The sequence below is a fragment of the Lithobates pipiens genome, unplaced genomic scaffold (genome assembly GCF_037356315.1).
Source record: "Lithobates pipiens isolate NorthernLeopardFrog02 unplaced genomic scaffold, aLitPip1_a1.2 Scaffold_19, whole genome shotgun sequence".
Taxonomy (NCBI): domain Eukaryota; kingdom Metazoa; phylum Chordata; class Amphibia; order Anura; family Ranidae; genus Lithobates; species Lithobates pipiens.
In genome coordinates this window covers 362567079-362639167 of record NW_027507764.1, presented here as the reverse complement: position 1 = coordinate 362639167, position 72089 = coordinate 362567079, and the positions used below count along the sequence as shown (strand labels likewise).

The 72089-nt window shown below is 43.3% G+C and overlaps 1 protein-coding gene across 1 annotated transcript; it reads left to right on the top strand.

Moving 5' to 3' along the window:
- Window positions 1–32092: 32092 nt before the first annotated feature.
- On the top strand, window positions 32093–68659 carry DEK (DEK proto-oncogene). Its single transcript, XM_077492258.1, has 11 exons — window positions 32093–32370; window positions 43558–43716; window positions 43910–44008; window positions 46186–46295; window positions 49965–50059; window positions 56196–56316; window positions 57683–57877; window positions 57954–58092; window positions 61065–61231; window positions 61915–61983; window positions 63494–68659. The coding sequence occupies exons 2-11, from the start codon at window positions 43569–43571 to the stop codon at window positions 63503–63505; spliced, it is 1155 nt and encodes a 384-aa protein (XP_077348384.1). The 5' UTR covers window positions 32093–32370; window positions 43558–43568; the 3' UTR covers window positions 63506–68659.
- Window positions 68660–72089: the final 3430 nt, after the last annotated feature.

Here is a 72089-nt window from a genome sequence, read left to right as displayed (position 1 = left end):
CCGTATGGAGCTCAGGGAGGGAATAATCGCTTCAGCAGGAATTATGTTTGTCAGTCTCTTTTGTAGCTACCATCATGCACAGGTAGAGGGGGACTTAAAAATAGCATTGGCCCTATTATGGGCGTTCTTACCCCTATTGTGCCATAGCTTCAAAGCCGAGATTAACTTTCACTATAAGACAAAAACAATTCCATAGCTCAACTCACCAACCAGTCTGCGGACCAACCAAATTAACCTGTCTAACCGTCTGTTTAGTTAGCACACATTTGCAAATGCATGTGAAAGCTGCAAGGCCTCGTCACTGCACCCTGTGTTGCTTGCAGTCCTAACACTACAAATTTATAAGTGTCTCCACAATGGAAGCACATGCATGGAATGGATAGATGTGGGACAGGTAAGCCTGGAGACTGCCCAAGCCCCCTTAAGGGAACAGGAGCTCACTGGACACCCAGCAAGAGCACAATGGCAGCGAAGGTGCCCAGTGTGTCCCCGGACCATATATACAAACAGTAACAAAAAACTGGCCACTGCCCACACCTATAACTGGCCTTCACAATGAGGAGCCCATAGAGGGCATATACATATAAGGCAAAAATGATTCCATAGCTCAACTCACCAACCAGTCTGCTGACCAACCAAATTAACCTGTCTAACTGTCTGTTAAAAGCAAGGGTTTAGTTAGCACACATTTGCAAATGCATATGAAAGCTACAAGGCCTCATCATGGCACCCTGTGTTGCGTGAACTTTCACTGCCAGCATACGTTGCTGCAATTGCCCTTGGCGATGGCTGTTCAAGCTGAAGATTTGCCGTGACCGTGATCCATAGTTGTTGGCCGTCTCTTCACCCGGAAGAGTATAGAGAGAGTATAGAAAGAAAATCTGGTTCATCACCAGTGAGACAAGGCTACGGTGGCCTATAGGTGAATACCAAGTGAAATGTTCAGAGTCCAGCCCTTTGTCATAGATGGTGAAGAAACACCTTACTGACCCGGGTAGGGGATCTTTAGGGAATGTGGGGGTATGCTAGCATTGGCATACGTCAATGCGTTTCGTACACTGGGACGTGTACCTCGTCTGGGCGTTTTACGTGGATAATCAAAGCCTTTATATAGGACAATATGTCCAATCACATTCATGCAAAAGATTGCCATCTTGTGGTGACACATAAAATTACTGTAGAAATAAAAACTAGACAGGTTAATTCCTTAAATTGACAAATGTTACAAGAAATTGAGATACAGTGAAAGGGGCTAGACTTAACCCACTATCTTCATGTTTGTCAACATATTTCCAAATCATTTGTACACTGATTGTGGGCAACAGTATCTGATGTGAGACTGCTAACTCATAAAGCCTATAACCCTCTATGCCCGCGAAAAGGGAAAAGGAGGGAAGAGGCTAAGTTTGAGGTTTTGAAATCATTGTGGAGGCAAAACCCCATAATAATAATGCGTCAAATGTAATAGATTACCAATTGGTAAAGTAATCATTATCCACTAACAGATTACAAGATCTGATACAATGTACAATGTATACTGAGTAGAACAAGTTAAGATGTGCCAATGATCTCAGATAATGGACCTGATCTGCTGCCACTGGGTCCCAAATGGTGTAAGGAAGCGTATATGGGTGCATCAGTGTAAATTTTAGTTTTATCACGGGCCACAAGCAAGTCAGTTCTCACCTTCTGTCCTGCTATATTTTTTGCCCTTCTTAATATACGATGTGAATACCCATGTTCTCTGAATCTGTGATACAGAAGTTCAGACTCACTTAGTCCTCCTCAGTGGAACAGTTCCTCCTAATCCTGAGGAACTGTTCCACGAGGATGCCGCTTATAAGTGACCCAGGATGGTGGCTGTCAGCTTGTAAGAGAGTGCTAGCTGCGGTTTCTTTCCGATACGTCCTGGTAACTAATCTGCCACATTCCACTCTGATGAAGAGGTCCAAGAATAAAATTTCATGGGGGTCGGTAACATACGTTAGGCGTATATTGCGAGTATTTGAACACAATTCCTCCATTAATTCATCCAACTCAGAGTGGGTGCCAGACCAGACCATCAGGACATCGTCGATGTACCTTAGCCAGGCGAGTGCACGGCCAAGGTACATTGATGAGGTAAACACAACTTCCTCTTCCCATCAACCTAAATGAAGGCAAGCCTATCATCCTGCCTTGACACTATAGGCAGTTGGATGTTAGGTCATGTGTCCCTTGGGAATTACCTATATCGGATTAATACGAATAAGTAATTGTAGTTTACATACAGGTTTACATACAAGCTATAGGTGTGGTATACTAGTGGTGCCCCTTTCATTACTGTGCCATTAGCGATAGCGAGGTCTGCAATAATTATTAGTCCGATATGTCACCTTGTGCCTTTACTGTCCTCTGAGGAAATTTTATGTTATAATTATTATGCATATATACTATAGATTATTGCAGAAGCCATGGTTTATGTCTGAACGTTGCTTTATGTGAGAAAACACCTTTGTCTTTTTTAACTTGTGGGATAGGTAAAGGGTGTTGTTTTTCAATATTTGCATATTCTTCTATTTATTATAACTTTTGCAAAATTCAATAAGAAAAAAAATGTAGTTCTATTTTGCAGAATAAAAGCCACATGAGTCAGTTGGAGTAACCTCTGTTTTGGACCAATTGGTCTGTGTTTTGGCCCATTTAAACCAGCTTAAAGAATAACTCCAGGAATTACAGCAATCCAAATCCAATTAGGTGTATGCTATTACTACCTTATGACTCTTATTTACTGAGCACTGGGAGTAACTCTCTCACTATATTCCTAGCGCTCTCACAAGAGACATGTGGCTGCTGTGTGATTGCCTGCCACTCCTCAAAGCTAACCATTTATAGAAGGCTTTGAATTTTGTCAATGGGTTCACATAATACAAAGCACTCCACGATTGGGCAAGAGAAGAGGAAGGACTCTGCAACTGCTATACTGGAGACCCGAAGGCCCAGTTTTGGAGTACCAGAAGCATAGAGATTTTTTTACTCTCAGTTTAAAAAACAGGGTTAGTTACCTTGTAACTCAATTTCCAGGAATATTCCAGGCTAATTTAACTAAAGAGAGGCGTTGCCTACCTAAAACAGGAAACACATCATCCACATTAAACAAAAACATGTCCCTATGACAAGTCCTTCATTAATTGACAATAACTGGAGGCAAAACAAATTGCATAAATAAAATATGAATCGTAGATTAAAACTTATGCCACGTACACACAAGTGGACTTTTCGACAGCAAAGGTCCGACGGAACAAATCCGTCGGACAATTCGATCGTGTGTGGGCTCCATAGGACCTTTGCTGTCGAAAAATCTGACGGACTTTAGAAATAGAACATGTTTCAAAATGCCGGAACTCCGCCAGACCCAGTTCCTATCGAGAAATCCGCACGTCTGTATGCTAGTCCGACGGACAAACGGCGACGCTAGGGCAGCTATTGGCTACCGGCTACGAACTTCCTAATTCTAGTCCGATCGCACATCATAGCGTTCGAATCCGTCAGACTTTAGTGTGATTGTGTGTGGCCAAGTTCGTTCATTCGCAAAGTCTGTCGGAACTCCGTTGAAAGCCTGTCGGAAAGACCGTCGGACCTAGTCCGTCAAAAAGTCAGCTCGTGTGTACGTGGCATTGGGCTCCAGCGCACCCTTGGAGACAGCTTTGACCTTCTTGTTCCAAGCCGATAGGATACTGTTTTGCAGCAGCCTCGAATGAAACTGAGCATAAGGAACAAAGCCACCATCTTTACCCTGCAAGAGAAAGTCTGGACATGGTGGTAGGGCCCATGGGTCCCCTACCGCCATCCTTATGATCTCTGCATACCAGGATCTTCTGGGCCATGCTGAGGCCACAAGAATCACTGACTTCCCTTCCTGCTTTATCCTGCGAAGAAGTCATGGAAGCAGCAGAATAGGAGGGAAAGCAAAAAACAGTGAGAATTGATTCCACGGGAACACCAATCTGCATGCTAGCAGATCCCTTGTTTCTTGACACAAAGCTGTCGATCTTTTTGTTGAACCTGGACGCAAACAAATCCATGTCTGGGTTCCCCCATCTTTGGCATATTGTCAGGAAGATATCGTGATGAAGGGACCATTCTCCCAGGAACAACTGCTTGCGACTCAAGTAGTCCACCTGCCAATTTTCTACTCCTGGAATGAAGACTGGCGATAGGCAAGGTACATTGTTTTCTGCCCAAGCTAGTATGTGATTCACCTCTCTCGTGCCCGCCTGGTGATTGATATAGGCCACTGCATTGTCGGATTGGATCCTGACAGGACAATTCCGTAACCCGAACGTCCAGGCCCTCGAGGCCAATTGCGTTGCCTGAATCTCTAGAATGTTGATGGATAAGGTCATTTCTTATCTGGACCATTTCCCTTGCACAGTCACCTCTTCCAGGACTGCTCCCCAACCTGAAAGGCTGGCATCTGTTGTTGCCACCTTCCAGGTAACTGGTAGGAAGGATTTTCCCTTCTGCAGATTCTTGGTTATCAACCACCAACTGAAGCTCTGTCGCACCTTTGGAGACAGACACATTGTGAAATCTAGAGCTTGGACCTTCTTGTTCCAAGCCGATAGGATACTGTTTTGCAGCAGCCTCAAATGAAACTTAGCATAAGGAATAAAGCCACCATTTTCCCAACCTCATGGAAAGTCGAATAGAAGGATTCTTCTTTGCCTTGACCACCTGAATCAGTTCCTTTATAATACCCTTTTCTGGGCTGTATCTATGATCAGACCCAAGTATTCTAATCTCCCTGATGGTTTTAAGGAGGATTTCTCTAGGTTGAGAACCCAACTGAGGTATTCCAGGTAGTTGACTGTGGTGATCATACTTTGGTCTAAGCAGGCTACAGACTAGTCTATCAAGAGCAGATCGTCTTGGTAAGCTATAATCGTTATACCTTGGGCATTTAATCTGGCTAGAGGAGGGGCCAGGATCTTTGTAAACACTTGAGGTGCGGTAGCTAGACCGAAAGGCAGAACTACAAACTGAAAATGAAGATTTTCTACCTTGAAACTTAGATATATCTGGTGAGCGGGGAAAATAATCATATGCAGGTATGCATCCTTGATGTTGATTGATGTCAGAGGTTCTCCCCCTTGTAGGATGGAGACTACTGATCGGATTGACTCCATGCAGAAAGAGCGGACATTCAAAGACCGGTTTATATCTTTGAGATCTAGAATGGGTCTGACATCCTCATTTGGTTTTGGTACCGTGATAAGGTTTGAATAAAACCCCAATTCCTGACTCTTCCACAGGGACCACTGAGATCACTTTTTGAGACAAAAGCTGGTCCAATGCTTGAAAGAGAGACTTATTTTTCTCTGGATCCCTGGGAACATTTGATCTGAGAAAACGAGGAGACGAGAATTTTCGGAACTCTAGTTTGTACCCTAGAGTTATTGAGGAGGTCACCCATCTGTCTCCACACTCTTTGTGCCAGATCCTTGAGAACTGCAGAAGTGTTCCCCCCACTCGCGCGAGCAGGGGTGCCCTTCACAAGGAGGCTTTAATATTTTGTCTCATAGGTTTCCTCCCCCAAGACTTCTTTTGTCCTTGGGGTCGACCCTGAGGTTTACCTCTTGAACTTGACGGCGGAGGCTGTTGTGACTGTCTGGAGGCAGATGCCCCTGGCACTGGAGAAGAAGTTTGTTTAAATTAAATACGTTTACTCCTCTTCCTAACTGGCAAAACTGTACTTTTTCCAATATAAATTTTCTGGATGTATTTATCCAAATCATCCCCGAACAGCCGTTCACCGTGAAAAGGAAAACTGGTCAGAAGCTTTTTGCATGGCGCTTCGGCTGACCAATTTTTTAGCCATAAGATTCTACACATATGTACCAGCCAAAGCGTAAGGCATGAGGCCTGGAGAATAGAATCTCTCATAGCATCTATTGCAAAACTTAAAGCCCCTGGAAGCTTGGCTAAGTCCTGGGCCTGCTGATCAGGAATATTCTTGAGCACCTGTTTAAACTAGTCTCTCAAGGATTGACATACACTGATTGCTGCCAGTAGGGATGAGCTTCATGTTTGAGTCAAACATATGTTCGACTCGAACATCGGCTGTTCGCCCGTTCGGTGACTTCCGAACGTTATGGGCCGTTCACGCCAAATTCGTGTGGCGCTCACGGCCCACAATGCACTGCGATGGCGCAGTGCATTGCTGGCTCATGATTGGCCAAGCATGCACTGTGACCCCGCATGCTTGGCCAATCACAGCGCCGGCAGCGAGGAGAGCCATGATTGGCCACAGGCAGGATGCCTGTGGCCAATCATAGCTCAGGCTGTGTAGTACACGCCCCACACTACATAAGGCCGCCAGCGCGGCGGCCTTGTGTAGTGTGTTAGCGTCTGAAGCAGTTAGTGGGTGTTCTGTGTACCTTCAACACAGTATACACCGATCGTTATCGGCTGATTTTTCGTTCTTGCTCTTCTGTAGTGGTTGTTGTCTGCGTGCCCTGACCGCAGTATACACCGCTATATTCACCTATATAGCTAGCGATATATCTATCTTTTATAATAGAGCTTGCAGTCAGTGCTAGGAGCTTGTGCGTGCTGTCTGCGTGCTCTGAACCCAGTATACACCGCTATATCCACCTATATAGCAAACTATCTTGCTCGTTTTAAATAGAGCTTGCAGTCAGTGTTAGGAGCTTGTGCGTGCTGTCTGCGTGCTCTGAACCCAGTATACACCGCTAAATCCACCTATTTAGCAAACAATCTTGCTCGTTTTAAATAGAGCTTGCAGTCAGCGGTAGGAGCTTGTGCGTGCTGTCTGCGTGCTCTGAACCCAGTATACACCGCTATATCCACCTATATAGCAAACAATCTTGCTCGTTTTAAATAGAGCTTGCAGTCAGCGGTAGGAGTTTGTGCGTGCTGTCTGCGTGCTCTGAACCCAGTATACACCGCTATATCCACCTATATAGCAAACTATCTTGCTCGTTTTAAATAGAGCTTGCAGTCAGCGGTAGGAGCTTGTGCGTGCTGTCTGCGTGCTCTGAACCCAGTATACACCGCTATATCCACCTATATAGCAAACTATCTTGCTCGTTTTAAATAGAGCTTGCAGTCAGCGGTAGGAGCTTGTGCGTGCTGTCTGCGTGCTCTGAACCCAGTATACACCACTATATCCACCTATATAGCAAACTGTCTTGCTCGTTTTAAATAGAGCTTGCAGTCAGCGGTAGGAGCTTGTGCGTGCTGTCTGCGTGCTCTGAACCCAGTATACACCGCTATATCCACCTATATAGCAAACTATCTTGCTCGTTTTAAATAGAGCTTGCAGTCAGCGGTAGGAGCTTGTGCGTGCTGTCTGCGTGCTCTGAACCAGTATACACCGCTATATCCACCTATATAGCAAACTATCTTGCTCGTTTTAAATAGAGCTTGCAGTCAGCGGTAGGAGCTTGTGCGTGCTGTCTGCGTGCTCTGAACCCAGTATACACTGCTATATCCACCTATATAGCAAACTATCTTGCTCGTTTTAAATAGAGCTTGCAGTCAGCGGTAGGAGCTTCTGCGTGCTGTCTGCGTGCTCTGAACCCAGTATACACTGCTATATCCACCTATATAGCAAACTATCTTGCTCGTTTTAAATAGAGCTTGCAGTCAGCGGTAGGAGCTTGTGCGTGCTGTCTGCGTGCTCTGAACCCAGTATACACCGGTATATATACCTACATAGCTCTTCTCTATTTGAGCCATCTGCCATCTGCAGGAGTTAGTGGAAGTTATGTGGGCCTCCAGCACAATATACACTACCCAATTGCTGTTTTTCCCAACTCCCTTCAGGCCATTACCATGTCTGGAAGGCCAGCAAGGAGAGGCAGACAGGCGCGAGCCTATAAAAGAGGGCAAGCAGGCTCTGTGTCTAGAGACAACAGTGCTGGTCGTGGACGCGGTGCATCGTCATCATCAGCACGTGGCCATGGGACACGCTTGTCCTTCTTTTCGCGGCTGGACATGTTAAGCCGCAACATGCCAACGACTTGGTAGAGTGGATGACCAAGCCCTTTTCATCCTCCTCATCCTCTCTCACCCAGTCTCAGGGTACTAGCAAAGCAGCTGCCAATGCATCGTCTTCCCTCCTCTCAATGTCATCATCAGTGACTCCTTCCCTAGACCCACCACGTCCTCCTGAGGAGTCTCCTGAACTCTTTGAGCACAGTGTTGGGTACATGCTCCAGGAGGATGCCCAGTGTTTTGTAGGCTCTGATGATGATACTCAGCTAGAGGAAGGCAGTAGCGTGAATGCAGAGAGAGGGGATGCTCAAGAAGGACAGCAATCTGGCAGTCATGTTCCACAAGCTGCAGCATACTGCCAGGTTTGCTCCAGCGATGAAGAGGGAGGGGATGATGAGGGCACTGACTCCACGTGGTTGCCTGGTAGGAGAGAGGAGGAGGAGGAGGAGGAGGAGGAGGCACATGTCCAACGAGGCAGGATGCCCTCTGGGGGCCAGCTTAGGGGCAGCACACCGACTGAATCACACCGCAGAGCTCCGCCTGTGCAGGGCGCTGCCTCTGCGCGTTATTCTAAAAGTTCTTTGGTGTGGGCCTTTTTTGAGACGAGTGCATCAGATCGCACGCTGCTATTTGCAACATATGTCTCAAGCGTATCTCACGTGGCCAAAACATCAGCCGCTTGGGCACCACATGCTTGACCAGACATATGTTGACCTGCCATGCAGCTCGTTGGCAAGCGTACCTCAAAGACCCACACCAAAGAACAAAGCGGACCTCTCCTTGCTCCTCATCAGCTGGGATCTCCAACCCCACTAGACCTTCAGTCCTCTCTGAAACCTGCTCTGAGAGGAATGAAGGTGTAGAATTAGGTGTGTCACAGCCAAGTGCTTCTGGGCACTCTGCTAGCAGTACACCCACGTCCGATTATAGCAGGCAAATGTCCCTGCCCCAGCTGCTGGACCAGCGAAAAAAGTTCACTCCCAGCCATCCACATGCCCAGCGGTTGAATGCTAGCTTGGCTAAATTGCTAGCACTTCAACTGCTGCCTTTTCAGTTGGTAGACTCGGCCCCCTTCTGTGAGTTTGTACAATGTGCGGTTCCTCAGTGGCAGGTCCCCAAATGCTTTTTCTCACGGAAGGCGATTCCGGCTCTCTACCGGCATGTGGAAGGCAATGTCCTTGCCTCGCTGGACAGGGCGGTCAGCGGTAAGTTGCATATTACCGCTGACTCATGGTCCAGCAGGCATGGACAGGGACGTTACCTGTCTTTCACAGCCCATTGGGTCACTCTTCTGGCAGCTGGGAAGGATGCAGGACAAGGTGCAGTAGTGTTGGAGGTTGTTCCGCCACCACGCCTCCAAAATGCTACTATTGGTTGTGGCACACCTCTCTCCTTCACCCCTCCTCTTCTTCTTCCTCCATGGCCTCTTCCAGTGCTCTGTCCTCAGAACCAGCGGTGCTCCGTAGGCGTTCCAGGGGCTACGCAAGTACGCAGGCAAAACTATGCCATGCCGTGCTTGCGCTGGTTTGTTTGGGGGACAGGAGCCACACTGGGGCGGATGTTTTGTCAGCTCTGCAGAGGCAGGCCGAGAGGTGGTTGACGCCATGCCAGCTTAAGCCAGGAATGGTTGTTTGCGACAATGGCACCAACCTCCTCTCCGCCCTCTGACAGGGACAACTGACCCATGTGCCCTGTGTAGCTCACGTCCTTAACCTGGTGGTGCAGCGGTTCTTGGGCAGGTACCCGGGCTTACAGGATGTCCTGAAGCAGGCCAGGAAAGTCTGTGTGCATCTCCGCCGATCATTTAATGCCTGTGCTCGGCTGGCTGAGCTCCAAAAGGAGTTGAACCTGCCCAATTTTTCTTCCCCTGTTTAACAGGGATGTTTAATTACAATTTTTGATGCAATGCTTTGCAGCAGGGCTAATTCCTGCACTAAAACTAGAGTATATGGGAGAGGTTGCAGTGTGGTGGCACCAGAACCAGTGCCTAAGGCCCAAATTTTCTGCCCCTGTTTAACAGGGGCGTTTAATTACAATTTTTGATGCAATGCTTTGCAGCAGGGCTAATTCCTGCACTAAAACTAGAGTATATGGGAGAGGTTGCAGTGTCGTGGCACCAGCACCAGTGCCTAAGGCCCAATTTTTCTGCCCCTGTACAACAGGGACATGTAATTACAATTCTTGATATAATATTTCACAGGAGGGCCCGTTCCTGTGCCAACCCAGAGTAACTGTGAGGACTTATAGTGTTGTGGCACCAGCACCACAACCACCAAAGGTCAATTTTTCTACCACTGTTCAACAATGGCATGTAATTACAATTCTTGATATAATCGTTCACAGCAGTGCGCTCCAGCGCCCACCAAGAGTCACTTTGAGGGCTTACAATGTTGTGGCAAAACCAACACCTTGTTCCGCCATTTCTGCAGAGCATATAGGGCAGGCCCCTACTTTCAAACATCCAACTTACAAACATCTCCTACTTGCAAACGGAAGGAGACAACAGCAAGTGAGATGAAAAAAGATGTACGACAAAACAAATTATACAGGGGTGATAACTGAAGTAACTGATCAATTCAGTCTAGTGCTATTATCAGTTATGTATTCCTTTGTCTAGTCCCTATAGTTCAGCTAATCTATCAATCTATTACGCCAAGCACATGTTATTGTTAATACCACAATGCTACCACCCTTGGCGATGAAATCAATACACGGTCTAAGGTCAATTAAATCTTATTTATTTCCCAAGGAAATAATACAGCGTGCATAAGGTATCAATAGAAGTTACAATAATACATAGCATACAATCACAGTGCAATATAAGCCTTATACTTATCGATCCTCATGACTGGGTCTCCTGATGGAATACAGAGACAGAGAGAGACCTCATGGTTGCAAAACCTTTTTGTTAAACATACCTCAGCCATACCACACCCCATAGCCCATCCTACCCTTTCCCGTAGACCAATCAGCGTCTCTGGGGCGTCTCCTCCCCCAGGCTAACAGTCCTGCCATACTTGGCCTCTGGGGGCAGTGTTTGCCCATGAATTGCAACTGCTCCGACTGGATTGCTATCTCGTGGCTTGATCTCGGACGCCCCACCAGCTGTCCCCTGTTCTTGCAGACAAGCCGGCGCCATATCATCTTTGAAGTTCAGTACATTCCAGGTGGGCTGAATAGAAACTCATTCTGCTATTCAAATTGTGTCACATTCCTTGCTTTCACACATATGAAACTGCCTGGCATCACTATGGCTGAGTTCGGCTGTACAAACAGCTGTGTAGATGTATAATAATAATTCCTGTCTGATTCCAACAATAACCCTTCCCTATGTTTTCCAAAAAGCTTAAAAATATATTTTTTGACTGGAGCTACACTTTAAAAATGTACCAGTTGAAAATTACAAACAGATTCAACTTAACACAACAAACCTACACAGTCCCTGTCTTGTTTGCACCGCCTGTATACTGCTGTTCTGAGTATATAGGGCCTGGGGGCCACACGCATTTCCTTTTTTTAATATGGGTACGGGGTTCCCCTTAATATGTGTACAAGACCCAAAGGGGCTGGTAATGGGCAGGGAGGGCTACCTATGCCATTTTCTCAATGATTTTCAACCATATTGCAGGAACCAGATATAACATTAAAACCGCAAGCAGTTTTAAATGATGTTATTTCCGTTAAATGTCATTTTGTGCAGGGACTGTTCTAAACACGGGAAACACGTGGCACTTCACAGGCATACTACAGACACCCCCCATGCACGATATTTAAAGGAATATTTAACTTTTTTTTTCACTTTAATCGTCATTAAAATCAGTGCTCCCGCCAAAACGGCCATTTTTAAAAACATTTTAGGCATTGACCCATGTCCCCTGGGGCAGGAGCCAGGTCCCCAAACCCTTTTTTGGGACAGCATCTTGCATATTAGCCGTTAAAATTAGCACTTTTCATTTTGAACGTTCGAGTCCCATAGATTTCAATGGGGTTCTAAAGTTCGTACGAATTTGGGGTCCGTTCGAAAGTTCTGGTGCAAACCGAACCGGGGGGTGTTCGGCTCATCCCTAGCTGCCAGCGCAGGCTGAGTCACTGAACCTGCCAGAGAAAAAGCGTTTTTTAATAGGAATTCCAACTTATTATCTGTTGGATCCCTAAGCATTTCAGCAAAGAAATGCTTATCTGGGTGATCCCACTCAGAATACATAAGCTTTTCCAGCAATGAATGGACAGGAAAAGTATGCACAGCTTGAGGAGGCTTTAACGAACCCAAACAAGTAGTGGGCTTATCAACCGACTCAGTTAAGGGTAGCATAAATGTGTAATGGACCATCTCAGTAAGAGATTGCACCATCAATCTTTCAGATTGTGAAGCTGATCCTTCCACATTTGACCACTCAGAAGAGGAGTCATCAGCCTCTTCACAGTCCCCTGAGAAAAATTCGTCTTCTTCTGACCCTAGTTCCTCAGTTTGAGGGTCCTGGGTAACGGACGGGGAGTTGACGCGTTTGGCTCACACTGGAATGTGATTAAAGCCACGGCCCTATCTTCCAAACCTATCATGGCTGAGGAAAAAACGTCTTCAGTAATATAGACAGGGGTTGCAGTCTTGAAAACAGTTGCAACATTGGCTCACTCTGACCAGCCACCTCAGATCTCTCAGGAGAGGATGAGATTGCAGAGATGAGTTTAGGCTTTTTGGAGCTTGAGGGAATCCCTTTTTTGGGGTGGTTCTACCTCCCCTTCTGACCATAGCCCGATGCACAAAATGCAGAGGTACTACCAGAAGAAATTGCACCCACTGCTTGAGCAAATAGTCCAGCAACTGCCGCTGCGAATAGTGCTCAGCCTGGTGCTTTAGTAAATGTGCCAAGGGAATGCCTGTTTCACCACTTACATGCCCCCTTTTTGCTCTGGTGTCCCTCCATGAGCTTGCAGTCAGCCTAATGGAGCTTTTGAAGTGTACCCCCATGCTGGACATTGCTGTATGCCAATGTCGCTCTAAGCCACGCCCCTCCGTATTTCCACCACGCCCCACCTCCCGTGCAAACACGATCGGGAATCGCATGTGTGGGGGGGGGGGCGCGAGGAGGAGAGCTTGCAAAACTGCTGTGGAGAGGCAGTGGGGAACAGAGCGTCATCCACCGATTGTTCTAACTCCCCCCTCAATCCAGGGAGAGGGGGAGAACTTCTGTCCAGGTGGGGGTTGTTTTTGGAAAAAAATCCTGCCCAACATCTTACCGGAGGCCTGGGACTGCTAGCCAGAGGGAGATCTGCAGCTTCTGCTGAGAAAGCATGACCTGAGGAAAGCATGACAAGGTATGTGCTCTATACAGCCCCCAGTGGTGACTTTTAGGGATGACAACATTTACTTTTAAAGGAGACAATTCATAAGAGAATTTAAAATTCCTTGGAAAGCTCCACTTTCCTTTCCCGCCACAGGGTTTCCGTGATAAAACCAATTAGACCCAATCTTCACCCCTCACGGTGGGCTCTGTTAAAAAACCTTCAGGAACTGGGGCCCCTTTTTATCAGGGGATCCACACTCCTGGACCCGTAAAGCACCCAGCCAGGAAAACTTTATTGCTGAAAAAACCAAAGTGCTGGATCCCAGGGTCCAGCTCTCTAAAAAGAGAAGTGTTATGGGATAAACAACGTTTCTTCTGCCACGAGGCTCGGGTACCATTCAATTCGGCCTAAAAAGTCACTTTGAATGGATCCGGTCATATAGCTTGCCCCAGCAAGGAGAATTCCAGTGGAGCTCAGCATAGCACATCTTTACTCATGACCAACACCTAAGACGCTGGCGACAAAACTGAGCTACTCCCAGTAGTGGGAGGGGTTATATAGGGAGTGGACTTCCTGTCTTAAGGGTGTGCCAGTGTCCATCACCTGAAGGTGGCCTATAACCCACATAGTAACTACTATGGTTCTGTGTCCCGCGATGTACGATAAAGAAAAGACAACAAATGAGCTGGCCAACTTTCTCTAAAATTTAGTGCATTTTAGATATGTACATTTAGTGTATGCTGACATTTAGTGTATGCTGACATTTAGTGTATGAAAATCTGCTTCTTTGTCATTGACTAGATTTTCATAAAGATGGGATCAGGGCCAGTGCTACCACCACCTAGGGCACCCGGCCACTGGTGTTCCTACTCTCTTCTCTCTGCAGCAAGCAACTAAGTCCCAGCATCAGCAGTCAGCCGCCGCTCCGTTTCGCACATAGTGTCAGAGTCGCAGCGGCAGCAGAGGACTGTGTCTGTGTCCCGCCTCCCGAATTAATGGAAGCAAGCAAACATTCATTGATGGACACTGGTAGGTTGCATTGATGGTCACAGGAAGGCTGCATTGTTGGGCGCTGGTAGGCTGCATTGATGGGCGCTGGTAGGCTGCATTTGATAGGCGCTGGTGAGGCTGCATTTGATGGGTGCTTCTGAGGCTGCATTTGATGGGCGCTGGTGAGGCTGCATTTGATGGCCACTAGTGGGCTGAATTTGATGGGCGCTTCATTAAAAAGGTGGGGTATACATGGGCAGGGCAAATGGGTGGAGTCAGGAGTGGTGCCAAGGAGGGAGCCAAAATTAGGTTTCGCCTAGGGTGTCAAAAATCCTTGCCCCAGCCCTGGATTGTATAATTACTTCTTACACTTTATGAAAATCTGTGGCCACTTTGGGAAAAAGGGCCAAGTCTAACGTTAAGATAACTTTGTGAAGAAAAACTGTACAATATGGTCTGCAGCTGAAATACAATAGCTTAAATTTCACCAATTCTCCTTGCCGATACAAGTGAAACTAATAAAGCGGTCTTGAATGTAAGCATCTTAATCAGACACTCTTCCAAAGGTTCATATGGGTGAAGCAGAAAGCTCTTCAATAGTGATGGACGAACGTTTCGCCCGGCGGTCGTTTCGCGGCGAATTTCCGACATTCGCGGTCCGCACGTTCGAACGCCTTTTTCCGTCGTTCGCCGCGGCGGACTTACGTGTTTAATGTATACAAGAACTTTAACCTTTGGTGACACGTTTATCATGTGATACAGGACAGCCAATTGAGACATGACAGCACATGGACACTTGTACATTCCCCCTAACCTATAAATACACCCGATCCGGTGGCCATTTTACATTCTTTCTTCTGTTACGATAGGGACAGGTTCCTGTGTGGAGTAGGGAGAGATAAACCACTAGCTATTTGGTACACAAAAGTTCTTTTCAGGACTGGTATAGGTGTTAGGTGTTGATAGGTTTGCTGTGCTGCTGATTCTTGCAGCAGCCTGAGTGTCTTTTGTTAGTTTAGAGAAAGGGAAAGGACGGTGTATGCTACAGGGACAGCCAGATTAGTCTTTCATCATCATCATCATCATCATCATCATTAGCTGTTACTATCAAGGTCCACAAAAGAGCTGTTCCAGTAACCACTAATCGTTCTCTTTTTTTGCCAATTTGTATAGGGACAGGAAGGAAGCAGTGTTGTCAGGCAGTGAGGGTAATTTTAAAGACTTGCTGTTATTATTAGTTCCACAAAGGTTCTTTTCAGGACTGGTATCAGTGGTACAGTAATAGGCTTGTACATGTATAATATTCTTTCTTCCAAATATAGAAAGGATATTATACTTGACTGCTGCCCTTCTGCTGCAGTCTGCTAAACATTCACAACTCACTTGTTCCACAAAAGTTCTTATAAGGACTGGTAACTTGGTATAGGGTGCTACGGTACATAGGCTTGAGTGCGGTACAGTCTGCTGTTCTGTAAGGACCGCTATCGGTCCACAATAGATAGGGTTGACGTGCACCACTGCTGACCGCTGCCCTATACTGCAGCAGTCCTTCAGCGGTATAGGGACTGACGTACAGTCTGCTAATCACTAACACACAACCTGCTTGTTCCACAAAAGTTCTTATAAGGACTGGTAACTTGGTATAGGGTGCTACGGTACATAGGCTTGAGTGCGGTACAGTCTGCTGTTCTGTAAGGACCGCTATCGGTCCACAATAGATAGGGTTGACGTGCACCACTGCTGACCGCTGCCCTATACTGCAGCAGTCCTTCAGCGGTATAGGGACTGACGTACAGTCTGCTAAACACTAATACACAACCTGCTTGGTCCACAAAAGTTCTTATAAGGACTGGTAACTTGGTATAGGGTGCTACGGTACATAGGCTTGAGTGCGGTACAGTCTGCTGTTCTGTAAGGACCGCTATCGGTCCACAATAGATAGGGTTGACGTGCACCACTGCTGACCGCTGCCCTATACTGCAGCAGTCCTTCAGCGGTATAGGGACTGACGTACAGTCTGCTAATCACTAACACACAACCTGCTTGTTCCACAAAAGTTCTTATAAGGACTGGTAACTTGGTATAGGGTGCTACGGTACATAGGCTTGAGTGCGGTACAGTCTGCTGTTCTGTAAGGACCGCTATCGGTCCACAATAGATAGGGTTGACGTGCACCACTGCTGACCGCTGCCCTATACTGCAGCAGTCCTTCAGCGGTATAGGGACTGACGTACAGTCTGCTAAACACTAATACACAACCTGCTTGGTCCACAAAAGTTCTTATAAGGACTGGTAACTTGGTATAGGGTGCTACGGTACATAGGCTTGAGTGCGGTACAGTCTGCTGTTCTGTAAGGACCGCTATCGGTCCACAATAGATAGGGTTGACGTGCACCACTGCTGACCGCTGCCCTATACTGCAGCAGTCCTTCAGCGGTATAGGGACTGACGTACAGTCTGCTAATCACTAACACACAACCTGCTTGTTCCACAAAAGTTCTTATAAGGACTGGTAACTTGGTATAGGGTGCTACGGTACATAGGCTTGAGTGCGGTACAGTCTGCTGTTCTGTAAGGACCGCTATCGGTCCACAATAGATAGGGTTGACGTGCACCACTGCTGACCGCTGCCCTATACTGCAGCAGTCCTTCAGCGGTATAGGGACTGACGTACAGTCTGCTAAACACTAATACACAACCTGCTTGGTCCACAAAAGTTCTTATAAGGACTGGTAACTTGGTATAGGGTGCTACGGTACATAGGCTTGAGTGTGGTACAGTCTGCTGTTCTGTAAGGACCGCTATAGGTCCACAATAGATAGGGTTGACGTGCACCACTGCTGACCGCTCACCTATACTGCAGCAGTCCTTCAGCGGTATAGGGACTGACGTACAGTCTGCTAATCACTAACACACAACCTGCTTGTTCCACAAAAGTTCTTATAAGGACTGGTAACTTGGTATAGGGTGCTACGGTACATAGGCTTGAGTGCGGTACAGTCTGCTGTTCTGTAAGGACCGCTATCGGTCCACAATAGATAGGGTTGACGTGCACCACTGCTGACCGCTGCCCTATACTGCAGCAGTCCTTCAGCGGTATAGGGACTGACGTACAGTCTGCTAAACACTAATACACAACCTGCTTGGTCCACAAAAGTTCTTATAAGGACTGGTAACTTGGTATAGGGTGCTACGGTACATAGGCTTGAGTGCGGTACAGTCTGCTGTTCTGTAAGGACCGCTATCGGTCCACAATAGATAGGGTTGACGTGCACCACTGCTGACCGCTGCCCTATACTGCAGCAGTCCTTCAGCGGTATAGGGACTGACGTACAGTCTGCTAAACACTAATACACAACCTGCTTGGTCCACAAAAGTTCTTATAAGGACTGGTAACTTGGTATAGGGTGCTACGGTACATAGGCTTGAGTGCGGTACAGTCTGCTGTTCTGTAAGGACCGCTATCGGTCCACAATAGATAGGGTTGACGTGCACCACTGCTGACCGCTGCCCTATACTGCAGCAGTCCTTCATCGGTATAGGGACTAAGAGTTTTGTCACAGGGTCATTTAAAAAATGACAGGCAGAGGAAGAGGCAGGCCCTTCCGCAGGGGTGGTAGGGGTAGGGCAGGAGCAACAGGCTTGAGCCAAAGTGGGAAGTTGCAGAAGGTGCGTTCAATTACTTTAAAGGATGCACCAGACTTGGTTGAGTGGCTCGCTCAGCCTTACTCTTCTGCACCCTCCTCATCCTCTCGATCTGCACCCTCTTCTTCACTCTCTGCTATGTGCACCCCCAAAGACACTACCACCAACAACACGACCACCACCACCACCACCACATACCTTCCGCTTGAGTCACTGGAATTATTTTCCGATCCATATCAAGAGGACATTTCTGATGCGCAGCCACTCTTGGTATTGGATCAGGAAGAGGAGGTAGCAACAAGCGCTACTCAGCAGTCTGACGCCAGTACCCAGATCAGCCCAAGGAGGAGGTTGGTCCCCGGTGTTGCTGCCTACTCCGAGATCTCTACTTATAGCGGTGGGGAAGGTGACGTTGATGATGACGTGTCTAGTGATGTCACGTGGGTGCCCACAAGAGAGGAAGAGGAGGGGAGTTCAGAGGGAGATATGGACCAGCAGATAGGGAGGAGAAGCAGCAATGACTTACATTGCACAGCAGGGACAAAGCAGACTGCAAATGTATCAGGAGCGAGTCATCGACCATGTACGGTCACATCTGGCGCTCCCAGGACACCGGCACATGGCTCCGCAGTGTGGGCTTTTTTTAACGTGTCCGCTGCTGACAATAGCGTTGCCATCTGCAATCTTTGCAGTCAACGCGTTAGTCGCGGTAAGCCCAATACTCACCTAGGGACGACCGCCTTAAGAAGGCACATGAGCAGCCATCACCGAGCCCAGTGGGAGCAACGGAACACACAAAGCCACACTGCAGGCTCTCACCGTCCAGCCTCGTCTTCTACTTCTCCTTCTCCTCTCTCCTCACAATTGTCCTCCACTCCACCTTCCATCACGCCAAGCTCACATTTTTCTGCAAAAAGGCAGGCTTCCGTGGGCCTAATGTTTGAGCGTAAAAAAATGATGACGCCGGATAACCCTCTTGCCCAACGGTTGGCGGCTGGCTTGTCAGAACTCATAGCCCGCCAACTACTGCCATATAAACTGGTGGACTCGGAGGCCTTTCGCAAATTTGTGGCCATTGGAACACCACAATGGAAGGTCCCAGGAAGGAAGTATTTCTCAGAGAAGGGCATCCCAGAGCTATATGGCCATGTTCAGCGGCAAGTGAATGTATCTCTGGCACACAGTGTCGGTGCCAAGATACATCTGACCACAGACACGTGGTCTAGCAAACACGGGCAGGGAAGGTATATCAGTTTTACTGCCCACTGGGTGAACCTTCTGACGGCCGTCAAGCATGTAACCCGTGGCACCCGTGTAGATTTGGTTTTACCGCCACGGATTGCATGCAGGCCTGACTCTTCTTCTCCTCCTCCTACTCCATCCTCCTCCCTCTCCTCCTCAGCTGCCTCCTCCTTTTCCGCTGCTAGCGTCTCTTCCACTGCACCGCCCAAGCTCCCCAGAACCTATTCCACATGCCAGGTGAGACGTTGCCATGCCGTGCTGCGTCTGTTGTGCCTGGAAGCAAAGAGCCACACTGGCCCGGCACTCCTTTCAGCTTTGCGTTCACAGGCAGATGAGTGGCTAACACCGCTCAATTTGACAGTTGGTAAAGTGGTGTGTGACAACGGTGCCAATCTGCTTAGCGCATTGAAACAGGGCAAAATCACGCACGTGCCGTGCATGGCACACGTCTTAAACTTGGTCGTGCAGCGATTCCTTGTCAAATACCCTGGGGTCCAGGACATCTTGCGGCAGGCAAGGAAAATCTCGGCCCATTTCAGAAGATCTTACACGGCCATGGCTCGCCTTGCTGACATTCAGCGGCGACACCATCTGCCGGTCAGACGTCTTATTTGCGATTGCCCGACGCGATGGAACTCAACCTTCTATATGCTTGATAGGCTGCTCCAGCAGAAACGTGCAGTTAACGTCTACCTGTATGAACTCTGCGAAAGAAACGGTTCTGGGGAGCTGGGTTTTTTTTCACCGCGCCAGTGGCTGCTCATGCGCGACACATGCAGACTTCTGCGGCCATTTGAGGAGATCACCAAACTGGTCAGTCGCAGCCATGGCGCCATCAGTGACATGGTACCTTATGCCTTCTTTCTGGAGCGTGCATTGCGTCGTGTCATTGATCAGGCTGTGGAGGAGCAGGAGCGGGAAGATGAGGAAGTCGCAATGCTGGATGAATTCCCAGGGGGGGCTACTCTATCTGAGACAAGTCAACAACAGGAGTCTGATGAGGAGTCAGAGGAGGATGGTGCCGGGGCGGATGAGCAGGAGCAAGAAGAGCATGCTTTAAACCTTTCTGGGATCCCTGTTGTGCGAGGATGGGGAGAGGAGAATGAAGAGGACGACATTATCCTGGATGATGAGCAGGAGCCAGGCCACCACACCGCTTCCACTTTAGTGCAAATGGGGGCCTTCATGCTCCAGTGTTTTAATAGGGACCCCCGTATAAAAAGCATGAGGGTCAAGGACCAGTACTGGGTGGCAACGTACTTAGACCCCCGGTACAAACACAAAATGGCGGAAATGTTACCGCCGTCGCAGAGGGCTGTCAGAATGCAGCACTTCCAGGCCTTGCTTCGAGAAATGCTGCATTCTGCTTTTGCGTGCGCTGGCAGAGGAGCAATTCCCACTCCCAGAGAAGGATTTGCGGGTACCAATCCAACAGCGCCTGCAAGAAGAGGCCGGTTTGAAGATGTGTTGGTGACTTCGGATATGAGGTCATTCTTTCAGCCGACCCATCGACAGGTGTCATCCGGATCCAGCATCAGGGAACGCCTAGACCGTCAGGTGTCCGACTACATTGGGTTAACGGCCGATGTGGACGCTCTGAGGAGTGATGAACCCCTAGACTACTGGGTGGGCAGGCTTGACCTCTGGCCAGAGCTTGCCCAATTTGCAATCGAACTGTTGGCTTGCCCCTCATCCAGTGTCCTGTCCGAAAGGACGTTCAGCGCAGCAGGGGGGATTGTGACCGATAAGCGTACTCGCCTAGCTCACCACAGTGTTAACTACCTCACATTTCTAAAAATGAATGAGGCATGGATCTCGGAGGAATTCAACACATGTGACCAGTAGACCATGTATATGTCTATAAACTATTTTTTTAATCAAGCACACAGACCTTCTTAATTCATTTGGCTCACTTCCTTGACCCAAAAAAGCACACCGTACTATATGCCCCTACCCTCCTCTTTGAAGAGGTTGAGCGGTGTCATATTTCTACTGGGGCTGCTTATGATATCCCTGTGCTGTGCTGACTTCCTCCTGGGGGTTCTTATTATGAAGGGATCACACTATCCCTGTGCTGTGCTGACTTCCTCCTGGGGGTTCTTATTATGAGGGGATCACACCATCCCTGTGCTGTGCTGACTTCCTCCTGGGGCTGCTTACGGTGCTGCTGTCAGTGCTGTATGTCACGGTGCTGCTGTCAGCGCTGTATGTCACGGTGCTGCTGTCAGCGCTGTATGTCACGGTGCTGCTGTCAGCGCTGTATGTCACGGTGCTGCTGTCAGCGCTGTATGTCACGGTGCTGCTGTCAGCGCTGTATGTCACGGTGCTGCTGTCAGTGCTCTGTATTACGGTGCTGCTGTCAGATGCCTCTATCACGGTGCATGTGTCATTCCGGTATGTCACGCTGCTGGTGATCATCTCCTGCACCCTCTTCTTTGCCTACCCTGGTCCCTGACCTTCCCTCTCCTCCATTGCCTTCATTAGCTCCATAGTCCTGAATTGTTAGAACAATTTCCCAAATAAAATAAAAATGCTTGTAGTTATCGATCCCAAATTCACCTCATACATGTATTATGTCATTGTCCAGATGGTGGGACTACGTTTTACCCCCTAATAATTACCACGTGGCCGCAAATTCGACATGAAGGTTTGCAAAGTTCGCCTCCCATTGAAGTCAATGGGGCCCGCGGCGAACGTTCGGTTTCGCGAACGTTTGGGTCCGTTCGCATTTCGCTTTCGCGAAACGTCCCGTCGGAAGTTCGTCCATCACTACTCTTCAATACCATGGAAATATTCCACAGGGGTAATTTCTTTGACAAAAGCATCCTTTTCCATGCTATGAGGAATCTTTGATGAGAGGTTTATCTCCTAGGCTTATTTAGATAAAGTTAGGTAAATAAAGTCAATACATGAACTTGTCCGCTCCTTCCTGCAAAACGGCAGAACTGCAGGGATGACCAGTCCATCCAACTGGTCATTGGACCTACGCCAATACCAAAAATCTCCTCCAAATTTTCCTGTAAATGGCCGTAGTGGACTTTTTTCTGCTATCCACAATATTTTTAAGGTAAAGGTTTATTGAGATGTCACAAATTTGTACAACCAGACATTAACCTCTTCTGGACCGCCCACTGCACATATACTGCGGCAGGGTGGCCCGGCTGTGTGAAACAACGTACCTGTACGTTGTTTCCTGTTGTCGGCTATGGGCGCACGCACGCAGCACCGGAGCCATGCTCCCGCTGTGATTGGACACACCAGAAGCCAATCGGTGGGTCCAGCGGCCGATCGTTCGTAGGAGAGGCAGAATGGTGGTCAAACCAATTAAGTTTGACTTCACACTCTAGCTCCTTTTTAGTTGTCTTGCTGGCAGTTTGATCTGTAAGTACCCCGAGATCATGTGACACACCTGCTTTGTCTCACTTTATCTTTCACAAAGGTGAAGTGACTCACTTGGTATACAGGACAATGCTAGCCATCACTCTGTATCCTGGGGGACTTTAGGGAGATTCTATGTGCAATTACCAGTTCTTTTCCCATAGTGGCAGACCTGGCACAGTCGACCTCTTGAAGCCATGTCAGCTCTGCCACTTTCACCATATAGTTCTTAATGGGTTCTCCGACACTGTTTTCTATTGAAAGTCATTAACTGTTGGAATGGCTACTCATTTCTCTATAGTTAATTGTCACTCATGAAAACCTAGCTGCTAGCAATGCCGGGGAAGGAGTCTCTTCACCATGTTTCCCATAGAACTGCAGGGCTTTTGTAATGTAATTGTTATATTATGGAAATGGGGATTATCGAATCAAACTGTGATGGCTCCCTGGCTGCTGGACTATGGGTGTTAATGACCCATCCTGTTACTTAGGGGAGACCCTCTAGCTGCCATGCCCTGCCCCCTGTGGTGGGAGGTATCCTGCACAGGCTGACTCATGTGTTTATGTGCACTGTGTTGCCCTTCCCATATAGCCTTGAAAGTATTCCCCGGTCCTTCCGTTATTTTCCGCTACTAAGAGCTGGGTTTAAATAGTCACTTCTAGATATTTTTTGCCATTAATGAACTGTTACTTGTTTATAAGCTCAGGAGTGGATCCTCCTCACCACTCTTTTCATAAAGTTATGAGGGTATTGCTCTATACATGTTGTACTGTGAAAACTGACAATTTTGAAGACTCTTGGGAGACCCTCTGTTGCCACTGCTGTTTACTGGCCCCACTCCCTAGTGGGGTGGATCCTTAGGCTTAGGTTGCTTTTACAGTGGTTCGCTAGACGGGTTCCCTGATTTTCCTCCCGTTTTACGATACTAAGTGCTTGGTTTACACACTTTTTTTTGTTTATTGTTGTTTTTCTGACTACTATATCTCTGTTTCCAAAGTCAAGAACAGCATCTCTTCACCACAAGTTTTTTACAGAGCTGTGGTGTTCCTGTGAAAATGGTCGCTGGGGTAACGGGCTTGCAGTGACTCTCTAACTGCTGGTTTATGGGTGTCTTGGCTTTTTCCGATCCCACTACCTGGGAGTTCGAGGAGGCCCTCTGGCTGCCACAACAATTTGCCTTTATACTGGCCCTGTCCTCCTGCGGGACTGAGTCTGCAAAGGCAAACTCATGAGATCATGTGATTTGTAATTTTCAGTCAGTTACCCCAAATGTGCTCCCCAGCCTTTCCTTTTGCTACATGATATTTAGAACAGGGTATACAAGCCTGCCTCTGTTTAGTTTTCTGTCATTTAAAAACTCTCTGTCTAGTTACAAGGCTCCTCCATACCATGTTCTCCATAGCATTGCATGGTTGATGGTACATGCATTTTGTTTTACAGAATTGGGCGGTGTGGTGGAAGACATCAGTGGCTTCCTGGTTTTCCAGATGTTGAGTGCTCTAATTTTTACTGGTCCCCAGATGTTAGGGAAAGACCAGCTGATTGCAAAGGCATAATTCCCTTTACTTATCCTGTCTTCCTGTGGAATAGATCCTGCATAGGCAACCTTCTGTGGCCAAGAGAGATGCGACACTCTTATTTATAACTCCAAATGCTCTCTGCCCTGTCTTTTACAGTGAACATGGGCCAGGCTGTTTCTATTTTTGACAGATACAACAGTTTCTCTGACTCGGTTGATATGTGCACACGATCGGACTTTCCGACAACAAAACCATGGAATTTTGTTCGAACTGTGTTGGCTCAAACTTGTCTTGCATACACTCGATCACACAAATGTAGACTCTTTTACTTTTTGATATAACTTAATAAAAAGGATAGAAAACAATAAAATTTTAAGGAGCCCAACAGACACATCATCCCATCAGATGCAGTCACGTTTCAGCAGTGCCATTTTATTCAGGAAACTGCAGGAGACATAACCAGTAGTGGAGTTCCTCTATCTGAGCTATGTATGACTTGTTCTACCCAAACATTAACCACAAGGTAGATTTATAAACATCATGGTAGACAAGCGATTAAATCAAGCTCACAGCTGCAGCAGGCTTGTATACCGGATTTAAGAGCCGGCAAAGGACTTTCTAATTAAAGTGATTGTGCAGCTCTAGATCTACCACATCACTTTTACAGGGCTCTCAAAGATCCCTGATCCCCGCTGCGACTAATGGCCCCAGAAGCAACATGTATTAAATCATTTCCAGAATCACAACTGTCATTCTGTGAGGTAGTATAGCACAATCTGTCTCCATAAAAGTACCTGTCATCTACCCAATGCTATCACATAGGGGTCTTTTAGGCCCCTTGTTATGGCAATAAAGTAATAAAAAAAGTGTAAAATTTAAAAAAATGTTAAAGCACCTCTGCCATCCCCGCACACAGTCCTGATGAAAAGCACAGCGTAAGGTAAGCCCATGTATGTGAACATTAATTGCACCACACATAAGGTATTATTGTAAACATCAGCATAGGAGCTATAATTCTACAGCCACAGTTCACTCTAAACTGATGACCTATAAAGGTTTTCAGGCTGCATTCACACTTGTACATCTTGTCATGCAACTTTGGACATCAAAGTCGCATGTCAAGTCGTTCCTTGTTTCCCAATGATAACCATAAATGTGAGATTTAAAGTTGCAGCAACTTTAAAGTGGTTTTAAAACCCTGAAAAAAGCCTGTAGGACAAAGGCATAATGAGCTAGTATGCATTATTGCCCGGAGCTGAGATGACATCATGCCTGCGCATGCACGTGGGAGCTGGCGGTCACGGCAAGGCTACTAAAGAAACGGCACGAGCGAGCTGTTTCTTCAGTCCGCATGTGCCAACGACATCAACGCAAGCTTATATGGTAAATATCTTCTAAACAGTGCAGGTTTTGGGAGATATTTACAGTACCTACAGGTACAGCCTTATTATAGGCTTACCTGTAGGTATAAGTGGTGTAACTAGGTTTACAACCACTTTAACCCCTTGCCGCCGAGCGTACGCAGATGGTTATAACAGCTGTGGGCATCCCGGTACTGTTTTTTAGGACCGGCGATCGGCTTTCCAGTGATAACAACTGATGCAGCTAAAAGCCCTTCGGCTGTTATACCGGAGGAGCGGGAGGGGACGTCCCCCCTCCTGCCGCCTCCCGCCGATCAACAAACCACCACTTCTGGCAGCTAGGGACAGACTGGAATGAAGCCGTAAGTGGCTTCATTCCAGCCTCCTAATTGTAAACACGGAAGCGTCGTTGTGACGTCACTTCCCATTTACTCGGCTGCCAATGGCGCCGGTTTTAAAAAAATATACAGTATTCAGAATCGAAAACGGCGATCTGAATACTTTGAAGTGCAAAGGAGGGATTTGGGGTCTTTTAGACCCCCGATCCCTCCATAAAGAGTACCTGTCACCACATATTACTGTCACAAGGGATGTTTACATTCCTTGTGACAGCAATAAAAGTGATCAAAAATTTTTTTTTTTCAAAAACTATTTATAAATTTTCAAATAAATAAAATAAATAAGTAAAACATTTTTTAAAGCGTCCCTGTCGCTGCGAGCTCACGCAGCAAAGAAAACACATACGGAAGTCGTGCCCGCATATGTAAACGGTGTTCAAATCACACATGTGAGGTGTCGCCGCAATTGTCAGAGCGAGAGCAATAATTCTAGCACCAGACCTCCTCTGTAACTCTAAGCTGGTAACCGTAAAAAAAAAATTTAAGCGTCGCCTATGGAGATTTTTAGGTACCAAAGTTTGTCGTCATTCCACCAGTGCGTGCAATTATAAAGCATGACATGTTTGGTATCTCTTTACTCAGCATAACATCATCTTTCACATTATACCAAAAAATTGGGCTAGTTTTACTGTTTAGTTTTTTTCAAATTCATGAAAGTGTCCCTTTTCCCAAAAAGTTGTGTTTAAAACACTGCTGCACAAATACCGTGTGACATAAAATATTGCAACAATCGCCATTTTAATCTCTAGATTCTCTGCAAAAATATTATATATATATATATATATATATATATATATATATATATATATATATATATGGATTGGGGGTTCTAAGTAATTTTCTAGCAAAAAATACGGATTTTAACTTGTAAACACTAAATGTCAGAAATAGGCTTAGTCATGAAAGGGTTAAGTAGCTCATGAATTACTTTGGTCTTATGCAATTTGTGGGCCATAGACTTCAATGTGAACCCTCAAAAGTTGCATTAAAAGTTGTGCCTGAATTAGAGCTGCATGATTCTGTCCAAAATGAGAATCACGATTTTTTTTCTTAGAATAAAAAGATCACGATTCTCTCACGATTCTCGCGATGTAAAATCTTTCACATTATACAAAAAAAATGGACTAACTTTTCTGGTTAGTTTTTTATATTTTTATTTTAATTCATGAAAGTAATTTTTTCCCAAAAAAATGACATTTGAAAGACCGCTGCGCAAATACAGTGAGACATAAAAGATTACAACAACCCCCATTTTATTCTCTAGGGCAGGGATATGCAATTAGCGGACCTCCAGCTGTTGCAGAACTACAAGTCGAAAGAGGCATAGCAAGACTCTGACAGCCACAAGCATGACACCCAGAGGCAGAGGCATGATGGGACTTGTAGTTTTGCAACAGCTGGAGGTCCACTAATTGCATATCCCTGCTCTAGGGTGTCTACTAAAAAATTTATATAATGTTTGGGGGTTCTAAGTAATTTTCTAGCAAAAAAAAAAAAAAGATTTTAACTTGAAACCAACAAATGTCAGAAAAAGGTTTAGTGTTTAAGTTTAGTGGTTAAACTTTTTGGTAAACTTTTTTCACTTACACACAAAGTGTTCACAAATTGTTACAACGTTTATACATAAGTTCAACTGAAAAAGAATGTTTTGATTCTTGGCAGACTGCCCAGTTTTTCTCTTCCTTTCTTTTGATGGCTGTGGCTTCAGAAGACCAGAGAGAATTCTTTGCATACACAGAATTGTGAAACACTTTAGTCAAGATCACGATAACGATTCTTGACGATTAATTCTGCGGCTCTAGCCTGAATGTTATACAATGCAACAGTTGTCCATTATCACTGGTCAAAGCCAAAGTGGTATCCAAGTTGCATTCATCCAAAATTGTGTCAAAGTTGCACTCCAAAGTCGGGACAAAGTTGGAGTTTATCAGCCATTCCCTGCATGCCAAGGTTCTAAATATAATACTGAACTCTCCTTTCGGCGACACGTCCAATCACTGTCCAAATATTGCCACCTCAACATCTCCCAAATACGCCCCGTCCCAACCGATGACACAACAAGCTAGTTCACGCTCTGGTCAACTCTCGCCTCGACTACTGAAATTCCCCCCTCATTGGATTACCTTTACATAGGTTATCCCCCCTTCAGTACATCATGAATGCTGCTGCCAGACTCATCCACCTTATCAACTGTTCTGTGTCTAGTACCCCTCTCTGCCAATCCCTCCATTGGCTTCCGCTCACCCAACAAATTAAATTCAAAATACTAACAATAACTTACAAAGACATTCACAACTCTGCCCCCAGCTACATCACTAACCTGGTCTCAAAATATCAACCAAATTGTTCTCTTTGTTCCTCCCAAGACCTCCTGCTCTCTAGCTCACTTGTCACGTCCTCCCATGCTCACCTCCAGGACTTTTCCAGAGCCTCTCCCATCCTATGGAACTCCCTACCACAATCTGTCTGATTATCTTCTACTCTGCTTTTAGACAATCCCTGAAATCCCTCCTCTTCAGAGAAGCCTATTCTGCCTCCACCTAACAACTATACTTTTAGGGTACTTTCACACTGAAAGTACGGGCATTACCGGTAAAGCGCCACTAGTCTTAGCGCTTAGCGCTTTTTTTTTTTTACACAAAGTTGTCAATTTATAAGATATTTATAACACGTAGCATTTATATAGCAAAAATTACACCCCAAAACACATTCTGCTATTCCTCCTTAGTATGGTGATACCACATGTGTGAGACTTTTACACAGCCTGGCCACATACAGAAGCCCAACATTGAAGTAGTACCTTCAGGCATTCTAGGAGCATAAATTACACATTTAATTTCATTCCTACCTATCACACTTATGAAGGTCCTTGAGCACCAGGAAAATGGAATTACCCACAAAATTACTCCATTTTGGAAAGCAAACAACCTAACGTATATTCTATGAGGCATGGGCTGCAAATAGGTACTCGGGTACTCTGATGGGCTGGAAACAGGTACTTGGTTACTCTGATGGGTTGGTAACAGGTACTCGGGTACTTTGATGGGCTGGTGGCAGGTATTCGGGTACTCTGATGGGCAGGAGATAGGTACTCGGGTACTCTGATGGCCTGGTGACAGGTACTCAGGTACTCCGATGGCCTGGTGACAGGTACCTGGGTACTCTGAAAGCCTGGAGACAGGTACCTGGGTACTCTGATAGCCTGGAGACAGGTACTCGGGTAGTCTGATGGGCTGGTGACAGGTACTTGGGTACTCTGATGGGCTGTTGATTGGTACTTGGGTACTCTGATGGGTGGTGACAGGTACTCAGATGGGCTGTGACAGGTACTCAGGTGGGCTGACAGGTATTCAGGTAGGCTGTAACAGGTACTCAGATGGGCTGTGACAGGTACTCAGGTAGGCCGTAACAGGTACTCAGATGGGCTGTTACAAGTACTCAGATGAACTGTCACAGCTACTCAAATGGGCTGTGACAGGAGCTCAGGTACTTGTGCACTCAGATGAACTGTGACAGGTACTCAGATGGATTGTGACAGGTACTGGGGTACTCAGATGAACTGTGACAGGTACTCAGATGGACTGTGATAGGTACTCGGGTACTCAGATGGGCTGTGACAGGTCTTTAATGGGGGGGGGGGGGCAATCAGTGTGATTGGTGTACACTGTAAGCAGTAACGAGCTGTTACCGCAATCTCCTTCTCACACACGATCGGTGTGTGAGGAGAACCCGATAACATCTCGTTACCGCGGTTTGTTGACATTCTGTGACCGCAAGTGATTGGACATAGCCGGTCACGTGGTAAAGAACCAATTTCATTGGCTCTTTACTGCGATTGGGGTTGGGCTGTGTCAGGGTGACAAGCCTCATCCCCGCTCGCCGCTCTGTGCGCGCCATGCACAGTACATGTAACCGGCTGTGATTGGACACAGCCGGTCATGTTTTAAAGAGCCATTTGTTATTGGCTCTTTAAGCGGATCTGGGATGGGCTATGTCCGAGGGATACACCTCATCCCCGATCGCCGCGGGCCCCCAGGAGCGGCGAGAAGCCGAGGACATCATATGACACCCGCCCAGGATAGGAGATCCCATCTGCGGACGTAATATGACTATAGCCGGGTATTGAAGTGGTTACTTATGGTAATTGGCGATTTTGACAAATTGGTGGTTGGAAACAGCATTTGCAACCAAAAAGAGTCCGGTACAGGAAGATTGAGCTGTTTTGACAGCACAGAGGCTAACGAGGACAAAGTTGACGCCGCCTTGGAGGCAGCCATTTTGTTGGGTAGTATCTGAAAGGAGTAACAATCTCTGCTTACAATATCCTGCACTGGACTCTATTTGGTTGCCGGTGTTGTGTCCAACCACCAATTCATCAAAATCACCAATTACTGCTGGTTTAAAGAAACAAACACCCCAACATATATTCTATGAGCCATGGGCTGCAGATAGGTACTCTGGTACACTGATGGGCTAGAGACAGGTACTCGGTTGCTCTGATGGGCTGGTAACAGGTACTCAGTTACTCTGATGGGCTGGAGATAGGTACTTTGATGGCCTGGAGATAGGTACTTTGATGGCCTGGTGACAGGTACTCTGATGAGCTATAGATAAGTACTCGGGTACTCTGATGGGCTGGTGACTGGTACTCGGATGGGTGGTGACAGGTACCCGGTAACATTATAGCCGGTCAAGTGGAAAGAACCAATTTCATTGGCGCTTTACTGTAATGGGGGTTGGGCTGAGTCAGGGTGACAAGCCTCATCCCCTTATCGCCACACATGTGACTGGCTGTGATTGGACATAGCCGGTCACGTTGTAAAGAGCCATATGTTATTGGCTCTATACACGGATCTGGGATGGGATATGTCCAAGGGATACACTTCATCCCTGATTGCTGCGGGCCCCCATGAGCGGCGAAAAGCCGAGGACATTATATGACGCCCGCCCAGGATGGGAGATCCCATCTGCAGACGTCATATGACTATAGCCGGGTATTGAAGTGGTTAAACCCTTAGTAATTATCGATTTTGACTAATTAGTGGTTGAACACAACACTGGCAACCGAATAAAGTCCGGTACATGAAGATTGAGCAGTTTTGACAGCACAGCGACTAACAAGGACAAAGTGTCGCCGCCTTGGAGGCAGCCATTTTGTTGGGTAGTATCAGAGCGGAGTAACAATCTCTGCTCATAATATCTTGCAATGGACTCTATTTGGTTGCCGGTGCTGTGTCCAACCACCAATCCATCAAAACCTCCAATTACCGCTGGTTTAAAAAAAAAATCGTAAATTAAGTATTTGTAATTTCTGATGGGTTGGAGAATTTGACAGAACACCAGTGTTTCGCCAGATTTGGCGCCCCGTCAGAATGTGTAACGGAAGGGAGGTAACGTCACCATCTTGCTACACCCTGCACTCCTCCATAGTAAAGATAAACTGAGAAGAGGGAAACCAGACATCTTGCATTTTACACTTGTTGTTTAACAGTAAAGTGAGTTTTAATAGTGTAATTCAGTACTTACAACTCTGTCTGACTGGTTAGATGTTGAATTTTGAAAGCAGCGACAAGCCTGCAGTTCTCACAGGTTTGCTGCTAATCTGACAGGTCATGTTTTTTTTATTCAACTGCTAATCTGACAGGTCATGTTTTTTTTTTTAATTCAACAGCTAAACATTCATACATAGTTCCAAGTACTGTATTTTACTATATAAACTCACTTTACTGTTAAAAATAAGTGTAAAATGCAAAACGCCGGTGGGTGTAGCAAGATATTGCTTCCCGCCTTCTCAGTGTATCCTTACTATGTAGGAGTACGGGGCGTAGCAAGATGGATGTGACAGAACGTCACTTCCGTTACATAGTCTGACAGGTCGCCTAATCTGATCAAACACCGGCTATCTCTTGCTTGTTTTATAGGTCAATGACTGACAGCACGAGACCAAAGACAACCCATCCAGTCAGTATTCCGACGCAGAACTCTTCCTTACTTCCGGCTTCTCCTCATAGAACGGCTCGGTCTGCGGTATTATAACTTGAAGGCCGCTGACCAGAAAGAACTAATAACAGGCATTGTGGCGCCATTCTCTCCCCGTCCTTCCTGCGGACGAGGCCAGTGTCAGCCATTATGTAACCCTCGTCCTATTATGAATCAAGCCACGCCGCTTCCCGCATGTGTAACAAACGCCGAGAGCCCTTTCCCTCCCCTTCCGGCCTGTATTAGGGGCGTGTCTAGTTCACGCCCCCTTGTGCCTTTCCCAACAGGCTGCGGTCCCGCCCTCCCCCGGCACCTCCTCTGCTCTTGTGGTTGGTCGCCGTTTTCCCGCTTTGCCCGGACACCGCCATTTTAAATAAAAAATAAATAAATAAACTAGCAGCGGCGCTCGGTGAGCTCTTCTCCCGGACGGGATTATCTTTGTCGTTTATAGCGGTGACCGGGGCATTTCTTGTAGCCGGTCCTCTGCCTGTCTTTTCCCGCCAAGTGTGACAGACTTGTCCCAGACATCTTCCCGCTGCGCCATCTCCGCCGCCGGGCCGAGCACAGAGGTGAGTGGGCGCCATGCTGTCATGTATGTGTGGAGAGAGCCCTACAAGACGTGTGTGTGTCCATGTGTCTATCCTATTCCAGTATGGATCGGTGTGTGCTGCTTGTCAGTGCTGTGCCCATAGCTATACACACAGGTTTGTTGTCATTCCATTCTGGAAGCTCCTATATAAATCCCTCATAATACATCTCCTCCATTCCCCTACACAATGGATACAGAGCCCTAAAAATAGAATCCTTCACCAGAGAATCATTCTTATTTGTGTGTCCAATCAGAATCCTCCATCTTGTTCTGGTCTGATTTGAGCAGAGTGGGTGATGATTGGCTGCTCTGGGAATACAGTTCTATCATAGGGCTGTGTGTAGTGTGTGTGTCACTTGTCAGGCAGTGCAGTATCAGGTGCAGCCTGGAGATAACATTGGATTTCCCGCCTCTAGATGCCTGGGGAGCTGTCATTACTCCAGGGAATACAGCCCCTGATTGATTTCTGTGCACAGGCAGGTGCTGTGAATGGGAAAACAAGATTACTATATACACTAACATCTCAACATTTAAAGTAGATGAATACTTTGAATAACCTAGTGCTGAAATCTGAACTACTATTATACAGTATTTGTATAGCGCTTTACAACATTAAAGCAGACAGTACAAATACAATGCAATACAGGGGGGAATCAGAGCCCTGCACCTTTTAGAGCTTACAATCTAGAAGAGAGTGTCGAGTTATACAAAAGGGGTAATAGCTGTGGGGGATGAGCTAATGGGAGAAAATAGTGCAGTTAGATGGAGGCAGGATAGGCTTCTCTGAAAAGGAAAGTTTTCAGGGATCACGTAAAAGTGGACAAGTTCAAGGGTGTTGTCATCAGAGTGAGTAGAAGCCTGTACCCATTGCTTCAGGTTAGACTAAGAAGTTTAGAAGTAGCAGGAGTGTTTGTATTAGCAGGGATGTTGAAATCACGAGAAGGATTGTGGGAATTTCAGAAGAGAAAGTAAGGTAGCAAGGCAGAAAACTCATCAAGGAAAGGCGATAATGGTCCAGGGGGCCGGTAGATCACAGCAATTCTTAAGCTGGAGAGAATAGACTTATACAAATTAAAGTGATTGCAATCCTATAATATGGGAAGGGCAAATGAATGTGAGTGATACAATTGCTGCGCCCCCCCCCCCCCCCCCCCATGGGTCACAATATGGAGAGGACTACAGTCATTAAAAAATTTGGAAACTTTTTTTTTTTTAATTTTTTTATAAGTTGCAACAAGACATTAACACGTAAACGTTTAAAACAGTACTTCTCAACCAGGGTTCTGTGGCACCCTAGGGTTCCTCCAAAGGTTGCTAGGGGTGCCTTCAGCATTGGGCAATTTCTGCCTCTCGGATAAGTTCCCACTGACACTATTGATCTTTTTAGCTATCTGTAAGGAGGTAAGTCTTCCCAATGACCTCAAGTGCAAGGACCATTCTACCCACTGACCATCACACTATTGTATCAGGAGTTTTAGATTTCAAATTTTTAGCAGGGGTTCCCCAAGACCAGACTATTTCAAAGGTTCCTCCGTGTTGAAAAGGTTGAGGTTGAGTTGGTTTAAAATATGAGCTCTGGCCAGTTATGTACCACCATTCAATTCTACACTGATATAACCGTACAACAGTACATATTATCTATCTGAGATGCAAATACCCAACGCGTTTTGACGTGTGTGTGGTCAAAGTCCTCAGGTGATTAATTTGCTGTCAAAATATACAAACCTTGTTTATCGTCAATATAACTTTTTACAAACACAATCCCTCGTGTTTACAAGGAGAAATTGTGGAACCGCATAGTTGCCAATGAAAGGTACGCATGGACAATCTTCTGACCAGGGTTCCTTTAAAAAGTCAATCGATGATCCCGTGCATTTGTGACACACTCCAAGGGAGAGGCTCATGCCCCATGCAACTAACAAGGAGTCACACTAAGACCCCATTCACACCTGAGCGTTTTGTAGCTTGAAGCCTGAAGCTACAAAACGCTAGAGGGGGAAAAAAAAATCTATTCTCAATGGAGATGGTTCACATCTCCACTCCATGTCGTCTGAAGCAGAACGCCTGCAGCTCAAACAAGTTCCGGACCCTTTTTTGTCACTCGAATCGAGCAGATTTGGGCGTTTTTCTTTTAACATTGGTGACCTTTTGCCCTGCACAAAATCGCGGTTAAAAAAACGCAGCAAAATCGCGGTAAATTCATGGTGTTTTTTTTTTTTTTTGCTTGAAAACGCTACGCTCAGGTGTGAATGCAGCCTAAATGTAACCAATGAAGAAAGAGAGGAAAATCCCAATGAATGTCCAAAGAGATTCAATCCTTATATTATGGACTATAAATAAGTCATATTTTTTTTTGTTAAAAATCTATAGTATATTGTCATCGGTGTAATAAATAAATATTCGACTAGATAATTTTTTACAAGTATTGCTCAATTACTAAAATATGGTGTGAGATATAGATATGAATATGAGAGTGAGAATGTGGGACATTACTACTTATAATAAAGAGAGGAAATATGAATGTAAGCTACAAAATAATTCAAATTTTAAAAGGGAGTGATCCTTGTAAGTAAATCACAAAACCACAATCCATGTGAGAGGATGAAAATAAAATATGAAGGCAATGGATGCAGATGGATAAACTTTTTATATTTCAAGCTAGTGTAAGAGGAAAGGGCCCATTCAAAAATAAGTGCTCAAAAAAGCATTGTATTAAAAGTGATAGAAGTGTGAAAAGGTGAATGTGGTAAAGCTTAGAAAATGTCAAACAAATCTTACCACTATAATTAAAATATTCCAATATAGCTATGTATTGATAATTAAAAAATCAATATATTATACCTTTTTAGGATGGGGATTTCAACAGCTAATACATAAATCCTTTAAAACAAATACCGGATTAAAAGTACCGTAGCATGAACCCCATGTGGCCATATAGAGGCCCAGTAAGTATAGGGCAGTGATGGCAAACCTTGGCACCCCAGATGTTTTGGAACTACATTTCCCATGATGCTTATGCACTCTGCAGTATAGTGGAGCATCATGGGAAATGTAGTTCCAAAACATCTGGGGTGCCAAGGTTCGCCATCACTGGTATAGGAAGTATCTGTTAGAAAAACTTAAAACACATTACATTTTGTTACCCTTTCCAATTTTTATATAATTATGGCTGTCAAATATAAACTGAAAAAAAATGGTTTTAAGTATGTGCCAGTAGTAACTGGTAGCTAGTCTGTGGTACAAAGACTAACCTGTATAGAGCTATTGGTGCATATGTGTTTGACGACCTTCTCCAAACACTGGGGATCAATGATAAATCCTCAGTTGTTTGTATATTTTATTTTTATTTTTTTATAACTGTGCCAATTTAGGCACAATTGGCTGCAGGTGACAGAGAAATCCTCCCACCCCCATTGCCAGACGCACGTACTGCGTGGCAGTGTGTATGGCTCCTTCAATGTTCCAGAAGCCCCGACGTCACGTCTGCCGCACCAGCAGGGCGTAATGACTTCACACACGATCTCAAACGTCCGGAAGTGATCTGGGATGACTGCCGGCATGGAAATGGCTCCATCCTGCGGTTGGAAACATAAGAAGCCCTTTAAAAAGGGTGCAAAGGAAATGGAATCGTTGTCCTGGAGGTATAGTGGCCTGAAGTCTGAAGATCCACCTTTTGCTCGAGCTGGAGTAGGGTCTTATTCCAGTTACCTCCTCGATCAGGAATGTGAATTGGATCCAATGCCATGAATGAAACTTTGGGTACTTTATAGTTATGTTCCACTACAATGTGTCTTCCTGCTGGGAGATGGCGATTTCCACTCTTCATGCTATATACATGTTGAGATATATGGCATGGAAACTCCTGCTTGGCCTTGCCAACATAGAATGCATCTCATTCACATGCCATTAAATACACTACACCCCGAGTTTGACAGCTCGTGAAATGTGAGTTAGGGCTGAAACAACGAATCGATTAGGAAATTCATCGATTAATCACCAGTAACATATTGGTGTTAAAAAAAAAAAAAGAGCCCTTTATAGTACAAAGAGCAAATAATCACTACTGTAAATATTACTTACACTATTCTACAGTAAAAAATGAACCTCTTACAGTAGTGATCATCTGCTTTTTTTTTTCTACTATAAAGTGCTAATTTTTATTTTATTTTTTACCCCATTATGTTACTAAACGTCTTGGACCTGGTTCACATCTATGTGTTTATTGGTGCTTTTTGCAGAAATGCACTACATTTCATTTACATGATTTCCTATGGGACACGTTCACAACTGAAAGGGTCAGGGACTTTTAACGAAAAATGGTGCTTTATTGGTTCAATATACTGCAATGGAGAAGCTGCAGAAAAGCATGTAATGCATTTTTGCAGCAATTTGTGTTTTTTTTTTTTTTTTTATTTTTTTTTTTTTCTTATTCTGCCCAAAAAAATGCAAATTGCAGTAAAATCACGTGCGCAAAAATCAAAACGTACAGCAAAAAGCACTGCAGAAACGTATCTATCAAAAGCAAACTGCATAGGTGTGTACCGAGCCTTATGCTGGCCCCACAGATCAGTTTTCAGATGAGAATATTCTGACGAAAAATCTTTGTACATTCGCTGAATGAAAGAATTTTGTTTGAAATTTTCACTTGTTTTTAACATTGTTTTTAAAATGAATGTAATTTCTAAACGAAAACCACATACATTGTCTGAAAATTCCTTTGACTAAGTTTTCTATTTACAAATTTTCCCGTCACTGTGGTTGAAAATGAACGTCAATTTGACCCACTTTTTTTTTTTTTTTTTTTTTAAAGGTTATTAACAGATCAATCAAAACAATCGGCCAACTAATCGATTATGAAAATAATCGTCAGTTGCAGCCCTAATGTGAGGATTTTAAAATTTTCACCATTAGGGATAAGTTTTTTTTTTTTTTTTTTTTTTTTTCATATGAAAGGGCAAAAGGAGCAATATCCACATGGAAAAGAACCAAAAATTGGACATTGTTTTTCGTTCACTTCTGAACTCACTCTGAACGAGTTTGTCCTTTTAAAGATGTAGCTCGTTTGTATGTTTATTGAAGGAGAGATTGTTATAAATTGACTCTCAGATCATCTGTAAGAATCGTCCAATTGGTTGTATCGAAATCCGAATTCTTATTAGGTTTTTGTTTGAACAGCAGTTCAAATCGCGTTTTTGCTCGAGTCTGATTATACGCCTTATGTAGACATTATCTACTATAACCTCTTGCCACTAAACTTCAAATTAGGTTGATGGCTTCTGCATTAAACAAAGCATCAGTTGAGCAGTTTCTGTGAAGACACAAATATTGCCCATATGGAATGGAGTTTTTCAATGGTACTGGATGGAAACTGTCCACATGCAGGACTGTATTTCTCGAAGTGATTTTGCAAAAGCGTACTATGTAATTTTCCTTCTGGGCCCTGTTTTACGTGAACATCCAAAAAAGTGATGGTATCATGGTCATAGTAAATTTCAAATGGTGTTTGTTTATGTTGATCCAGTCAAAAAAACTGTGTATGTGGTCCCCTCCCAGATGATGAAGACATCATTGATATGTCAAAGCCACGTGGATATATGGCTCGTTTACTCGACAAGGTCCTTGTCATCCAGGAGGGGCTGCTCCCACTCCCCCAGGTACAGGTTGGTGTACGATGGGGGCACATTGCCACTCCCTGCACCTGGAGGTAGTGGGAGCCATTAATGTAAAAATGATGGTTTAGGATGTATACCAAAACCATTCAATATAAACTCATTCAGAGAGTTGTCATGAGAACCCTCTTGATGGGTCTTCTGTATAGTAACCATCCCCATGCTTGGTTCTAGTAAATTCACGCAGAGCCTTTGAAATGACTCCATTGTTATATGCCCAATCTACCATGGTGTAGAACTTTTAATTATAGGAATCCACAAATTTTTTTTTTTTTCTTTACCAATCCTTATTGTTAAAAATTCTTTCACACATTGATAAGGAGTCCTGGTTGTTCAATAGGACATTACCACCCCTGTAAGAGGGGTTTACCACAGTAGTTGTAATGTTGCAAAATGATTCGAGGGCTTGGTTTTCTTGGATTGTCAAATTCTGGGGGTGATTCTTTTTACGGGGTAGTTTTACAATTATCTTGTGTTTGTTTTAGGAAGATAGCCACACTAGGATTGGTATTCAGAGGTGAAAATTTACCAGTTGATGGCTTTCTAAACATAGTGATTTATTTCTGCGTAGATTTGTTAATGTCTTCCAGAATCGTATAATCAATTTGATCAGTGAAATCCACTGTATTGTTCTCCTCAAAGTACATCACGAACCGTTGTAGCTGTACATTGGCTCCTTTAAGCAGGATAGCGTGCGTGCCGCTGCATTGCGAGAGGCAGAGCAGGGATGTGTGTGTAAACACACACATCCCTGTACTGTGAGGAGAGGCAGATCGTGAGTTCCTAATAGCTGGGAACCACAATATGTCTCCTATAGTCAGTCCCCTCCCACCACAGTTGGAACACTGTTATCCCCTTGATCGCCCCCTAGTGTTACCCCCTTCCCTGCCAGTGATGTTTACACAGTAATTGGTGCATTTTTAAGCACTGATCGCTGTATAATTGTCAAAGGTTTAAAAAATATCTGCCTTAATGTCGCAGTCCCAATAAAAATTGCAGATCCATGCCATTACTAGTAAAAAAAAAAAAAAAAATTCTGTAGGGGATAGATTTATTTTGTAGACACTATAACTTTTGTGCAAACCAATCAATATACGCTTATTGCGATTTCCCCCCCCCCCCCTCCAAGGATACATAGAATAATACATATGGGGCTAAACTGAGGAAATTAAAATTGGCTTTTTTTTTTTTTTTTAAAGGGATATAGCAAAAAGTACAGAATAACTTTTTGGCTATCGCGCAAAAAATAAAAACCGCCAAGATTATCAAACCACCAAAAGAAACCTCTGTGGGGGGAAAAAAGACATAAATTTTGTTTGGGTGCAACGTCTCACGGCCGCGCAATTGTCAGTTAAAGCGACGCGTGCCGAATTGCAAAAAATGGCCTGGTCATTGAGCAGCCACATCTTCCGGGGCTGAAGTGGTTAAAGTATAACTGCCCCCCATTTACACCAGTGCGTCTTTGAAATAATGTTGCTTTTAGTACGATTTGCACTGCCGTGTTTGAGGCTTGAGACTTCAATTAACAAGTCGCAACAAAATCAGTAAAAAGTAGTGCGGGAACCTTTTTTTCCTCAGTTGCTGCAACAGGTCGCGGCGATATGAACGATTCCATTGATGGCAATGGGGTGCGACTTATCATTCAATTTGGAACTGTCACACCAGTGTGAACAGGGACTAAAGGCAAATCATCTTCGTCGTCGTATTCTTCTTCTTCGTCGTCTTTCCCCCCTCCCCCCCCCCCCCATTAAGGCAATTCACCCTCTTGATTTGTCTTGTTTACCATTTTTGAAAGTAATAGAAAATCCAAAATGTTGGGTTGTGCTCAGAAAAGTAATAGAGGGGAATTCTTCCAATGGACATACTAGTTCTAGTGACCTGGAATGAGTTCCCTTAATTTTCAGATTTCATCTCCTTTCCTGTTTGGCTATGGACAAGAAGTAAGGGGAAATCTCAATGGGACACAGATGGCAGAAAAAAAAAAATATATATATGTGTGTGTGTGTGTGTGTGTGTGTGTGTATATATATATATATATATATATATATATATATATATATATATATATATATATATATATATATATATATATATATATATATATATATATATATATATATATATATATTTCTACCAAAAATATGTAGAATGCATATTGGCCTAAACTGATAAGGGAATTTATTTATAATATTTGTGTGTTCTATTAGTGGGGGGGGGGGGGCGTCCCTTCTTGTTTCGATACAGAGTGGCTTGACCGTGCAATTGTTAAAGTGACGCAGTGCTCGGTGACTCGATCACAGCACGTGCCCTGCAGGAGGTGCGTGCAAAGGGGAGGATATCTATTGACTGCCTCCCAGCAATGTAGGTCCACGCTGTAGCCGTCATTCGGGTATAGCTTGGACAGGAACAGGTTAATATGAATTTGTTTGCCATTTATTGGCACCTTTAGTGCAAGAAAAATGTAGTCTGCAGTCTAACCATCTTTTGTATCATGTCTGCATTATCTTAACCACTTGACCACTGGGCACTTAGACACCCTTAATAACCAGACCAATTTTCAGCTTTTGGTGCTCACATTTTGAATGACAATTACTCAGTCATGCAACACTGTACCCATATGAAATTTTTGTCCTTTTTTTCACACAAATAGAGATTTCTTTTGGTGGTATTTAATCACCCCTCAGTTTTTTATTTTTTGTGCTATAAAAGAAAGACCGAAAATTCTGTGAAAAAATGAATTTTTCTTCGTTTGCTATAAAATTTAGCAGATTAGTAATTTTTTTCTTCATAAATTTTGGCCAAAATTTATACTACTACATATCTTTGGTAAAAATAAGTACAAATTGGTGGATATTATTTGGTCTTTGTGAAAGTTATAGAGTCCACAAGCTATGGTGCCAATATCTGAAAATTGATCACACCTGAAGTACCGATGGCCTATTTCAATTCTTGAGACCCCAACATGCCAGAAAAGTACAAATACCCCCCAAATGACCCCTTTTTGGAAAGAAGAAATTCCAAGGTATTTAGTAAGAGGCATGATGAGTTTTTTTGAAGTTGTCATTTTTTCCCACAATTCTTTGCAAAATCAAGATTTTTTTTTTTTTCCTTTTTTCTTTTTCCACAATTGTCATTATCAGGTTATTTCTCACACACAGCATATGCATACCACAAATTACACCCCAAAACACATTCTGCTATTACTCCTGAGTACAGCGATACCACATGTGTGAGACTTTTACACAGTGTGGCCACATACAGAGGCCCAACATGCAGGGAGCGCCATCAGGCGTTCTGGAGCACCCAGGACAATTCTGACATTTCTCTCCTACATGTAAAAATCATCATTTATTTGCTAGAAAATTACATAGAACCCCAAAACATTATATATATATATATATAATTTTTTTTTTTTTTTAGCAAAGACCCTGGAGAATACAATGGTGGTCGTTGCAAATTTTTATCTCACACGGTATTTGCGCAGCAATTTTTCGAACGCGTTTTTTTTGGGGGGGAAAAAGTTTTGTGCTTAAAAAAACAAAAAACAGTAAAGTTAGCCCAATTTTTGCATAAAGTGAAAGATGAAGTTATGCTGAGTAAATAGATATCGAACATGCCGCTCTTCAAAATTGCACATGCCCGTGGAATGGTGCCAAACGTCGCTACTTAAAAATCCCCATAGGCGACGCTTTAATTTTTTTTTTTTTTACTGGTTACATGTTTTGAGTTAGAGGAGGTCCAGGGCTAGAATTATTGCTCTCGCTCTAACGTTCACAGCGATACCTCACATGTGTGGTTTGAACACTGTTTTCATATGTGGGTGGGGCTTGCGTATGCGTTCGCTTCTGCATGCGAGCACATGGGGACAGGGGCGCTTTAAATATATATATTTTTTTTTTATTGTTCGTTTTACTTTATTTTAGTTTGACATTTTTTTTCCCCAAAAATAAATTTTTGATCACTTTTATTCCTATTACAAGGAATGTAAGCTTGTAATAGGAATATGGGATGACAGGTCCTCTTTACAGTGAAATCTGGGGGTCAATATGACCCCACATCTCACCTCTAGCATGGGAAGCCTGATTTAAAAAAAATTAAAAAATAAAAAAATTTTTCGCTTTGAACGTATTGGCGAGTTGGTAGAAGCACCGGAGGGGGGTGGGGGGGGGGGGGGCGTGTATGGCTGGGTATCACCGAGGTATGGCTGGGAATTGACGGGTTAAATTCGGTGAGCAGCGATGTGGGCACTGCAGATGCAGCCCACAGCACTGCTAACACCAATCTTTCCCCTCCGCTGTACAGAGAGGGGGAGGGAGGAACCGGCGTCATAACATGACGCCGGTTTGTTTACAAGTGATCACTCTGTCATTTGACGGAGCGATCACGTGGTAAACGGCCGCTACGAGCGGCTGTTTACCGTGATCCGTGAGGTCACGGATGATCTCGTGTGTGCGCCCCAGGGGGCGCGCGAGAGCAGAATTCTGGGAGGCTGTAATCAACGGCCTCTCAGAGTTAAACAACCGCCCTGAAGTCGTTAATCAGCAATGGGCGGTTGTTAAGTGGTTAAACATACTGCTAATGGTATTGTCAAAATTTCCATTTGATTTGGTGCAACTCTAGCAGACATGATACAGGAGCTGGATTTGAACTGCCCAGGCTGCAGTAACCATGTCCCCCCTCCTGTGATCACGTCACACTGATTCAATGTCCCGGCATTGGATCAGTGTGCTGTCTATCACTGGAGTCGGGACATTGCTACTACGGCTGCCTGGACAATTTGGCTCCCGGATACGGGGAGATCGCCGCTCTGCAAGAAAAGAAGGGCGGGGAGGACAGGATTTTGAAACGCCAGGCTGACACCCCGCAATTGGCGGCACATCTACATCTACCACATATAACCTAAACAGACATCAAGATACCCGCAGACCAAGCGGTCACAGGTATGTGCAAAAAGTGTCAGCCTGTCAGTAGTTTGTGCAGGCTGAACGGCCGCTGCTAATCGCATGTACCTGTCATTCCAGCTACAAGACGCCCCTGTTTCTTGCTGCTGGAATCTGGTGTACGTGGTTAAGTGCCCATGTGAAGGAGAACTTTGTCTTCCACGCTCCATTCCAAAACTTGTGAAAGGGGGGGGGAAAAAATTTTTGGATTTAGGCTGAAAGATCTGATTTGCATACATGCATTGTAGTAGCTATGTACTGCCGTGCTTTACAATGCACAGTAAAGCATTGCCATGAGCTGCATCAGAAAAAAAACATTACAGGTGTGTGTTTTAGGTCCATTTAGTGCATTGTCAACCCAAGTGTGAAATGGTGCCAAATGTGTTCGTGACAGTGGTCATTGGGGCCGAGAGAGGATGAATCTACCCAACTCGGACACAGCAAAATGACAATCTGACAAGGTGTCCCTTTTGTCCCAATGCTCTCAAACTTGCATTTCGAAACTCTGCTTGGATTTGTTCCTATTTTTATTATTATTATTATTATTATTATGTGCAGGAAAAAAAAACATGTCTTCTGATGTATCGGATAGCCTGACAAAAGAGGAAACTGAGGCTGTTGAGCAGGAAACCGAGGAGAAAGATATTGAAGATGCTGCTAATGGGAGTGGAGGAGAAAATGAAGAGGAAGATGAAGAGGATGATGATGAGAAAAAGGGTATGTGCAGGTTACCATGTTTTGTGACAGTTCTCTAAAGCATCTAATCTAACTTGTCAAAAATTAGACCCTAATGCAATGTACTGTGCATCTAATATTCAAAATGGTGATGATTCCCATTGCACTTTAAAAATTGTAGAAAACTTTCTATATCCTCGTAAAGGTGTTGTTTTTTTTTTTTTGTTTTGTCCAGAAAAGAGTCTCATTGTTGAGGGTAAAAGAGAAAAGAAAAAGGTGGAGCGATTGAGCTTTGAAATGACCGTTGTAAAGAAGGATCCTGTCATAACCGAAGGTACTGTAAAGTCATTTACGCTCGCATAAAACCAAGACCTTCCCTCTAACATACAATATCCTATATAAACATGTAGCATTGCAGCAGTTTGCTGTCTAGGAAAACTGCTGCATATGCTCTTGCGTTGCTTTTTTCTTTATAGCATAAAAAAAACGCAGAGGTTATCAAATGCCATCAAAAGAAAGCTCTATTTGTGGGAAAAATCTTCTGGGGCTGAAGCGGTTAATGACCAGACCATTATTTCGATACGACACTGCGTCTCTTTAACTGATAATTGTGTGGTCATGCAACATTTCACCCAAAAAAAATTGACGTACAATGAGCCCGCCGTACTACTGCGGCGGGCTGTCAAGTGGTTAATGGGACAGTAGGTGCTGCAGCAGCTGGTGAGTGGATGCTTGCTAACAGGCGCTGCCATGATTGATCTGGAATGATGTGTGCTCTTTAAATGTAAGGACTTATTCTTGCTGGTAGTTAGAAACTTTAATATTTGCAAACAAAATGAAGGTGTCCTATTTAGAATAAGCTATCAGGTTCTTAAAACAGCGATATCAGAAGTAATTTAATCATACAGTTTGCAGTGCACATAGATTTGCAAAACAATGGGATAAAAGAATATTGCAGAACTTTATCTCCTAGTTTATTGTGAAAATGTGTAAATGCATCGATGCATGTTATCACAGCTTGCAGAGCTTGGATTCATGGAATGAGTTTAGCAAAAATGTAAATATTGTAGAATATACAGCCTCATGCTACATAACGAAGCTCCATTTCATGCTGAATAAACTAAATTATTGTGTCCTAAATGGGAAAACTATCTTAAGATATATTTTTACTCCAAAGGGGTGTTCATGTGGATGGCAGTTTTGTAATGTATTGTCAAACGACAGTTTCACTGTTATTCGCTAATCTAAATGGAACACGTTTGTGTACATCTGTAACCAGAGCTCATATTTTAAAGTCCCATCACATTATTTGAATCTCATTTTGCACAATATGAGTTTACTAAATCCAAATTCTTTGATTGTAATAGGTCATCGAATAAAAGCAGTCGGCAACTCCATACCATCAAGTGTATTTATTTTCAAGCCTTCACAGTGAGTACAGTCAGCAGACTTGTTTCGGCGATGAGCCTTGTTCACAGCACTGCACTCTTGATGGTATGGAGTTGCCAGCTGCTTTTATTCGATGACCGTTTGTCTATTGGTGAGTGGGAGGACACCTCGGCTTGGACATCCTGACTGCACACTTCCAAAGTAAGACTTTGTTTTTCACTGCTCTGAGCCATACAACTTTTGATCAAATCTTTGATTGTAATACTTTGCTGCTAAAAAACAAAAAAATAACATTGGGTTGGGGAGTTATCTCATTTTGCAATAAATTTTTTTTTTTTCTCTGGGGTGTGCATCCCTGTAGACTCTCTTGAATATGAATCTTTTTCTATTTATATCATGCTATATAACTAAGCTCCATTTCATGCTGAATAAACTAAATTATTCAGGTAGCCTAAAACTATCTTAAAGCGGAGTTCCACCTAAAAGTGGAACTTCCGCTCAATTGTCTCGCCCACCCCCAGTGCCACAATTGTCACAGGATACCTTTCAGGAGCCACAGCCGCGGATATTGACATCGCCGCTCGGCTTCCTCCTCCTACCCCCTGTCACCGGGCCAGTAGGAGAGGAGCAAAGCCTTGCATATGCACAGTAGAGTTCCCAGTGTGAAGCCATAAGGCTACACTGCCAGGTTCCCTTACCCGCAGTGGCGATGGTAGCACCCGAAAGCTGATGGAAACAGCTGCGGTGCCGACATCACTGGACTCCAGGACAGGTAAGTGTCCTATTCTTAAAAGCCAGCAGCTGCAGTATGTGTAGCTGGTGGCTTTTAATTCTTGCAGCGGTGGGCGGACCTCCGCTTTTTAAGATAGATTTTTACTCCAAAAGCATTTTTTTTTTTTTTTTTAAACAAATTTGTTTGCAAATATTAAAGATTCTAACTACCAGCAAGAATAAATCCTTACATTTTAAAGAGCACCCGTAAATCGACTTGATTTGAATCAAACCTGATCTTTGAATCATCAGCATACCTAATATGTTCTGCGAGTTTAGTTCAGCGAAAGCCAAAATGTTAAAAATTCATTTTGAACTTTTACACTAATGTACTATAACATTCTCTTCCAGGAAAGGGTCAAAAACTACATGACATAGAACGCGTATGCTACTTCTTAAAGAAGAAGAAATGTGACGATTTACGACTTTTGCATCGTCTGCTTTTTAATCGCCCTGGCACAGTAAGTATGTTATGCAAACAGCTAAGTTTCTGCACAACTATATACATGGCTGTGGCTTATCCTGCAGCTTTTTGCAATGTGTTATTAGTCTAGTATGTATTAGTCTAGTCATGGCAGCCTTTATATTTCTCAGTATAGATTTTCTTTAACCTTTTGCAAGGAGTTCAACATGTCTTTGGTAGTCAATCCAAGGTAAAATAAGTTTGTGGCTGCTAGAGGAGCAGTGATTTGCTCCCCCAACACTGTACTGGACTCATCTGGGAGCCCAGAAACTGCAAAACTTCTGTCAGGATAGAGAATTGGAGGAGTAATACCTGGAAGTAGCACTGCCCGATTTTGGATAAAATGAGGATCTCAATTTTTTTTTCTTGGTGTAACATCTTGTGCATTAAACACAAATTGTGATAGCTTTACTGTTTAGTGTGGTGTTTTTTGTGAGGTTTTTATTTTTTTTATTATTTGAAGTTATTTTTTCCAAAATTGCATTTTAAAAGGCCGCTGTGCAAATAGTGTGACATAAAATATTGCAACGACCGCCATTTTCTTCTCTAGGGTGTCTGCTAAAAGAAAATGTGTGTTTTATGGGTTCTAAGTCATTTTCTAGCAAAAAATTCGATTTTTATTTGTAAGCAACGAGTGTCAAATAGCTTAGTCTTTAAGTGATTAAACTGCCCTCATTTGCAGACCAAAGTTCATCCCTTTTTGATCTGTAAATGAACAAAGATACAATGCTGCTTTTTATCTCCATTGAGTGCTAAGAAATGTTGATAAACCTTGCCGGCTGCTGTGAGTAGGGAGTTGCTCTGCACTTGCTACATGAATCGTGGAAATGCTGGATTAGAATCGTGTGTGGGGGGGGTGAATCGAGATCGCAAATTTATTTTTATTTTTTTTAATTATTAATCATGCCGTTCTACCTGGAAGTATTGAGCTCTTTGAATTTACGGCTGGATGTGGCCAGGAACCTGCTTCTTTTGGTGTAGGGGGTTCAAGATCCCTGATTCCACCTGGTAAGCTGATGGTGAGAGAGTACCTCCCAGATTGTCACATAGGTTTGTCAGATCCCCTGTGATGGTAATAAAGTTATGACTCATCAAGGAGGGCCTGGTATGCGTTTTGTTGGACCCCCATTGTACTTTTCCCTGCAAGCTGCATTTAGTGTGTGTGTGTGTGTGTGTGTGTGTGTGTGTGTAAAAATAATAAAATAAAAAATGCCCCCCTCCCCAATTTTTAGACTTGGTCAGTGATGTTGCCACCACCCTGCTCCGTTTGCTTCCAGGCTATGTAATGAATGGGGCCGATGACATCGCTGTAGGAACTGCCCAGTTTAAACCCTTGCTGACCACCTTCTGCATATATATTGTGGCAAGGCGGCTCGGCTGCGCAAACGGACGTACCTGTATGTCGATCTGTGCATGTGGTACAGCGGGAGCTTGCCCGAGATTGTGGCAGAATGGGGATCTGCCTGTGTAAACGGTGCAAATCCATGTTCTGACAAGGAAGGAGAGAGGGAGATCTGCTGTTCCTAGTGATCAGAAAAGGCGATCTCTCTACTCCCAGTCAGTCTCAGACAGTTAGAAACGCCTTCCTAGGGAACACTTAACCCCGTGAGCATCCCCTAGTGTTAACCCCTTCCCTGCCAGTGCCACTTATATAGTGATCAGTGCATTTTTATAGCACTGGTCACCAAAAAAGATTTGTCTTACAAAATGTCGCAGTCCAGCTACAAATCGCTGATCCCCGCCATTACTGGTAAAAGCAATAAGTCCCTAAATCTTTCCCCTATTGTAGACACTATAACTTTTTTGCGCAAACCAATATACGCTTATTGCGAATTATTTCCCAAAATTGTCTTATTTTATTTATAGCACAAAAAAAAATAAAACCCGCAGAAGTGATCAAATACCACCAAAACAAAGCTCTACTTCCCTATCCATGGCTGAAATAGTTTAAAAAATAAAATAAAATTCCCCACCCCCCGCAAAATTACAATCCAACCCCCAGCATAACTCCTTTTCCTACCCTTCCCCCCCCCCCCCCCCATCTCTGCTGAAGTGTGTGTGTGTGTGTGTGTTTATACATATATATATATATATATATATGTGTGTGTGTGTGTATATGTATATATAGTTTTGCTAGCCCTCCCACTTCCATTTATTTTTCTGGGCTACATCACTGCTTGAACTGATCTCTAAATGGCGGCTAATGTGAGCAGCATTTTTTTTTTTGTTGTTTTTTTTCTTAGCTTTGGAATGCCCTATCTGCACCTAGCTGTACTGCACATGCTGGGCTGGTCTAGAATGTGACCTCGGGGTACTGGCGTATGTATTGTGGCATTTTCCAGAACTGTGTGTATTGTTAAAATTGGCCACAGGGCACTTTTCAAGGTCCAGACCCATGGCAACTCCCCAGGCTTGACTGTGTAAAATCACTTGGTAAGGTCAGTTGGGCCATAGCACCAGGGGCTACCTCATTATTTGCACTGCTGGGTGCTTTTCAAATGTTCTGCTGCCTCCGGTTTCACTACAGTAAGGGTCAACACTGAGGGACTAAGCAGATCTCATCTGCTGGATGGAGTGTCATTTCCTGCCTTTCCATGTAGAGGAAACCCTATCCTGCTGCTGGCTTAAATCTCTTGTCCATTCCATTCCATTTGCCCTTCTCTGGCTGCCTGGCTCTCATCAGTACCATCTACCTGTGTTTGGGGGTGACTAGAGCCTTGTCTTGCACTTTGAGAATAGCTGCATTATCTTTACCAGGGAGCAAGATGGCTACACACTGACACAGAGGGTGACACTCCTTATCCGCTGAAGGAATTTGAACCCCTGTGGGTTCCACGGGTCCCTGTAAGCATTGACCCTCAGTCTACTTTTGAAAAGACTGTTTTTGAGGCACTACAGTCTCCTTTGGATCACCTCGGCATTACAGGGGGTCGCGTCAGATCTTAATACAGTGCATTTTGCCTTGCAGTTAGAGCAGTGGTCATAAACCCTGTCCACTAACAGGCCAAGTTTGCAAGATAACTGAAATCAATCAAAGGTGATATAATTTGCTACTTATTTTTAGGTTATTGCAGTATTCTAGTCTGCATCTCCCCAAGGTAATACATAAAACCTGGCCTGTTAGTGGGCCCTGAGGACAGGGTTGATGACCACTGAGTGAGTTAGAGGATCAGTCGGTTGAAATTTAAGAAGAAAACGTGTGCTAGGCAGGTTTTATTTTATTATTGGAGGTTGAACGAGATTTGTGCTGGGAGGAAGGCGAATATTTGTATTCTTTGAAGGGAATTTTGGCTTGCAGACAGATTTACATTTTTTTTTAATATATATATATATATATATATATATATATATATATATATATATATATATATATATATATATATATATATAATTATGTATGACAGAATGATTGTGTCAACTGATGATGTTCTCTTATTTTTTTTCACATATTTTTGTGGGGTCAGGTATTGATCTAAGAGCGGTCGCTTGCTCATTGAGCTCTGAAGGTAGTTGTGAAAAAAATCCTGCTTTTTATGCGTCCTGCAATATTGGTAGCATGCACCTCTTCCTTGGCAAGGATTGTAGCCCATGTATGCAAAGTGTGACTGTAGTTCGGATGAATAATCCATCATATAAAAATTTACATTTTATTGCCTTACTATTCTAGGTTATGCTGGTGAAAAAGAATATTGGTCAGTTTAATGGCTTTGCATTTGATGTTGGAAGTGAACAGTACAAAAAAAAGGAAGAGATGCTTAAAAAGTAAGTACAGCTTTTCTGTTTCAATACTTTTTTTATTAAATGAAAATTTTTAATTTACAGTTACAAAAGCTTGGGTTGCCTTCAGCCACATAATATACAGTACATTTTGGCATGGGGTACAAAATAGAACAGGTATAAGTGTGTCAAGGTGTCACACATATCAATATATTTAACCCCAGTTACAATAGAAATGAGCATTTCCTTCAAAAGGGGTCCCAAATATCTTGATGCCAGGAAACTGGCGACCATTAAAGTACCTCTATCATGCCCTGAGTACTGTAATGGTTTGTTAAAACACTTCTCATCTTGAAGGCGGGGCTGATATGTACTGTAGAGATTGAACACCTACATACAATGTGACTCTTAAAACGCACCTTCCCCCAAAGAGACTACTTTAAATTGCCCCCAAAATAATGGCAGATCCATGAATTCTAGACCTGAACTTTTTTTTTTTTTTTTTTTTTTCAATCATGTAAGATAGTTCAGTAATCCTTCAGAGAAGTTATTGGTGATGCTTAAAGCAGAGGTTCACACACAAATGGTCCCCCCCCCCCCCCCTCCAGTGTTACATTTCACATCGGGTATTTGCACCCACTTCCAGGAATAGACTCCCATTGAAGTCGCGTCCCCACCCCCCGCTGTCTCCTGGGAAACATGCAGGGACCAGTTAGGATGCGCGGTAGGGAACCGGGAAGTGAACATATATCTCCTCTTTAAGCCCAAAGCACTGTAGTACAGTTGGTAGGTCCTAGTCCTAGAAATTTTAGGGCATTTTCACCAGATCTATTAACCCTTTCATGACTAAGCCTGTTTTTGACATTGGTGCTTACAAGTTAAAATGCATGTATTTTTGCTAGAAAATTATATATATATATATATTTTATGAATTTAAAAAAAAAAAGGAAACCGTAAAATTAGCCTATTTATTTTTATTTTTTTAGCATAATGTGAAAGATGTTACGCCAAGTAAATAGATGCCAAACATGTCACACTTTTATAATTGCATGCACTCGTAGAATGACGACAAACTACGGTACCTAAAAATCTCAATAGGCGATGCTTTAAAAAAAAAAAAAATTAAGGTTACCAGGTTACAGTTACAGAAAAGGTCTAGTGCTAGAATTATTGCTCTCGCTCTGACGATCACGGCGATACCTCACATGTGTGATTTGAACACAGTTTACATATGTGGGCGCGACTTCCGTATGCGTTTTCTTTGCTGCGTGAACTCGCGGCGACAGGGGTGCTTTAAAAAAAAAAATCTTATTTATTTAAAAAAATAAATAAATTGATCACTTTTATTGTCACAAGGAATGTAAACATCCCTTGTGACAGTAATAGGTGGTGACAGGTACTCTTTAAGGATCCCTCCTTTACACTTCAAAGTATTCAGATCGCTGCTTTCGGCGACTCTGAATACTGTATATATTTTTAAATCCGGCGCCATTGGCAGCTGAGTAAACGGGAAGTGACATCATGGCGTTGCTTCCGTGTTTTACGATTGGGAGACTGGAATTAAGCAGCTTATGGCTTCATTCCAGTCCCTCCATAGTGGCAGATCGTGCATCGGTGCTCCCGATTGAACGGGAGCCCCGGTAAGAGCCCCCGCTCCTCCGGCATAACAGCCAAGCTGCTTTTAGCTGCATCGGTTGTTATGGCTGGAAAGCCAATCGCCTGCTCTGAAAAACTGTACCGGGGTGATGCCTGCAGGTGCGGGCATCAATCCTGGTATAACCCCCGGAAGCTGAAGCCGCACATCTGTGTACGCTCGGCGGCAAGGGGTTAAAATGCCTGCCCCTTAACAACCCCACAAACTGCAATCCAAGGCCTTCTGGACAAATTTCATCAGTCTACACGCTATCGTATATTGCCTACAGATTTAGGCGCTTGTTCTTACTGGCTGCCATGGGACAGAGGTCTACAGCCTTTAGTTTAGCTTGGCCAAGACAGAAATCAGCTGTGTATATTCAAAGCATCTCTGGGAAAGATGACTCTGGAAACCAAAGTCCAACTCTTAAGTGAAGATGCCCATCGAAGTGTCTAGTACAGCTGTGTCTCAGTGACTAAAAAAAAAAAAAAATTGAATCAATGGGTCTTACCATCATGCATAAAGACAACTTGTCCCATACTACAATTTGAAGACTGCCTTCAGTTAACCATTACTTGACTGCTGGGATCTCCCTCAGGGATGGGGGTCAGCTGCAGGGAGGATGTTCCTTGGGTGAGAAGGAACGTGGCAACTTTGGTTGACTCACCCTGGCTGCAGGAGGTCTTGCTGCCTGATTGTCCCAAGGCCCAGCCTAGAAAAAACATTATTTTTGGCCTTGGTTGTGAGTGAATAACGGGCTCCCTTGGAAATAAGTTTTTAATGGGCGAGACCTGGTGGTGTTCAATATGTCAGTGGAGAAACCTGCGTGAAGGGTTTAATTTCCCTGAATTTTACGAATCGTTGATGCGTTTGGGTCAGAATAGTCGGTATGGTTTCCTGGAAATGAGTCCTTTTTAATAGACACTACTTAACCACTTGACCACTGGGCACTTAAAGACCCTTAATAACCAGACCAATTTTCAGCTTTTGGTGCTCTCACATTTTGAATGACAATTACTCAGTGATGCAACACTGGACCTATATGAAATTTTTGTCCTTTTTTTTCACACAAATAGAGCTTTCTTTTGGTGGTATTTAATCACCTCCTCATTTTTTTATTTTTTGTGCTATAAAAGAAAAAAGACCGAAAATTCTGCGAAAAAATGAATTTTTCTTCGTTTCTGTTATAAAATTTAGCAGATTAGTAATTTTTCTTCATAAATTTTGGCCAAAATTTATACTACTACATATCTTTGGTAAAAATAAGTACAAATTGGTGGATATTATTTGGTCTTTGTGAAAGTTAGAGTCCACAAGCTATGGTGCCAATATCTGAAAATTGATCACACCTGAAGTACTGACGGCCTATTTGAATTCTTGAGACCCTAACATGCCAGAAAAGTACAAATACCCCCCAAATCACCCTTTTTTGGAAAGAAGACATTCCAATGTAGTTAGTAAGAGGCATGATGAGTTTTTTGAAGTTGTCATTTTTTTCCCACAATTCTTAGCAAAATCAAGATTTTTTTTTTCCTTTTTCCCACAATATTGTCATATTATCAGGTTATTTCTCACACACAGCATATGCATACCACAAATTACACCCCAAACACATTCTGCTATTGCTCCCGAGTACGGCGATACCACATGAGTGAGACTTTTACCCAGCGTGGCCACATACAGAGGCCCAACTTGCATGGAGCGCCATCAGGTGTTCTGGAGCACCCAGGACAATTCTGACATTTCTCTCCTACATGTAAAAATCATAATTTATTTGCTAGAAAATTACAGAGAACCCCAAAACATTATATATATTTTTTTTTAGCAAAGACCCTGGAGAATACAATGGTGGTCGTTGCAAATTTTTATCTCACACGGTATTTGCGCAGCAATTTTTCAAACGCGTTTTTTTGGGGAAAAAACTGTTTTGTGCTTAAAAAAAAGACAAAAAAAAAACAGTAAATTTAGCCCAATTTTTGCATAAAGTGAAAGATGAAGTTATGCTGAGTAAATAGATACCTAACATGTCACTCTTCAAAATTGCACATGCCCGTGGAATGGCGCCAAACGCCGCTACTTAAAAAATCCCCATAGGCGACGCGTATAATTTTTTTTACTGGTTACATGTTTTGAGTTGCAGACGAGGTCTAGGACTAGAATTATTGCTCTCGCTCTAACGTTCGCGGCGATACCTCACATGTGTGGTTTGAACACCGTTTTCATATGTGGGCGGGGCTTACGCATGCGTTCGCTTCTGCATGCGAGCACATGGGGACAGGGGCGCTTTAAAAAAAATTATTTATTTTTTTTCTTGTTCATTTTACTTTATTTTAGTTTGACATTTTTTTTTCCCCAAAAATACATTTTTGATCACTTTTATTCCTATTACAAGGAATGTAAACATCCCTTGTAATAGGAATATGGGGTGACAGGTCCTCTTTACAGTGAGATCTGGCGGTCAATATGACCCCACATCTCGCCTCTAGGCTGGGAAGCCTGAAATAAAATAAATTAAATAAATAAAAAGATTCTGGCTTTGATCGTACTGGCGAGTTGGTAGAAGCACCGGAGGGCGGTGAGGGGTGGGGGGCGTCTATGGCTGGGTATCTCCGAGTAATGGCTGGGTATCTCCGAGTAATGGCTGGGAATTGAGGGGTTAAATTCGGTGAGCAGCGATGTGGGCACTGCAGATGCAGCCCACATCGCTGCTGACACCGATCTTTCCCCTCCGCTGTACCGATCGGTAAAGAGAGGGGAGGGAGGAACCGGCGTCATAATATGATGCCGGTTTGTTTACAAGTGATCACTCCATCATTTGACGGAGCGATCACATGGTAAACGGCCGCGACGAGCGGCCGTTTACCGTGATCCGTGATGCGCCGGGTCCTGTGGACCCGGCGGTCACGGATGCTCTCGAGTGCGCGCCCCAGGGGGCGCGCGAGAGCAGAATTCTGGGAGGCCGTTAATTAACGGCCTCTCAGAGTTAAACAACCGCCCTGAAGCTGTTAATCGGCAATGGGCGGTTGTTAAGTGGTTAATGCTCTTTCACGCAGGCGATGAAAATGGGCGGTTTTTTACGCTTCCCAAACGCCCATTGATGCTAAACAAAATTGTTGCAATAGGGAGTGGATGAAGGTGTTTACACTTCATCTTTAGTTTTACTACTTGTGAGTCAAAAATAACCCTGCCTGCAGTTTGGCAGGTGTTGAATCTTTGCAAATGCCTCCATTCTCTTCCTTTGAAACGCGCCTATGCCGTTTACGGTGCGGTTGCAAAGTGTTAAATGCTGAATTTTTTTTTTTTTTTTTTTCCCCATCTTAACTTTAAAAAAAAAAAAAACGCATTTGAGAGGTGTTGCCTGGCACAACATCAACATCCTAAATGCTCATTAAGGCTGGGTTCACACTGCTGCGGGGGGAGATCCGGATGTGATTCGCACCGCAAATCGCATCCGATCTCCGTAGCGATGCGAGTACAGCCATACAGATAGTATGGCTGAATTCGCATCGCTCCCGCAGCAAACTCGCACGGGACCCTTTTTTTGGTCCGCAACAGAATCGGATCGCATGGGTGTTCACACCATGCGATCCGATTCCTGTGCGAGTCGGCAGATCGCACTGCGATATGCGGACGGATCTGGGGGTGTCATTAACATAACATTGACACTCCCAGCCGTCCGCATAGGGCAGTGTGAACTGCCGGCGGGAGGTGTGCGATGCGGGAAAACGCCGCGGATTTGCGGCGTTCCCGCATCGCAGCGGTGTGAACCCGGCCTAATGCTATAGGTGCGTTAATGTGCTTTTAGGCTGCTTTTAACATGTAACGCAAGCGAGAAAGAGCCCTTTGTGTTAGAGTAGTGGTGAAGCTCCACTACTCTATGTCCCTTGGGGGACCTTCAGGCTGCCACCTGAGTTTCTGGTGTTCCCTAACCAGCTCCAAGCGCTCTATTGGAATCCCTGGTACAAGTTACAGGTAGAGGGAAGTTGCTCTAGATTGCAAGACCCTAAAGGATTTCCACAGGCCCATGGTTCTGGGATTGGATCTATTGACATTTTTCAACATCTTCCTACTTGTAACATGTCTGTGGACAGTATCTAACTTAAGTTTATTGATCTTTTCATCATGCCCATCTGATACCATTGTATTGTTCTCCTCAAGGTGTGCTCTACTTGATCCCAGACCTTTTATCTCCTATGACGATTGTGTCATGATCTGTTTAGAAGTAGTGTCCAATGCTTTCTGCAGTATAGACTGAAATGTGTCCAGCATGAAGGGTGGACTTGACTGTACTCCTTCCACAGAAGAGAAGAGTTTAGGCAATTTATCTGGAGAATGATCAGGATCGCACAGGGTACTGTTGCTGGTCTCACTGCGTGCCCTGCTGGGGGGTGCTATTTTGTGAGGCACACCGAATAACACTTCCTGTCTTGTCAGCTGGTGCATCGTTTTGAACGTTGACCTGGCAGACCCATAGCCTTCAGGGGGGGCCTTTCTGTGTATTTTGCTCACCACCTCACTGATTTTCATAATCATGCTTTCTATTTCTAGGTTTAAAAAGAGCGATTTGAAAAATATTTGCGGAGTACTTGATCTGGAAAAGTCCGGTGCAAACGTTGACCTAGTTTCTAGGATTATGACTTTCCTCTTGGAGCCTAAGTCTACAGGAAAGGTACCGTAATAATATAGATTTGTTGATATAAAAAAAACTTGTATACCTTTAAAAAAAAAAAAATATTTAAGATGTTGGGTAAAATGCCATGTGGTTGGATTTTCCCCATCCTGATTTCCTTCATAAAAAAAAAAAAAATAATTTTTTTTTTTTTTTTTTTTTTTTTGTGCGCTATTAAACCCAAAATCAAAAATGTAATATTACAGGTCTCAAATACTCAGTGGTGGCTGTATTGGTTTTCTTTTAAGCTCCCTCCTGTTTTTTTACCTGGTGATTTGGTCAGTAACTCGCCTAATATTAATGTTCCCATTCTAGATGGCTGAGCACAGTAGGCACCTTTTTTGGAAAGCAGTATTGAGGAGGAGGAGGAGGAGGGGGGGGGTGGGGGGCAGGCAGTGTTGGTGTACTTAAATCTGCTAGTACATCTAACCAATTGAAACCAAACTCCAGCTAGCTTTATAAAAGGTTGGATGGAAAAGTTTATTTTTTTCCCTTTTTTGGGATGAATGTTTTTTACACAAAGCTGATCGTTGTAAGCTCCCCGCCAGTGGTACCTGGTTTGTCTCATCCCTGTAACATACATTCTGCTGGAAAGTGTTTTTTCTTTTGGAAAAACAGACTTGCTAGCCAATTCACCAGATAACAATCGAAGAGCCAAAAAAAATAGATGAATGCAGCCATCACATCTTATGCCGCGTACACACGACCGGACTTTTCAACAGACTTGGTCTGGCGGACAATCCGACAGACTTTGCAACTGTTGTTCGCTGGACTTTCAAAACGAACAGACTTGGCCACACATGATCACTCAAAGTCCAGATTTGAATGTGATGCAGTGCTTGCACATCGTAGTAACTGCAGATGTGTCTACTTCGCACTAATGTTCTTTTAACACAAAGAACTCTTTGAATAAGGTTTTTTTTTGTCTGGCAGCTCTGGGAACGCAAGTGACCTAACAGGATAGGAGATCCTTTCTCTGGGAATGGAGAATCAGTTTGTGTGGTGTGTGTGTGTGTGTGTGTGTGTGTGTGTGTGTGTGTGTGTGTGTTTTTTTTTTTTTTGTTTTTTTTTTTCCCTTTTGGTAAAGCTAGTTGGCACACGTGAATGTTATAATGTCAGGGTAAGGTTGAAGCATGCCATGTTCAAATGTAAATGGGCCCATATAGTATTCCTTTTTCTTGTGCTAAACTGTTGTGCATAGATCTGAACCAGCCTCATGTGAAATAGGTTTTCTTTTTGGAACTTTTTGCTGCATGGAAATGAACAGATGTGACTAGGCTCTACTGGTTTAAATGTATTTGTTTTCTATTTAATTCTGTTTTTTTTTATTTTTTGTTTTTTTGTTTTTTTTTTTGTGTATCCCTAGTCCTTGCCAAAGTCCAAGTCGAAGACTCCAAAGAGCAGTAAAAAAGAACGCAGCAGTTCAGGCTCAGCACGAAAGTCTAAAAGCAGTAAATCCAATGTGATATTGACTGACGAGTCTAGCAGTGAGGATGAGAAAAAGGATAAAGAGTCTTCAGAGGAGGAAAAGAGTGAGGAGGAAGAGGAAGAAGAGGAGGAGGTATAGGCTATTTTTGTGGTGTGGGTTTATTTATTTATTTATTTTTTCTCATAACTGATCCAAATATCCTCTCTAGCCACCAAAGAAAGTTGCTAAAAAGGAAAAGGCCAAATCAAAATCCACACCCAAGAGTAAGAAAGCCACAAAATCTGCAAATGTAAAGAAGGCCGATAGCAGTACTACAAACAAGAAGAGCCAAGCTGGTTCCAAAAAAGGTAAACTGTAGCTAAAAAAAAAAGGTTTTGACTTGGTTCTTATTGGAGTCGGTTACTAAAAGAGAAATTCATAAACGCTACACTGTATGTAGATTTGTTTTAGCAGAAAAGGGTAAACTGGTATTATTCTAGATGGTTAAACACCTCCCGGATATCCCAAAAAATAGTTTGTATCTAGCACGTTTAAGTTGATGCAGTTATAAAAACTGTTAAAGCCTAACTTCAGGCAAAAATGAGATTCTAAATTGTGCATAACTTTACCCACACCAGAAGTGTTTGTATTTCTTTTTACAAACTGGGTAGAGGGGTTATATGGGGGCTGGCATACTTTTTGCCAAACTCCTCCTGATGACAGCAGTATGACTGAATTCACGTGTCCCTCAAAGGCTTCCAAGAAATACTTTACACAAAGTACAAAAAATTCATTATACTTTTTTTTCATGCCTTTTTGTTTGTTCATGGGAGATTATGATGGGCATCAACAGTAGGGATGCACCGATACCCTTTTTGTTTAAAAAAAAAAAAAAAAAAAAAAAAAGTACGAGTACCGATACTTTTTTCTTTTGATACCTATTGCCTAGGAAGAGTGTGTAAGGGGGGGGGGGGGTGTTGATGATGATGATGATGATGATGATAATACTTAAGTAAAAATAACAAGTATAAATATTGAATTAATAAATGCAAGAAAAATCATATCTAACATCCAGTCCCTGAAGTGCAAAGTCCTTAAAGTACAGACATCTTGAATTGAGATGATATACAGTCTGGATAAAATACTGCTGTACAGTATATATCATACAAACGTGGGAAGCCCTGGGCAAAGGAGAAAACTAAACCAAGTTCCAGCTGATAAAAGTAGTTCACATTATTAAGTGTAATTAAGATGGTCCACTCATATGATGCTATGTGTGGCTAGGATCCCGGATGCATGGCTCAACAAGCCCCTGGCCAGAGAGAAGGGGTGCACATGAAACAGCTGGGTAAAAAACGGAGGAGTAGCTAGATGAGGAGAGCTGCCTGCAGCCAACAACAAAGAAGCTGCCAGAGCATGCAGGATGACAGACCCACTAGTGGTTAGAACACTGCAGCTGGTGGAAAGGAGGAGGTGGGGAAGGCACCTGGCATAGCTGGCGGGAGGAAAAGGAGGAGGCAAAGGGCAGAACTGACAGCAGGTGGAAAGGGAGAAGGAGACAGGGACAGCTGAAACGTCATGGGTTGCAAAGGATGTGGCGGCCCAGCTCCTTAACAACCAGTAATTGCCTCCATTCTGTTGTTACATTCCCCTGTTCACAGCTGAAAAAGCTGAACCTGAAGGTATCGGTTTCTAGTATCGGCGCAGTGGCATGAGTACTGATATTAGTGCATTTGCTTGTTATCGGCACCAATACTAATATCGGTGCAACCCTAATTACCAGCTTTCTGATAAAATCTGACCGATTTATCAGTATTGTTTTAAAGTGCATGTCTTGCCAAAATCAAAACCAAAAATGTGTTCGTTCATTACATCTCTGCAGTACTTGCATATTTTCCTGTATTTTTTTATCCCCTTTAAAGGATAAGGTCACCTTTTTGGGAACGTTTACATGTTCTACCCATATGAGGTACGGATACACTGACAAGTCTGCAGGTGTCCTGCTCATATTTTTACCTGCAAAAAAGATGTGCATGTCTTCGTCTTCAAAAAAAAAAAACTATTTCTTTAGACCCTGTATAATTCTTGCTATACCAGAAATGCACTTGGCTTCTTGTTTCCTGTTGGCTGACAACAGGAAGCATTTCTGTGGGCCAAGCGCTTTCAGCCCTGGCAAAGAGGGCAGGCAGAGACCACAGGACAGCTTTAAGCTGGATACACACTTTTGACAGATTATTTCTTTTTTTCCTTTACCAAAGCTTTCAATTGGTATGCAATCACTCATGCTCTCCTGCAAATGTATGCATCTAGGCTGAGAACTTCTCACACGTGGTATCCCCATAATTGTACCCCTTTCACACAGGCATTTTTCTACAGCGCTAAAAATAGCGCCTGCATAAAGCCTCAGCTGCAAACCCAGTGTGAAAGCCTGAGTGCTTTCACACTGGGACGCTGCGCTGGCAGGGTGTCACAAAGTCCTGCCAGCAGCTTTACAGCAGTGCATGATCGGTGAATGCACCGCTCCTGCCCATTGAAAACAATGGGGCAGCGCTGCTATACCTCCAGCAAAGCCCTGCTGCAGTGGAGTTTTGCGGACGGATTTAACCTTTTTGGCCCCTAACGGGGTTAAAACCGCCCCGCTAACGGCCGAATAGCGCCGGTAAAGTGGCGGTAAAAATAGCGCCGCTTTATCGCTGATGCCTGGGGTGACTCAGTGTGAAGGGTCTTAATTGGTAAAATGACAACTCTGGAGACAAATCGTGTCGTAATTTTCAACAAAGTGTGACCACTTCACTTCAAAAACCTCACCATATCTCTTGCTAAATACCTTGGACTGTCTACTTTCCAAAAAGGGGGTAATTTGGGGGGTATATGTAGTGTCCTGGCATGTAAGGGCCTCAAGAACTGAGACACAGCACATCAGGATTGATCAATTTTCAGATCTATGGATTGTAGTTTGTAGATGTTATAACTTTACATGATTTTGGCTATTTTAACAAAAATGTAGAAGAATACATTTTGGCATAAATTGATGAAGATTATTTCCTAAATTTTATAGCAAGCTGAAATGTGTTCAAAATTTTCTGTATTTTGTTTTGTATAGAAAATTTAAAACCCAGTGCTGATTAAATACTACCAAAAAGCTCCCCTCTATCCCTCATAATGACCTTTATTTTGGGTAAAGTATTGTATGACTGAGTAATTGTCATTCAAAGTGTGACAGCCCTCAAATGGACTGGATAGCAAGGGTGTGAAAATGCCCTGAAGTGTATGGAGTTGGTTAAGATACAATATACAATGGACTTGGGATGTGCCTTAATATATCAAAATCTGTTAATAGAGAAAATAGTAGAATCGGAAAGCGAGTCAGAAGACAGCTCGGACGATGAGCCCCTGATCAAGAAGGTGAATAAACCACCCACTGATGAAGAGATCCAAGAAACCGTGAAAAAGCTTTTAGCAGAAGCAAACCTGGAAGAAGTCACAATGAAGCAAATCTGCAAAAAGGTATGCTCGAGATACATTTTTCTTTTTTATTTTATTTTACATTTCAAATATTAGGTCTGCATTATTCATTACATTAATTTAGAGCTTTTAGAGTCTTGCTCAACCTGCCAGCTAATGAGAGCCCAGCAAAGAGCAATCAGCTTTTCTGGGTTCTGTGATCTAGTAACCTGGAAGCAGTGACATCACCTCTCCCAGGTTATCCTGGTGTAAATGGAGCCATTAAAAAAAATAAAAATAAAAAAAAATTACCGATCTTGGGGTGGTCAAATGCTTTAAGTGCAGAGGAGAAATTTTGGGACTTGAACCTAAGATCTCTCCATAAAAAGTACCTGTCACATGCCCATTGCTGTCACAAGGATGTTTACATTTTTCTTGCAAAAAAAAAAAGTGAGGAGCGCTTAAAGCAAAAGTTCCACTTTTGGGTGTAACTCTGTAACATTCTGTTAACAAGGGGGAAACTGTCCCACTTTTGTCAGTGTCTGCCTAAGGCCAGCTCTAAACGTCTAGAAAAGGAAGAAATATTTGTTGGGTATACTGTATGAATTTGAACACGCGCTGTTTTGTTTGTGTGGGGGGGGGGGGGTTTCAAATTTGACTGCAAACGTGGAAATGCACTTTATTATAGAAAGTAAAGGAGCACACAATCTTTTTAAAACGGTTTTCAACTTCTTTACTTTTTTTAGGTGAATGAGAGCTATCCTACTCATGACTTGTCCTCAAGAAAAACTTTCATTAAGGCTACAGTTAAAGAGGTATGTGTATAGGAAACATGAAAATTAACATGGATATATGTGGTCTGATTCTCAAACAAGTGTAAGTGATGGCCCTCACTCACATGGGCCTCCATTTGTTTAAACAAAGGAGAAATGTATTTTAGGAAGTTTTTTAAGCATTTTATGATCTTGGAAGACTAGCTAGATTGAATGCAGTAAACACACATTTGTGCATTATACAATTTAAAATATGTATGTGTCCTATAAAATGCATATATTTGCATATCTGTGTAAATGAGGCTTTGGGTGTTGCAATACAATGCAACACACTGTGGTGTTACAGGAAGTAAGAACCTGAGCTTTTTTTTTTTGTTAGCCAATTTATTTGCATGATTGGCCTTCATTTGGCGCAGTGTAAAGTAACACTTGGAGTAATGTGGGTTACCACAGATGTGACTCCAGCGTTTTTTTATTTTTTTTGTACTATAAACAAAAGTGACAATTTTGGGGAAAATTTTATTTTTTTTTCTTTCTGCTATAAAACCTTTCCAAAACAAATGTATTCATCAGTTTTGGCCCATATGTATTCTGCTACATGTGTTTGGTAAATAAAAAAACACAATAAGCATATATTGGTTTGCGCAAAAGTTATTGCATCTACAAAATAGGGGATAGATTTATGGCATTTTTATTATTTTACTTTATTTCTTACTAGTAATGGGGGCAATCAGTGTTTTTTTTTTTTTTTGTGATTGCAGCAGACAGATCGAACACTTTCTGCCTTGTTTATACAGGGAGATCCCCGTTCTGTCACTGCGGGGAACAGTGGTGGGCCGATTTAGCTCTCCTACTGGCCAATGGAAGTGCGCGCACCCACAAAAGTGTGTTCCTTGCCACAGTGTGACAGCGGCTGCTTGGGAAACTGTTAAAAATAAAACGAATGCAGACCTCACATCCAAGGTTTAAGAGATCTGGCCAGAAAGTCTGTTTCATCTTTAACAGACTGAGCTGTCTAGATAAAGTAGCAGTTGGAGCAGGGATATGCAATTGGACCTCCAGCTGTTGAAAAACTACAAGTCCAATCACAGCGCTGTGGTAGTTCATTGAAAACCACAAGCAGACAGCTGCAAAGGCTGTCCAGGACTTGTCGTTTTCCATTCTGAGGACTGTGAATGAGTGGGGTGGTGGGGGATCCTTGATAGCCGTTAGCATATGGGTGTAAGCTGTTATGGAATGCAAACCTATCCTTTTAAGTGTTAACTGTAGTTCAGGTTAATTTTGTTCAAGTCTATCTAAATATGCTAGTCTTGCATTACCCTCCCCCAGACTGACCATGCTATAGTCTAAAGGTGTCTGCTTCACGTCATTCAGAATGCAGACACCTTAAGACAGCAAGTGCTGCTGGCAGGATCACCAGGAAAAGGGGGGGGGGGGGGGGTTGAAAAAAGGAAACAAATGCACCTGCCACATGTAAGCTGGAATCTATTCCTTTTACTTTACGTACAACATTTTAATACCATATATTTTGTTTTTTTTGTTTTTTTCACAGCTCATTTCATGATTCTTTAGAGGACTATTTTATACATGGAAAATACATGGACTGTTGGATTATACTCGTTATATTTCATATACTCTGAGAATGACACCAGCAAAAGTGTATTTGTTTTTACCACTTTGGGTACAGTGTATTTTTAAGCAGATTTTGCTTTGTTTGCGTTTAAAGACCTATGTAAATTGCTTAATTAAAACCTATTTTTACAGTAGTGTCCATGTGTAGTTTTAGCTATCCTTGTTTTTTTTATTTTTATGTTTTCCATCCTATAGTTTTGTAATCCTTCTATTTACATTGCAGCTGGAAGACCTCAGTACTTCAGTGAGTTGTGGTGTTTCCTTTAAAAAAACATTTTTTTTTTAAAGGAAACCTATTCATTTTTTATGCCAAGGCTGCCAATGTGGCCACCTTATAAAAACACTAGTGTTCTGGCTTTTGAACCAATAGTTTCAGTACTTTGTCACTGACCTGGAACAAGTATGTATTTTAGAAGTTCTGGTTCACTGACTTTTCTCGTCTACGTGCTTTTTTTTTTTCCTAGATCGGTGGAGTTGGTTTGCAAAGGGGATATGCGCTATATAAAATGTTATTATTGTTTAAGTAAAACGATATTCATTTGGCTCTGTGAATAAGGTGAAGTACGTACATGTAAAAGCTGTTTGTTGCAATATTTATTGCATGGAATTGGGTATTCAAATTGAATCTTACTTTCTAAGTGAACAGCCTCTATTCCTTTAGTAAATCAACCTTAGTGCCTCAAACTATTGAAGACAGAGGCAGCTAGCAATATTAGGTGGACAGCAATGGCAGCTTTAGTATTTCTCGTTACAAGTTTCTTTTTGTTTCTATCGTGTATAGCGGAATGACATGCAGTTGCTCAATGCAGCCAATTTTGTATTAGACCGATTTAAAAATGAAACCTGGATTATTGTCTGTGCTTCTCAAATAGCTTTTTGTATTTTTATTAAAGGCTAAGTTCACCTTTTTGAATAATCTGGCTATATGCAGTTAAGGGGCTCCATACGCTGCAGTTTTGGAACAAAAAATTGCTTCATGTAGTTGCCCCATACCTGTAAGCTTTTTTTCGTCATCCATGAAGCCTGACACACAAACATTGGTTGCAATCCCCATCCTGGTTAGTTGGTAGAATGTGGCAGACATTGGTGGCCATTTACTAAAATTGGAGAGTGCACATGTGCATGGTAGCCAATCGGCTTCTATCTGCAGCTTGTTCAAATAAGCGTTGACAAGAAAACAAACAAAGTGGATTGGTTTCTATGCAGGTTTGCACACTCCAATTTTGGTAAATCAACCCCATTGAGTGCTGCTCGCCCCTAGCATTGCAGTTGGCTCTTCCCCACCCCCCACATTTTTCTAGCAGCTGAGCTTTAAGAGAAGGGAGTGCATGCTCTGTTTTTTAACTGGGGAGAGTGCTAGCTCTTGTGATGGGGGGGGGGGGGGGGGGTGAAGAGAGGGAGAACTCAAAACCTGGTGTATATCTGTCGAGCTCCAGGGGTAAATGAGCTTCAAATATGGAAATTGCATTATCTTAATTTTTTTATTTTAAATTGTACTATATATTTTTTAACCTACTGGAGCCCCTCAACTGCAAAGTTAAGGTGAACTTGGCCAATAAAGACTCAAACTTGAAAAGAAAAGTTACCTTTCCCTGGCTCAGGAGTTGGTGTATTTTGAAATGGCACTAAAATTCTCTTCCAGCACTAGAAGGTGTTACTGACCATGTCATCTTGATGTGTATGCCTGTGTTTTTTTGTTTTTTTTCCCCCCCCCATCTTTTTGCAAATATGAGATTGGACTATGTTAAAGCTCCTTCGTTTGTATAACTTTAAAGTGTGAGATTTTAAGCAGTCATCACTTTTATTTCTATGCACTCTGCATATGGAATTCAAGAATTTTGCATGTAGATGTTGCTATTTTTATACTTTGTTTCCATGTTTTAAAAAAAAAAAAGTAATATGTAACTTTGTTTCTCTGGGGGGATTTGCTGAGTTACTAGCATATATAAAATGGTAGGGATAATTTGAAATTTTACATGCAGCTGCCTGAGAAATATGTGCGTGCTTGTACAACATTGACATTTGATAATCTGATCACCTATTCGGTGATTTACTGATGCCGTGCAACAATGCCTACTGGTGTACAGATTAGTGAAAGTCTTGGCTGGCCTACAGTATGGCACTTCTCAAATGTGACCTTGTTGCATATTTTACTGCTTGCACACTTCTGTTGGAGGACGAGTAAGATCAGTGTTGTTAAAAGAAACTGTCCAATACAAGAAGCTTTTTTCACAACCTTGCCTTGTAAAATATTCCTTTGGGCTAGGCTTCAGTTGGTAATTTTTAATCAGATTTGTTAACGCCACCCTTTTTTACACTAAAAAAAGAGGGGCTAGCAAATGGTGAAAGTAGAACTCAAGGTGGGAGTGTGTTGTGTTTTTTTTTTTTTTTTTTTTTTTAATGAGGGGGCATAGTTGAGAACCGATCAGGATTTTGTGGTCTGTGTTCCTATCTGCAAGATTCACAAACCCCCACCTCCTGTGTGAAAAGAATTGACAGGAAATTAACTGTCCAACATAAATGGAAATCCCAGCTCCCAGGGGTGTCAAGCTCCATTTCATCATGGGCCGCATCAACAGTAGGGTTGCCCTCAAAGGGCCGTGTATCTGGAGTCCCTTAGTGCAGGGTTCAGAAGTGCCCTATGCACAGGGTTTTAGGGTGTTGCAGGGAAACTGGGTGCAAGAGCCACATGACCAGACTGGATTAGGCTCCGCAGGCTTTGTTTGTCATGTGCTTTAATCCTTCATATTATTCAAAACATAATTTTTAAACCTGAGTTCTACTTTAAATTTGACCTCATGATATTAAAATGGCAGAATATGCCCTAGCCTCACGTGTACATGCTCTAGTGTAACAGAATTGTTGATGGACATTGTTCCATTAAAGGGCTTGCATTTTTTCACCTTCATGCAGCCTATGCATGAAGGTGAAAAAAAATTCTGGCAGTGAACACAAATCCAGTGACGCAAGGCCGAGTCGGCATTCATGTCTGTGGAAGCAAATGCTGGACTCGGGAGCATGCCCACAGGGTAACAAACCCCCCCCCCCCCCTCTTCGGGAGAGCGCTTCTCGGAGTTATCTGATAAGAGCTGTCGCCGAGGGACCCCAGAAGTCGAGGTTCAGGGCCACATTGCAAAACTGCACAGTGGAGGCAAGTATGATTATGTATATTTATTTTTATTTTTTTTAAAGAAAAAAGATAAAGCCTTACAATCACTTTGAGCTTTTACTCCTAAGCTAATGTGGGCAAGAAGTTTCTAAGCAGTGGGAAACTGATTCAAACCTGACTCCAATTCTTTCTTTTTATGTTAGTGGCTCATGCACACGGGCATATTTGGATGCGTATGGATGTACAGCATTATTACACCTGTGCTTGCAGCAACTGGGAGCTAGAATTACAAAATACACATACAAACCCAAGTGCTGATATTTTACAGGTGCACAATTATGGGCATCTTTTCCCGACCGTGCAAGTTTTGCATTTAGTTAAACCCATACATTACCTGCCCAAAAAATCCAAATCCCATTATTTACACATGTAGACCTGCTTTCAGCACATTTTATTATAATAATTTCCTATAGGTAAAATTTACAGCAGCTGGGCTACCTTGCTAGTAGTACAGGCATATTTTATGCTGTTGGGCCATTAGCCTGTAAAGACAACATTGTGCATGATTTCTAAACACAGAGGGGTCAAGGGATGGCTTTCTTTCTGCTCTGTTACTGCTTCAGAATATCTATAGTCTGGGAACAGACGCACTTCAAATTTTGCTCTCCTTGTATTTCTCAATACTGTCTAGTCGCAGTGTAACCTTTCAGGGATTAGGTTGGGGAAATGCCCAATTGGATTTCTAGTACAGTATTTCAGGGTGGTAATGAAGGTGCTGGTGCCATGGTATGGAAACACAGGGAGGAGACCTGAGGCACATATCAGCACTTCAGTATACATTCTTTAGCAGAAGATTTTTAAAAGCATTTTTCTGGTTGTGCTTTTGTTGTCTGGCATTATGAGCAGTATCCTTCTGTGCCAAAGCCAGTCTCTTGGTGCTACAAAAGTGATCAAACTGGGTAAATATCACTATAACCATGTTACTTTGATGTAGAAAATTGTTTTGAATATTTAAAAATTTTCCCATTTTTATACAGTTTGGAGACTTTGGTTAACTTCAATACCGATTTGCTGTGCATCTATAAACCACATTAATGATGCCCATTTTCTTATTTTGCATACAACATGTGGAGATGGACTTGAAAATTAGTTGAAAGAAGTCTGTATATCCCAAATATTAAAGGACCTGTCTTCTGTAGATGATGGTTGTCCTGGTCAGTTACTCATGATATATTTCAGCACAAGTATACAGAACGAATAACTGGGCATAGACTCGCAGCATATTGTTTTTGGGTTGGTGACCTAGGCTAGAGTTTCACCTCTCTGGGCATACTGCCATTGTCTGACAATAAGCCCGATAGTGTGTGACCCACTAAATGACAGTGTACATTGACACATTCATGGTGTACCGCATTCATAGATTTTTTACTTTAAATTTTAGTTTACATTCTAAATTAACCTTGTAATATCTGCTTTGTTTGTGCTCTGCTTCAGCACAGTACTGACTTGCATGAAGTATTACCTGCAGAATTACTGCTCACAGAGGCAGACAATTCTTTGTGCCCTCTAAATGTAGATCCTAGCTTGCAACTGAGCATTGAAGTAATTGTGGCTGGAGAGTTCAGAGCCGTCTGGTAAGTATTCATATCTAGACAAATCTGATGACAGAAAATGCAAAGGTATAGAATAGCTTTGGAGGGGTACACTGCACACTATCCAGTCTTAACTTTGTTTACAACTCTCCACTTCCTGTTGTGTGTTTTTTTTTTTTTTTTTTTTTTTTTTTTTTTAAGAAATGCCAAAATATTTTGTATCTGTTAAGATTTGTGTATTTGTAAAGCAACACGTTTGTTTTGGGACACTTGTTAACTTCTCATAGCTGGTGTGTTTAATCTTAGTGTGGATTATGTACATTTTAAGGTTCCATTATGTAAAAAATAAATTTTTGGAATAAAAGGGCTTTGCCTGTTGTGTGCATGGTGTGTTTTTTGTTTTATTTTTTTTATTTTTATTTTTTTTTTATATATGTTGGGTGTATCCTGGATCATGCAACTCTTGCCTTCCTTAACCTCCCATGACAGCACTAGCAATTGGCTGCTCAAGCCTTGGTGTCTTTACATGGAGGCAGCAAAAATGTCCTCGTCCCTTGTAATGTTTCACTTGCAGTTTTATACAAAGCTGCTTCAGCTGTGATCAGAGTGGTGGAAAGGTATTGTATGATGCTGGGTAGATTTTGAAATGATTTTATAACACTAATATGGTCCACATCAGAATATCCACTTGGTGTCTATCGCTAATCTAATCTTGATTTTTTTTTTTCACCTTGGTTATATATATATATATATTTTTTTTCCTGAAGAAATGGTTATCCAACTTGGACACTTTTGCCAGGAACCTTTTCTCATTGGCAGTATATAGAGGTCTTGAGACCCTTATCCATGTCCAGCCAAGCACTGGTTAAAGCTTGTAGGAGTTTTCATTCTCCCCCCCCCCCCCCCCCGACAGCCCTTTGCGTCTGCCTGACCCTGTCTGGAGAGTGCTGATTGGCCCTGCGCTAATCACATGCACCCTCTCAAAGAGGACAAAACATCTCCTAGCAACACACACCACCACACCTGAACATATGCAGAATGTCCTGAAGGCATCTATCAGATGGATTGGGGACAGTGGAAGAAGGGGAGAAGACAGGATCAAACAGCTTTTTTTTTTTTTTTTTTTTGTGTACAGGATTAACAACTTAGGTTCCACAGTGAATATAATAAACATGCTTTGAGGCATATAGAGACTGATTTTACTGTTGTGGGTTTAGTAAGGCTCTGTTCATACCATGGTGTTCCAGAACGTCTTTTGGGCGACAGACAGCCAGTGATTTTACAGTGATTCCTGCGGCGGCAATAGGAGCAAAATCATGCTGCGATTAGGGTGCCATTGAAAGTAATGGTGATGGCAAGCCCATCTCACGATTTGGAATTGCAGGCAGAATCCAGGCGATTCTGCCCATGATCTGGGATGCCTAGGTGTGAACAGAACTCAACACTTTAAGCCAACCATATGGCTTAAGGTTCAGCAGGAACTGGCTGAATGTCGACCCATGTATGGGCAGGCTGCTTGTACTGAAGTCACTCTATACTTCAATACAACCAGTCTGTCAACTAAATGTTGCCACCAGCTGTGATTAATATTCTGACAGCTGGGAAAATGGCACGCAATGCCAAGCTGCAGCAGGCAAAGCCAGCAGATAAAAAAAAAAAAAAAAAAACCCTGTCACTTTTTAAAACTCTGCTTTGGCCACATCTAGAGTATGCTGTCCAGTTCTGTTCATTAGTCCTCAGAAGGGATGTGCTGGAACTGGAGAAATGCTTGAGAGGAGATATGACGATATACAACTACCTTACTGGTGAGTCCAGCATAGGGAGGAACCTATTCAGTTTCAGGGAGTATAAGAAGATGTGGACCACTTTATGAGATTGGCAGAGAAGCGGTTTGAACGTAAACTGCATAGGGGCATTTCACTATTGGGGTGTTAAGGATGTGGAACTCGCTTCCACAATTGGTGGTGTCAGCTGGTAGTATTGATATTGCCAAACTTAGATGGGTATCTTAGAGAGCACTTTATACAGGGATACCCACCCATAAAATCCATGTAATCACCCTATGATCCATGCCAACTGACCTTTTTACAGTAAATGTTTATGGGGAACTGTATTGCATGCTTTTGCAAAATCCATATGCACCACGTCTACAGCCCTTCCTTTTATCAAGATGGCAGCTCACCTCCTCATAGAAGGTTAATAGTTTGGTTTGGCAAGAACAATTCTTCATGAATCCATGCTTATTACGGCTAATGATACAGTTGTGATTACTAAACTCTTTCATATAGTTCCTTAGCGTCCCTTCCAAGAGCTTGCATACAATTGATGTTAGGCTAACTGGTCTGTAATTCTCAGGGATGTATCGTGGTCCTTTTTTTTTTTTTTTTTATATTGGTGCTACATTGGCTTTACTCCAATCAGCTGGTACCGTTCCAGACAGTAGACTGTTCGTAAAAATTAGGAACAATGGTCTGGCAATTACTCGCAAGCCATCTGGTGTTAGGTTTTTCAAGTTATTTCTGTCCTCTATTAGCCATGAGCGTGCTTCCTGTCCCATGTCATGAGGATAAACATTGCAAATTTGGTTACTGAATACCCCTATTCCCTCGTTAAGACTGAGAAAAATAAATTCAATGCCTTTGCCATCTCTCCATCCTCAGTAATCAGATTCCCTTAACCATCATTCTTTATGGGACCAATATGATCTGACCTCCCTTTCTTACTACACTGAGCAAAATTAAACTCAACACTTTTGTGTTTTCCCCTATTCATCATGAGCTAAACTTAAAGATCTACGACTTTTTCTATGTACACATAAGGCCTTTTTATCTCAAGTATTGCTCACAAATCTGTCTAAATTTGTGTCAGTGAGCACTTCTCCTTTGCTGAGATCATCCATCCACCTCACAGGTGTGGCTTATCAAGATGCTGACTAGACAGCATGATTACTGCACAGGTGTGCCTTAGGCTGGCCACTCTAAAATGTGCAGTTTTATCACACAGCACAATGCCACAGCTGTCGCAAGTTTTGAGGGAGCGTGTTGTTGCCCTTGAATTGAATGTTTATTTTTCTACCATAAGCCGTCTCTAAAGGCGCTTTAGAGAATTTGGCAGTACATCCAACCAGCCTCACAACCACCCACACCAGCCAAGGACCTCCACATTTAGCATCTTCACCTCCAAGATCGTCTGAGGCCAGCCACCTGGACAGCTGCTGCAGCAATCAGTTTGCAAAAATTCTTTGGTTATACAAACTGTCAGAAACCGTCTCAGGGAAGCTCATTTGCATGCTTGTCGTCCTCATCAGGGTCTCAACCTGACTGCAGTTCGTCATTGTAACCAACTTGAGTGGGCAAATGCTCTCATTCAATGGCAACTGGCACTTTGTAGAGGTGTTCTCTTTACGGATGAATCCCAGTTTTTACTGTATATGGCAGACAGGGTATATGGTGTCATCTGGGTGAGCGGTTTGCTGATGTCAACGTTGTGGATCAGGTGGCCCATGGTGGCAGTGGGGTTATGGTATGGGCAGGCGTATGCTATGGACAACGAACATGGGTGCCTTTTATTGATGGCATTTTAATTGCACAGAGATACTGTGACAAGATCCTGAGGCCCATTGTTGTGCCATTCATCCGTGACCATCATCTCATGTTGCAGCATAATGCACGGTCCCATGTTGCAAGGATCTGTACACAATTCCTGGAAGCTGAAAACATCCCAGTCCTTGCATGACCAGCATACTCACCAGACATATCGCCCATTGAGCATGTTTGGGATGCTCTTTATCGGCGTACACATGTTCCAGTTCCTGC

Excerpts from the sequence above, each read along its gene's own strand:
- DEK (XM_077492258.1), top strand. The coding sequence starts at position 43,569 with ATGTCTTCTGATGTATCGGATAGCCTGACAAAAGAGGAAACTGAGGCT. Across the intron at positions 43,717-43,909 it reads GGATGATGATGAGAAAAAGG|AAAAGAGTCTCATTGTTGAG; the intron begins GTATGTGCAGGT and ends TGTTTTGTCCAG. Across the intron at positions 50,060-56,195 it reads AAGGAAGAGATGCTTAAAAA|GTTTAAAAAGAGCGATTTGA; the intron begins GTAAGTACAGCT and ends TTCTATTTCTAG.